The sequence below is a fragment of the Glandiceps talaboti genome, chromosome 21 (assembly GCF_964340395.1).
Source record: "Glandiceps talaboti chromosome 21, keGlaTala1.1, whole genome shotgun sequence".
Lineage (NCBI taxonomy): Eukaryota > Metazoa > Hemichordata > Enteropneusta > Spengelidae > Glandiceps > Glandiceps talaboti.
This window is the reverse complement of record NC_135569.1, coordinates 6437552-6509640: the sequence shown is the minus strand read 5'-3', so window position 1 is coordinate 6509640 and position 72089 is coordinate 6437552. Positions and strand designations below refer to the sequence as shown.

The following is a 72089-nucleotide window of genomic DNA, read 5'->3' as shown; positions in this document are numbered from 1 at the left end:
CAAGTCATTGTACTGGATGTGCCAACCCTTGTAATAAGCACTTGCACAAGGCATGATATTTGGTAAAAATAAGGAAGTCAGATTTTTCTTATTTAACACCAGCGTAAAAAATGTTTTGAACACGAAAAGGGTAACAACCACTCTATCTATGAATCAATTTTCATGAGATACCAATATTATTTGTCCAATACTATTTGTCCAAGTAAATGCTAATGAACATTTAACATGGTTGTGTCAATGTAATGGTTAGTACCGTCTCTAGATGATATCAAACATACATATTCCCCTTGAAAGCATCTGTCAATATATTTCATTTTTAATGAAAACACGATTTTTCAATATTGTATTATCTATTAGACTTTTAGGCAGTAATATGTTTGCTCGGTAAACTTTAACCACTTTTCACCACCATTTTTGCTGTTTACTGACAGCAAATGTTCGCCAGACGTGAATTGAATAAAACCTCACATGATATCTCAATCTCATCGAAAGCACTATTAAAGTGATTTGATATGGATTAACGAGACATGCAGGAGAGGATAGTATTATTAATCACTATACCACACGCAAGCCATGTTGAACACGTTCCAATAAAATATATGGGATTTATACATTCATCTTTTTACAGTTTTTACCTGCACTAGATGTAACTGGTGCAGTATTGTTTGTGGATCAGACAACCAACACAATATATTGACAATTGTCAAAATGCCAATAAATCGACATATATTGCCCCATATATTGTACTGCTATATATTGTACATGCCGAAATATATTGTACTGCTATACAAATATATTTATCCACAGTTTATTCAATACTGTTGAGGGTGTATGATATTAGGAGCAAGTCATTAAATCTAACAAAACAGTTTGAACAAAAGATCCAGTTGCAGCTGTATACATATTGGGTTAAGGTGTTATTACATATGGGGTTAGTATTACATATTGGGTTGATTATTACATATTGGGGTGATACAGCAGCCAGTGCAGCTTTAAAACAATAAATTGTGGATATCAAAGACTAATGTTATCAAACACTTAAATATAGTCATTTTCTAAAACCCTAACGACTTTTGTTTTGAAGATTTATATTTCTCACATATCTTAAATGTACAGTTCTGGTGATAAAGAACGTTATTATATTTCCCTTAAAAGTTGATTTCAATGTTTCCTGCGATGAAAAAACACATCTTTCCTTGGGCTACATATAGGTTCGACTTTCTCCCTATGTTATTTGAGTATTTATAATGAATAAATTATACATAAAGAAGAGTTGTATCCTGTATTACATATCTTTAATCCACTCATTAAAAATAGACAAATATTAATATTTTAGGCAAAGGAGGTCAAATGACATAAATATATATATATATATATATATATATATATATATATATATATATATATATATATATATATATATATATATATATATACATATATGCATGTATGTATGTATGTATGTATGTATGTATGTATGTATATGATTTTCGTATGATTTAGTGTCTATTATATGAGAGAAAACGATAAGTTTAAGATAGGTTTTATCTTTTATTGGATGTGTGTTGAGGGTGGGTGGGTGGGGAAGTACCTGTAACTGCGTATTTAAATGAACCTGTATTATTTAGTCTACAGATAGAAGTATTCTTTAATAGCCATCACTTAATATTGGCGGAAGTCGGAATTGATATAATACATCAACGATTCGACGGTAACATAATACTAAGAAGTCGAGGAAACGCCTGATATACCATCACCTAATACTGTCTGATCATGTAGTAATATTAACAGTATGCCCGCTCATTTACGCCGTTGTTGTATATGTATAGATTGTGAACCATCGTGAACATGGTCACTATAACATAACCACCAAGAAACATATCTATTTACAATCATACAGATCTATATATGGTATGTTTTCACCAATCTTTGAAGGTCGTCAAATATCAAGTAATAACTCTGCAAGAATATGGTTGGGTCGATATGTCTGAATTATTTTGGCTTCTAAAGGCTGTTATATGTCATGCCTGCAAACACATGTACATTACTACTTTTGTTCACATTGGTGTGCATGGGTGTGTTGTTCGCATTTTATACCCCAATCTACCCGCCATCAATGAAATTCACTACACTTTCGGTCAGTTTATAGATACTGCGACAGTCTCCTTTGATAAACCCTCCTCAGATAACCGTTTTTAATTGAAATCACCTTGATAAGCACGTTATGAAAGTGAAATCATATATCACGCTTTCGCTCGGAGTACTTAAATTTGCAAGACATATTGGTCGTATAAACACCGAACCCTTCTTTAGAAACGGAATAGATGTCCATTTTTGTTTCAAGTTGTAAACAAGTTAACAACATCATATTCATTTTAATTTTCCAATCTACCTTGATTGACTATTGTTGATCATAATTGTCTGGGTGAATATAAACGTAAATTATATTTTGGGTCCTCAGTAAACAAATGACATGAAGGATATTTTTCAGCAACGATTCCATCGTACATTTTTGATAAAACATAATCGTATTCGGTTTCTAAGCCTATCAACGTATAGTTGAGCTTAAAAGATTTAGCCTTTAACGAGAAAGAGATTTGTATATAGAGATGATATTCGTTAAATAATCACATTAGATCTTTAACAGGAAAATAGCAAAACGATACTACACGAGAGGACGAGGTATTACATAAACAAGTATATCTGGATATCTATGACTTTCAAATCATGTTATTAGTTGAATAATAGAAAAAAAATATGTTAAACTAATCTACAAATGTAAGACAGATTAGTTGCTATGACGACAGAGTTGCTGTGATATGTATGAACTAACCAGTTTTTCAAATCTTATTTGGATTTGTCACTCTCTGCCGATTATTGCACACAACTGAAGAATTGTAACCTTTTAAGGAAATGATTTCATAAAGGTAGATTATACCTCAATTTGTACCATTACGGAAAACTGGCGTAACTATGTAATGCCGCCAATGTATATGTAATCAGGATCAGTGACAGTAATTACTGTAATGTGATTGTGATTGAATCAATTTTAGTAAAGTAAACGCGATACACTTGACGAAAGTTTACTTTAACTAGACTCTGAAAGTGACCTTGTTCAAGAATAAAATTTGAATTGATGTGCGTTAAGAAAACAGCAATTGGTTTTAAATTGCACGATTGTTCTTCTTCGATAACTTGCTGTGGTCGGTTACTCTTTGATGAAATGGTCATGAAACAGAAAACCCCACTGATGTAAAAGTTAAAACGTTGAAAGTGATAGATTGTTCCATGTCAGTATACATATTCACTAGGAAATATAGTATCGAACCTACATGCGTCATATAAATACTTCTTTAGTGTTATAGCATTGCCCTGGTAGAAATAATAGTATACCATACCAATCAGTATTACAGTTAATATCAAAACACCGTACATCTTTTCTGTTTGATACAACCACGCAGAAATAAATAAAAAAGCTGACATTGTACACTTTAAGATAGCAAGATTGAATGAGTACATACAGTTTCTTGCTAAATTTTGTGTCAGTGAAATGAACTACACATGCCACCATATAGACAAAAAGGAAAAGTCACAAAACAGATGTAACACCAGAAATGAAAAAAATGGAAATGGCAGACATTTATTTCTATGAATGCGCATGTTGAACAGCAATAACAGTTTACAGTCTAAGCTACTTACGACGAAGTATACTGCGAGTCCAAAAAGTGGGTTTGTATATTGATTCTAAAACAGTACCAACTGCTTCGTTTTAAAGCCATAACACATAGTCATCATATACTAGGTAAAAGTACATACAAAGTAAGGTACTCCATGGTCTGTTTTTTGTTTGCGACAAGCTACATACTAATTTGATATTTACTAAAGGCATCCATGCGATCCTTAGGCGATTACGTGATTTAATTCATGTTCGCCAGAAACGATAGATGGATGTGACTTTCCGTATCATGTTACGTTTAGGGATGCAAGTAAATGAAATATCCAGTCTGAGTTAGATAACGCTTTGAAAAATCAGCATGCAGTTTTACAACGTAAAAACTTATAAACATGTCCATTATTACAATCATCTAGAAATTTCCATGAAAAAGAGAATCACCATATTGTCAAAAAACTGTAAGAAGACACCTTGGCATAAAATGTGTACCGTGCACTTATAAAAAATATCAGATTGGTCATTTGTAGAAGAAAGTAAATATCTACTTCTTCTCCTAACCATTGAGTTTAAAATCATATTTTACAATACATGTGAATAATTATACAAAATTCAGTTAACTTTAAGTTACTTCAATGACTGTATAAGTCACATTTTGTCCTTATCTAGAACAATCTTCAGAAGTGTTCAAGTCTCTAACGCTACACCTTAAAAAAACTATAAATGTCGGTTTAAAGCAATTTATCCACACTGTTTAAAATACCAAATTTCAGTATCGAGTTCAGTGTGGATTTTAGAGTCTACTCACCAGGTAAGTGCTCATATTGATATCCTAACGGCCATTATAACCTCCTTTCGGGCGTCAAGCTTTATTAGCAAGTCTCTTTATCAAGTGTTATAATGGACTAAAGCATTCGAGTTCTCATCTACCTTCTCTTTTCCAACGACCATAAATACAAAAATCACTTAAACTTTCTGACGTGTTGTTCCGAGTGCATATTCGTAGATAAAGTGAGATACATGCAGTTTTCAGTGAACAGATGGAATTTAACGGTCTGGTACGTTTTATTATTTAACTTATTTACTCACCCCTGACATTTAAACCATTGATATTTCTTTCCAAAGTGATTCCTTCGTTTGTAATATCATGCTGCTTTTTTTGCCGTGGTGTTTGCCTTTCAATTGGTCAGAACAAATGGTTACCATATGTCCAATTATACTCTACACACGAGTTTGACATTTTCCTATCAATCGATTGCTAAGAAACGTTCGCCATTTTGGGTCTTTACATATACTACACTAACTACACCGACAGATAAGGTTACGCAATTTCTTTCCGAAGTTGAAATATATCTCTGCTGTCAATTTAGGGAAACTTTGAACAAAGAAAGTTAGAATCCATCATGATACACACGTTACGTTCGCTACTTCTAATCATCGATTGTAGGTTCTGATTAGGTGAAGTAAGCTTGCTTCGTTATTCCAATTAGAGTTAATTCAAATATTACAGACTGTGCAATGAATGAACGTGTTTTCCTCTTCAGAACACTGCAATCTTCGAACAGAAATAGGTTAATGCAACCAAGGCCAGTTAGTGATATGACCCTTAAAATTTCCCTGCTTATACACACCATGCAGTTCAAACAATAATACCTGTTCATTTGGTTCTTTTCGGTCAACTCAAAGCTCACACGACTTACAATTACAGACTTACTGTTCTGTTGTTATAGTATGAAATAACCATGGTTATGTAAATCGATCCTATGTCACAATAATTAAGTTCAATACAGGCTGATTAAGTCATATGTATGTGATCTATATGTATCAACTGCAGTATGTATGTGTGTATGTATGTATGTATGTATGTATGTATGTATGTATGTATGTATGTATGTATGTATGTATGTATGTATGTATATGTGTGTGTATGTATGTATGTATGTATGTATGTATGTATGTATGTATGTATATGTATGTATGTATGTATGTATGTATGTATGTATGTATGTATGTATGTATGTATGTATGTGCGTGCGGGCGTGCGTGCGTGTACATACGTACGTATGTACGTACGCACGCACGCACGCACGCACGCACGTATGTATGTATGTATGTGTGTGTGTACGTACGTACGTATGTATGTATGTATGTATGTATGTATGTATGTATGTATGTATGTATGTATGTACGTACGTACGTATTTCCGTCCTTTCGTGCACGCACGCACGCACGCAAACAAACACACACATATAGACACAGACACACACATGCACATACTCACATATAACAGTTATCTAATTATATGTGGCAGAAGTCGACAAGATGAACTCCAGATTTTAAAGCATTTTCGCCAATTGCCGTATATATTTTTCACAGTTGGCAAAATCACCACAAGCACAAATTGAATGCACCTTTCTTGTAGAGATCGAAAGGTCACACTACTCGGTCACATAAAGCAAATAGTCATAACATTTTACCATAAATTGGCGTGAAATTGTGAGAGCAACTTTGCTACGTGAATAGGTCGTGTCTCACGACAATCATCCTTTTATCAAATATGGCTACTATAATTTTCTCTTTTCAGTAATAATGTTATGCAAGCGTCCTGCTGGTCGTTAGAATCCACAACATCAAACGGCCAATCAATTTATTGATATGCACTAGAAAAGGCAAAATGTTAGATCGTCAATCTATTAGTGCATTGTGTAATTATCAGTTAGACCTTTGCCGTTTACTCGCATTTCATGTTCGGCCATTAGATGTCACAGTTTTATCAGTTATTGAATGTGCCAACGTCACCATTGATGGTCATATTGAAGTTGGAACACGCTAATCTAGGGATTGTCAGTGGTCGAGTGGGTAGCTTGTCTGCCCACTGCAGTCTGGGTTTCAATACGTTCACAGACGGGTGGGTTTAATTAAAAATGTCCCTGTTCTGTATGTGAACAGGTTGATACCCTATCAAACAATGCAGGTTTCCACCGGTTCTCTGATTTTCTCGTAACACTAAGGCAATAGGGAACTTGCAAACCCGCCATGTTCAATGTTGCATCATGGGGAATGTGATAATAAATACTAATCAATTAGTACTGTAAACAATGATGATACATTGTGTGTAACCACAAATAATTAGTTCATAGTTACCCTGACCATTGTGGGAGGTTAATTTTAGCGGTAGCTCCAGATTAGGTATTACTATAACCGCAGATAATCCCATAGTCCTTTGCGTCTGAGCATGCTCAGTGTGGATCACAAGTTCCCTATTGAAGCTGTACAAGTAGCGACCATATTTGAATTTCCTAATTTAATTTGGATATATTTTATTGTTGTAATTTTACAAGCAAGAACATCTACCTTTTCAGTACAAACACACACATACACATACACATATACACACAGATAAGACAGGCAAACAAACAGACAGACAGACAGACAGATAGTTAGACAGCGACAGACAGAGAGACATAGACAGACACAAACACAAGAAAGCCAGAGAGAGACATACCGACAGGCACAGACGCAGACACACACACACACACACACACACACACACACACACACACATAGATATATATATATATATATATATATATATATATATATATATATATATATATATATATATATATATATATATAACTCGGTGAGTATCAATCTGCTAAGACAGTGCTCTATACCGCAGTGGCAGAGCGTAATAGTTTTGTGAATACATTTTCAAAACTATATATATATATATATATATATATATATATATATATATATATATATATATATATATATATATATATATATATATGAGAAACACATTCACAGACAAAAACATAAGGAATGCATTTGTTTCAAGCTTTCATAATGTGGTAATCGAACAGTCTTCAAGTTGACGAACCTTAACGCCCCAAGGACTAGTTCGTAAAATATCGAAAAATGGAATATTCTTAGGTGAAGAAGAGCAAGCTATGTATAAGAGTCTGCGTCATTGTATGGATATACATACAGCATATCCAAGAAGGCGTGTGTGAATTTTTGAAAGTGACTGAACGAATTTCCTGCAATTTATGTTCAGAAGAACTGATAAAATACATGAAGTGAAGTGCTAGGTGGCAACATACAGAACTTAAAATGAGAGCTCCCATCACTACATGAATTGGTGAGAGTAAAGTTCATATTTCAAATATGATGTATTTCTATCCCTGCTGACAAAATCAAGAAACGTGAAACTAGAAAATACATTGATTAAAATGGTGGTCTGGAACAAGAAAGTAACAGATACAAGATCTTATCCGGCCATACTAATCTATATTGATGAGGCAAAGTATTTAATTATCTTAATCTCGTCGTTTGATTTTCTTTGGGTCCTTTGATTGAAATAAACTTATAAGAACTTAACACCTGAATTTTTAAGGTAAGATATACATAAAAGAGGATTTCTTTTGTAAGCAAATAATGTACAAAGCCAAATGTCGCTTCCTTTTTGACTTTCCGTATCCTGTACACTATTATATGTTGTTAGATATATAATTGGCGAGGTCTTACAATGCATCCAAAAATAGTCCACCTCGATCGTGATATGTGTCATGTTACATCTGTTTTGATGCAAAAAGTGTTATTTGACCATGTAAAGACTACCCAATTATCGTATATTACAAGGTAATACTATTTCCTGCTTTTACAAGGATACAATGTATGTCTACTAACAGTACATAGCAACTAGAAATGTCTACTATAAGGCTTAGCAAAAAATATTATGTGGTTCAAATTACGCTGGATTTTAGAATAGGTGGGGTAGGTAGATTGTTTTTTCATACATATTTTTTTTCATGTGCGAGTGTCTAGTTCAGGTAGTTATGTTTTCCGTTGTTTTCCATATGGTCTCTGTGTTATTGGTTTCTTCTCACCAGATGCACAGCCATTACCGATTGGAAGGACAGCTTTATACTGTCTTTTTAAGATGATGTCAAATCCTCCATTTCTCGCGAGACTTCACATTTTTCGCGATTTTATCTTTTTTTTCTTGAATACATAAAAAAGTTTAGAGTCGGCAGTGAAAAACTAGGTGGGGTCGGGTAACCGAAACCAAACAATTTTCTTTTAGGCCTAAACCTTATCCCGCCATAGTTGTAAGGTTGTCATCAGTGTGTGCTGTTGCGTTGTTTATCCTGTTGACGAAAATGATAATACTTAGCACACGGCGACTTTGAAAAGGAAAGGGCTAAATTTGCGATGCCCACCCTGCTGTTAATAACAAACTTTTGACTGCTGAATATGATAAGAATATTTGTCCAAATATGCATGATATTAATGTTTTTCTTTATAAATGTATCAAATAACGAATGTATGTACGTACCGTATGTATGTATGTACGTACCGTATGTATGTATGTATGTATGTATGTATGTATGTGTGTATGTATGTATGTATGTATGTATGTATGTATGTATGTATGTATGTACATACGTACGTACGCACGTTCGTACGTACGTACATGTATGTATGTATGTATGTATGTATGTATGTATGTATGTATGTATGTATGTAAGTATGATTGGATGGACGGATGGATGGATGGATGGATGGATGGATGAATGAATGAATGTGTGTGCGCGACATGTGTGTGCGTGTGTGTGTCTGCCTGCCTGCCTGCCTCCTTGTTTGTCTGTCTGTTTATTTTCCTGTCTGTCTGATTGTATGCGAAGATATATACAGTATAAAAAAGTTAATCTGATTCAGCCGAAATGCTATTTAGTGATGACTTCCATTGTGCCATTTAAGCCGCGGGTAACATTTATGTTCATAGGTAATAATTAATGGCACTGCTGTTTTCACCCTTGAAGCGAACATAAAGTCTTCATCATCGCCAGCAGTGTCTTTCTAATTATAAATAACGTCACGTCAATGGACTCATATACCTGTACAGCCAATAACAATAGTTTTGACATATTATCTATGATAACATTACGTATCATTTCGCAACGCATTACACAAAACGAACACGTCTGCGCATGTACGTTTCAGTGATGCCATATATACACATGTAAGTAGAAAGGCAGCACACATTATACTCAAAACATGAGAAGTTGACGACGAGTGTACTACATTTGATTCAAGCCGTGTAGCTAAAAACGCACTTGATGACAATTGTTAATGGGCATGCCAATGTGATAGAATTAACCAACCCTATGTAGGCAAAAGGTGAGATACGCAAACGACCTTATTTCTCTGCACTTTATTCGTGTCACATTTAAATTTCATTCTGATATTGATCTTAGTACAATGTGTTGTGATGCTGATTCTTTACCTTTCCATGACTTATGCGAATGTTAAGTGTCTTTTGGTCTATATCAAATAAGAGTGAAGTACCATGTGCCGGACGCTTTGCTTCATTAACGTTCTACAGCATATTAAGAACTGTCGCAAAAAGCACTCTAGAAATCCTCTATGTACAATTATCAACCTCTGTACAAGTGTGTAAAATTATCAATTATCAACCTCGCTCGTAAGTGAAAAATAGGTAACTGTCAAGATATATAGATCACATGAATATTTCACACAAAAAAATAAAAATACAAATCACATAACTTCCGCATTAAAGAGATACAAAACACTTATGTAAAAATAGCAGGTGACGGATCAACTCGTTGAAAATGGGGCGAGTTGAAATTGGGACGAAGTGAATCGCAATCAAAATAGCATATGTCTAACATCGACAGTGAATATTGGAATTCATTAAATCTAAAACCAAATAGTAGATGGCATAAAATAATGCATATCACAGGGCATGCCTTTTGAGGCGAGCGATCGCTCCGCTCGCCTACCGCTCGCGCAAACTAAAATCCACGAGAGCGATTTTCCACTCGCCTGGGCCCCAACGAACCTGTACAACAGCCTGATGTTATTTTAAATCATTTTTCAGTATGTGGTTACTATAAAAATCAACGTTTGTTCGGTAAAATTACGTGGTGGGAGCGTGGAACACTTCCATGTTCATAATCGTCGATCTCCAGCTGAAGTCAGCGCTGTCATTCATGACCTATATATGTATCTGAAATTTGCATTGCACTACCCTTATATGGGAAAAATAGTGACGTATTCGAAGCGGGACATGCATGATGTCATGGCATATCATGAATATTGATCAGCTCAGTATGCGTGGAGATTTCAACTTTAAACGCATCATTGCAAATTGCGCAATTACGATTGATACGATGACTGTTTGGAGTTCTCGTTTTCAGCAATCCATCGATGAGTTTTTAGTTTTAAATTCCGATCGGCCTAGTTTTGTTAGAACGGGGTTTTTGGAGACTATCCGGCATCCTACGTGAATGTCTCCTCCGGAACATGAACAACAACTGCGATTTATAGTCGCTACACAAAGTACATGCCCAGAGTTCCGACAATAGCTTGGCGATGTTTTGGAGGGCATTGAAAGAATGACAATAAAATAAGATCGATTATTTTACAAAATAAAAATAAAAAGTCGACATTTTTCCCATCTTATCTTATTATTCTCGTGCAGTTTTCAGAGAAATTCCCGGGTTTTTATTTCATAATCTCCAACACGCAGTTTCATTGTTTTTGTCCGATGATCTATTCAACTGCCGACCACGTCTGTTTTACCTCCATGACTTTATCGACTGCTGTAACATATACAATATTTGCTCGAATTTTCGCCTTGTCGTGATTTCTAAAACAAAGTAGGTCTGCTGCTCAGACGTGAATGGATCTAGCTACTTTAGTCGGCGACACCGGTCGTCGGATCCGTGTGCAGGTACAAGGTGGGGTTACGTGTTTTATTGTCTCGATCGAGTGAATGGTTACAAATTAGCAAGCAATTTAACGTCAACGTCAAAGCTCAACATCAGGAGGCATTTGTCATCTGGGGTACGTTAGTTTTTGTCAATTCATTATAGTTTTGAACAATCTCAAGTTTGAATTAGCTGCATTTTAAGCGAAATAGAAGTGGTGGTTTCTTCAATGCCCTCCAAAACATGTACTTTGTAGCGACTATAAATTGTTCCGGAGGAGATATTCAGGTAGGATGTTTTTATAAAAACGTTCTAAGAAAACAAGACCAGTTAGAATTTGAAATTAAAAACATATTTTTGTATTGCACTACTTGTAGTCACAACAAAAAACTTAATATTTTTTCAAGATTTTGATGTGCACAGACTTAACAAAATTGTTGCAATAATAATTGTTGTACAAATAACCAAACGAACTGTTACTTATAAATATATTTTTGCATACATTTTTTAAATGTGTGGGTTTTTTTATTCCATTTTATTTATTCGGAGCCAACTGGCCATTTGAAAATACAAATAGAAATGAAAATGAAATGTTTTTCTTCACTCGCCTGACTATTTTGAGGAGAGGTATGAAATCACTCGCCTACCACTCGCCTGGATGGTTTCAGGAGAGTGATTTTTAGCTCTCCTGCCATTTTCAAAAGACATGCCCTGATATCATATGACATGTTATCCTCTTAGAATAGCCTGGAGCTTATCGGGGTTTGAAATCATAGTTAACACGGCTAGCTAGATATCTGCCATACTGGTAATTATAATGCCAATATTGCATTAGAAATATTATCGGCGGAAGTTATTATTGACTCTAGACTTATGGGAATAATTACATTTTTCTTCATTAATATTTCCTTCTCCGTGGAGACTTTACCATATATTCGGTCACGTATTTTTTACATTCTCTTGAGCTAAATTTTATTTTCGAATATTCCTTGACTAAATAACATGAGCTGCGTCGTGTAGAAAGGAATACTATGCAGTATACAATAGATATAGCAACACATTAACACACGGGTTTTGTGGAACTATTCTGAACATGTAAGAGATATATGGCGTACTGTAAAATGTACACTAAATTGGGTTGCTTGATAATACTAAATGCTTCTAAGTTAATATGTATGTATGTATGTATGTATGTATGTATGTATGTATGTATGTATGTATGTATGTATGAGACAATAATAGCTACCACGGGTTGCCATAATCAATATTACATGCGTATACATTTTAGCTGTGATAAATGTTTTAATTAGTACATCTTAATACAGATACGCCATAATTAAGTGACACCAACCACATCAAGCATATACAGTCACCAGTGGAATACTGGTTTCGAGTCACTACATAATTAAGGAGAATTACAAGATGTAAACTGAATGCCTTCCGTAAGAGAAACCTTTAGATTACTGTTCCTTTCTGCGCTGCCAGACATGATATTGTATATCCATTAGTTACTAGACTGTACTACATCAATAAATAAAACGTAGCTTTCAAACTCCAGCTGACAGATTGTACATATCCGCTTATGCAAAAGTTGAGTTTGGCGTATTTTTAACTCGCTGTAACTTAACTAGAGTCCACCATTTTAGATATTGTAAAAACGTAAACCTCAACTGACATCTCTTCTTTCGTGCCAGTAAAATCAATCTATGAATTATTTGTAGGAATACTGATTACAGGGCGATTTGATGAAGCATACTGGATCCCCGGAAATTTCGGCCCAGGTTTTAGCTTTCTGTAATTTATTGAGTTACAAACAATGTTTTTACAAGTAGGAAAACACAGTACATATATCTTAAGAATTAAAAATCCAGAATAAATACCCATTTGCCATCCATATGGTAACTTTAAACGTTACATTTAGTATTAATATGTGCCTAACGAAATTTTGCTGAGGTCTATGTATTTGAGCATCAACATTCACATTGATATTAAAATGGTACGTGTAGGTCCGCTGAGTTGTTAAGTATGAAAATAACACACAGTTGATTTATGTATGCATATTTTCTTTACTACGATCATTAATTTCGTTCAGATAAAATCTTATTACATCATTGCCAATCAAGATAAATTGATGCATGGAAAAAATATGGCATATTATAATTCAAAATTTCCTTTTAGATTTGAAGGTAATCTTTCGTGTACCGGATTAAGTCAAGGAAAGTTAGGTCTAAAATGTGAATATGCCAATTAAACTAACTTGCTTGGTGTGTGGCATAAATGTACTTGAAATATGTTTATAAATGAGCAAGAATCAGGATTCATGGATATTGCAATCTTTGTAAAATTGAATATAAATTCATTACCTTGGCATCTAGATTTGGATCAGTGCATCACTACATTTATATAGTGAATAATAAATGTGTTATCTTCAATTTCGAATACAGTTGAGAATGCTAAGATAAGCTATCACTTTATGTTCTCAATTCGAGTAAGAATTAACCATTCTACGAAGTCTTTATAATAAGGTGTTGTCATTTTTTTAACATTTACTTTTTTTATTATGAATATTATGCAGGGTAAGTCTTACATTTCAAAAACAGATCCAGAATATTGTAATTATGATTATTCTTTGGACCACATAAAATATCAACACCTTTCATAAGTACTCTTTGTTTTCACATTGAGAAATGAATGACGTTTAAAACGGGCTGGTCTTAGTCCGCTGATAAAAAAAATCCTTTATGTTTACCAGTTGTCCTTTGTCCAGCTGAGAATATCTTGTGTTATTTTATTTTTTATAAAGATTTTTAGTTATCTGTATGCGATTCCTATGTGTATACCTTATAAGGTTTGACTGAAATCCGCTTCCGGACCCCCTTCCGGTTCTGAACGACACTTTTCTTTACACTATTACATTACAACCACCGTCTATCGCGCTCCAACCCTTGAGGGCGGTATCCTTTGATATTTGTTTTGTATGTACTAGCTATCCAATAAGGGGAACTGCTCAGCGTTGGTGAAGGTATTCGCGTTACCATATGGTGTCTATCTAAAAGAGCTTTTATTTGGTAAAGGACAAGAAAGGTTGTGTCAGATCAAGGAATATTCATGACATGTACCTCAGACAATAACTATAAAGCAACTCTGTATCCACTGTAAATTATTAGTCTGTCTTGTTAAAAGAGAAGGATACTTTGTGAATTCTCTGCATGTAATAAAAACTTGGATCTTATATGAGATAACAGCTGTTTCTATGGTCATTGTAACTGTAGGACAATTCAGGCAACTGATGACACGTTTAACGGAAGTTCCCGAACAAGGCCAATACGTCACTTCCGCCTAAGTTTCTGCTCAATGCCAACTCAATACTAATAAGAGAAACTGAGTGAACCTAACGCATTTTATCTCGTTTAATAACATCCAAGTATTTCATTAAACATAGAGAATTCACAGCGTATCATTTCCCCCTTTATCGTCAGCGTTTGTCATCACCTAATATAACTAAATCCTTTGTGTAGAGTCAATATAATATGATAATATGATTGATCGTCTTATTACTGAGTACAGAATTACACAATACATTATCACATATACTCTAGCAAAAGCCATGTAATAAACATATTATTTATCCATGTTTTCAACCTTAAATGGGTATAAATAGTTCAGCTTTCTGTGGAATATCTTGGTGATCAAGTTGTGGTTTTTAAAATGTGGAAAATATGCTCGTAACCATGGATGTATAAAATATTCCCTGTGCTCCTTTTGAGGACAGTTTTGTCTTTCTTTTGAAATATAAATGTAACAGTACGAGTGGTAATATTATACGCACTCTTATATTTAATAGCTTTCATGTTTTAAAAAAACTTAATGACCTCTCAAAATACACAATATAATATAGTCATCTTCGTTCATGAGTTTCCTGTATTGTATTGACATATACGAAATGAAATATGTACAGCTTCCTGATTGACTGTAGTATAAGAATGGTGTTCTTTTCATCATTCGCCTAGAATTGTTTGCCATGGTGGATCTTTAAATATCGCTGTCGAAACCTATAGTTTCATGTTCTTGTAATAATTTCAACCGTGTACTATTAGCTGCAGGTTTTAGTTCATCTGTTTTATTTGTGATAAAAGAAACAATGTTCACGTGATTGGCCCAATGATATGTTTTCTATGACGTCATTGATAAACAATGACTTCAAATACCAAAGAATGAAATCTTTTGAAAATTATTATGCATATATAAGATGCATCAGGATACCTCGGGGACCAATTTCCATACAAAGTTTTATAACCTCTCCACATTTGGCCATGTGAAAACCTATTCTTTGTCTTTTTGGAATAGATTTGGTGTCCATCTTGTTTTGAATTAATCGACATACTTCTATACACCAACAGAGTTAATACAGTATTCAGTGGCCATATTGGATTCTAAAATGTTGTTCTATATTCAAAAATGTGTACGGTGACCACAGATTGTGTTCTTGATGTTAACTATGAATAGTTTTGAATTTTCTTGGACAAAGTAACACTAAGCTGCATACTACTCTTTACCATAGACCAAGTGAATGATTTAACATAGTTTTTTTTCTTATGTACAGCTTGTAGAGAGATGTTGATCATTGTTCATCATGCCTGGCTTGATAAATCGTCACACAAGGAACGTTCTCCCGCTGCAGAACTGCCAAATAACTGGATGTGTTAATGGCTACTCATCTGGCGTTACAGCCACCCTTACATATCAAAACGATGAAGACCATTTGGTGGATGGGTTGTATATATTTCCCGTCGACGATCTCAACACAGTAGTCGGTTTTGAGGCCGAGGTTTACGGCAGAACATATTCTGTGCAGATTAGAGACAAAACGCAATGTGACGATTCGACCTGTCAGAATGACCAGGGAAGTGGTACTGGGAGCCACATTTGTCTGAATCAGGGAAAATTCATAGTAAACGAATTTGATGAGACTACAATTTTTTCTGCCACTGTTGGAACTATTCCACCGTTCGGCAGTGTACGTTTACTTATTAGCATAGTATCAGAGCTTGAGATCACGATAGATGGTGCTTTGGTGTTTCAATTACCGTCTGTTTTCACTCCAAGGTACTGTCCAACTACTCTACCAGATCAAAGTAGTCTACTCAGTGTGTCCTACTTCGGAGCAGACGACCCTGTACAAAAGAACACTCTCTGCAGCCTACTTGAAATTGCAAGGGAAATTCCAACAAATTCTTTTAAGTATGATTTCGGGTTTCACTTAGGGGTCAAAGCCCCTGCTTTACTTGCAGGTGTCTCGAGCAGCTCTCATTCCATAAGAGTGGATGCTGATCCTTGTGCCAATGACGCGTCTGAGGTAATAGTCAGTCTTGCCGAACCTCATGACTACACAAGGGATCTACAGATCGCTATATTTCTAGCAAAACCCCACGAACCGTCCGTTGTAATTGAGCATGGAGACATGACTCCTAAAGAGTACGAAGAACATCTGAAATCAACTGACTCGTTTTCAACTCTTGTTAATTCAGAGAAACGTATGGATGACAGTGTAAAGGTAGGGTTGTTAAGATCTAGAATACATAAGGATGTAATGCATAACCCTATAGTGATGCTCAATTACTCCCCTGATTTCGACGGCTTGGCTGACTCCTTACACAAGAGATTTGAAGTGCCTGGTGAGTTCATTTTTGTCGTGGACCGTAGCGGTAGCATGAGTGGTGCTAACATTGCTAACGCGAGGGAGACTCTAATGTTGTTCTTGAAAAGTTTACCAAACACATGTCAATTTAATATCATCGGGTTTGGGTCCAGTTTCAAGCCACTGTTTGAATCGAGCAGACCTTATACACAGGTTACAGTCAATGAGGGCAGTCAATATGTCACCAAGATGAAAGCTGACATGGGTGGAACGAACCTTTTTTCTCCTCTGGAATGGCTGTTCAAGAAACCAACTTGTCGTGGATTTCCTCGTCATGTGTTCGTTCTAACAGATGGAACAGTCAGCAATATCCATCAAGTTATTGAGCTTGTGAAGTACAACTCGCATAACACAAGGTAAGATGTGTTTTGTAACTCTTCAATCAAACACCTGCCATTTCGTTATCATCTAACAAATAAATCAAGATTACAGTCACTGGTTTACACCTTCAAACTGGCCTGCCAATCTAAAAATAAGAAACTCTGCATCATGCAAGTAAACCTCATAGCCAAAGAAATCAAACTACTTCGAATATCGACATTAAAATACTATTGACCATTCTAGATCTGCAAACAGTAGAAGACATTAACATTCCACATCTTAGTTTTATTTGTTTATCTTTGAATGACCTTATCTATTTTTCTGCTTCTGGAGACTTATCAACATTATACTTTTTGCTCTAAAAAATCTATTTTGAAATAACGCGCTCTATGGTCTGACTGTAAACATCGACGTCACTGATAGTAAGATGGTGGCACTACCTCGTTGACTTCAGAACCATTAATAAGCCAAATAGACTAGTTTCTCTATAACACCAATTTGTATTTCTACAATATCCACAATGAATCGAAATCATAACCTACATGTACATACTATTCTTCATTTCATTAACCGACGGACCCTTCATTTTATGGCTATTATGAAGCGAAACAATAGCGAGGTCACCCTTTACGCAAATGACAGACATTGTGAATCTACAGGAAGCAATTGCGCTGACTATGTAATAAGGAGTTGCTCCATCAGCAACATTTGTGTAAGTCTGTAGGCACTTGAAGTCTTACAAATTAGCCCACTACAGTATAATTGCTTTTTATCACAAATGGGAAGGTAAATTAGGTACCCATCAGATACGTAAATAACCTTCCAATTCTTATGACTCCAATTAAAAGCAACATTCAAACCCCTTGTTAAAATCACTGCTGAAGCAGAGAGCTTTCCACTTTGTGTCCCCAAGCTAAATCGTCTAGTAACATCAACGGTGAAATGTCACGTCTTATAGAAAGTACTTAGGAGAAACCATTAGGATTAGATCACTACCATGCACAAGGTGATCACGGGTGTGTAGTAAAGTAGTATGATGGAGTGACATAGACAATTAGAACTTTCTAAGTCGTGGATGATACTATAGCACCCTAAACCATACAGCAAAAGTATAAAACAACATTATCTATTTTGATTGATATAAGTGATTTGCAACTCAATATGGACTTTCCTGGCACAGACTTTTTGCACTAAAGAAAATTGATTTATGATTAATGCAAAAAGAAACCTAGGGGTAAAACACAACTTATTGAAAAAACTCTATGTTTGCATTTTCAAAGCCTTTATAGTCTTGTTGGGTACTTTTCCGTTTTGTATTAGCTCTGTCTGTCTGTCTGTCTGTCTGTCTGTCTGTCTACCTGACCACAGGTCTGCCTGTGGGCCTACCTGACACATTTATTGGATATGTCTGCCTGATTTGAGATTGAAAATTTAATCATCAACTGAAACATAAAATTGAACAAAAAACTTAAAGTCTATTAACTATTATCCTAAGGATAAAAACTTACACATGATTGTAAATTACATTCCCGGTAATAAATAATTTAAAAAGTACAAGGATTTTTTGCAAATCGTTCCCCTATAAGAGACTGTCTGTTCTATTGATTGCTATCGGATGAGTTATGTTTTAGAATAAATTGCTTCGCAAAACCTTCAAACTCTACACACTTTTGACAAGAATGTTGCGTTTGAGACATACACAGTTATGGCCAAAAAGTGCTCAATATTTCAGGAATTTGATAGAATAATTTGTTTTAAAACAAAACATAGCCATGGACGCATCAGTCGAAGTAAATTGAACAGACTGCTTATAAGTCCAATACTTTCAGAAACTACTTGAACTCGTCCCGTCTTACACACAGTTACTCTTGTATATGTTATTTGAGACGCTAAAACATCTAGTCTGCTGGCTAATCCCTTTGAGTATATAGAGTATAGAGTAAATTTCTGTTCAAAACCTCAAATGTGAAGTACTCTTGACTAGGGATTTGCGTGTTGCAAACGCACACATGCAATGTATTTATGACCAAATTCCAAAGTTTTGAATTAATTACGAACTTTTAGCCATGTTGGATGTACAAGTAACACGCCATCTTGCAGGACAATTTAACATTTACAATAAGAAAATAAGAAAATAAACTTGTCTCAATGTGGAATATAGTGTTTTCTTTGTAGCTACTGACATTTTCAACTTCTGTTCTGCAGTGTTATGGCTGTATTGTACGAGTATACTTGAAAAATCTAGAACTAAATTCTCTGGAGTTCGAAATTCATTAAAAGAATAATAACCTCAATAACAAACTAACCATTAAGGTATACGGGCATTAAGGAGTACGTAATGACAGGGTGATATCAACTCTACTGAGTTTTATTACATGTGTCAATGTCCTATGTGAATGCCTCGCATTAAAACTGTATGACCTAAAAAGATCACATGGGATTATTTGCTGCTTGCATACTAATTTTGCTACCTAATTTACGAGGAAGAAAATGTCCATGTTGAGGTTTTTCATAAAATGTGTAGGAGGATCAAGTATTTGGATTTATTTGTTTCCAGTACAATACTCCCAACGACGCTGCAATTTTATTGTCACTGTGGTGTCTAATTTGAGTTTACAGATTCATAAAAAAAGCTCCAAGCTGCCGATTTACAGTAGAAGTAGAACAAAGACTAGTGGAAATTGGAAGTCATAAAATGCATACGAGTTCGATGCTTGAGACCATTATCCTGCTTAATAGCTAAACAGGATCAGTATCGACACACATACCACATTACATAAACGCATGTATATGTGCATGAATGTATATGAACTCACGCGCGCACAGACACATATACATACATACATACATACATACATACATACATACATACATACATACATACATACATACATACATACATGCATTCACACATACATACATACATACATACATACATACATACATACATACATACATACATGCAATCACAACTCTATACATGATATATGTAGGTGATGTACAACGATAACCTAATAGCGTAATAGAGCATGAAGCTTTGTATAATAATATGTTTCCTTGTGTGTATTCATATATGACATGACAGCTGCTAGTTTAAGCCGAGTCCAATGATTCATATTGTCATTATATCACAGAGTAAAATAGGTATTGCACGTCACATTGAATATATAAGTGAATGGTTTTAAGCCCACACAAAATCTTAACGTCGCCAAGAATTCCTGACTATAGAGATAAATTGTTATTTCATTAAAATGATACACATAGACTATTCTCTGCCGGAGCAATGTTCTATGAACATATAATATATCTTTATAACCTGCAACGGATAAACGTCTTACAGTACTTAATCGTTTCAAAATTTGAGGCATAAATTAGAGATATTAGTCAGTAGTTTTCTCTTTCGAGGTAATAAATCTCTCATCATTCAAATATTGCTTTTGTCTGCCAGTTGCACTCTTAGAAAAGGTGTCAGCTCATGTAATAAATGTGTTGTTGACTACGTGACAGAGTGCATCACATGAATTTAATTACTATGCTTATTCATCGACAGATATGTGTCGTAAACGTATGTTAACACAAAATGTGTGTATATGCTAAAGTATATTGCAATGAAGGTCTTCAAAACGCACTTAATAATGATTGATAGGTCGTCAGCACAAAAAAAACTCGGTAAATATAACTTGGAATGTTTTCTTGATAGATATGATATCAGATTAATTCAACAGTTGAAATATACATTTGTTATTTTCATAACATTCGGGTTTTGGCTTTGTATGCTTTCACATCACATAAATTTCGCATGATAGCAAAGTAACACCAAATTGGAATGCTTTAACTGATTTGTTGTGTTATCCTCGGCAATACTTTTAAATGTATGTTTTAACTTTATTTTATTGCCAAATAAATTCAAATTCAAATTCAAATTTCACCTCTATTGTTCTATCTATGGTTAAGTGCGGTCACAATGGTCGTAGCTGATATGAATATGGATTAGATGAACAATACATTATAATGACCCATACTATTTCAGATAAAGTCATGAAATATGCATCTGTTCATCTCATACATATTCACGTCTGCGAATACTCAAGATACATCATAGCGTAACACTGAAATAGCAACAGAGGTGAGCATGCGAGAAAATGTGAAATCATGAAACTACTCCGCAGAAAGAAAGTTTATGAAAATAGCTTTATTTTCTGAAGTAAGTACGTCGACAGGATCTAGGGCATCGTACTAGCTTCATCATTTACTCATATACTCTGTATGTGAGTGTTGTTCACATTTTAAATTACAATATATGTTGAAATTATATTTAAGGAAGTAGGCAGATTTCTTTATAGAAGCTATTGTGAGGGGTACAAGTAGCCTTGGATATAATATGCTTCATTAACCATTTCGAAGTTCATGTAATCTCAATTAGAATTAGGTATATTAACAGAACACTGATAACGTCAACGTGATGTCTGTTTTTATCAAGTAGACACATAGTCGGATTAAAGATGTTCATGAAATCACAGTGGGGATGTAAAAAGTAATGTCTTCATACCACTCGAATGCAATATACCTAATTACAAATATATCAAGTTCAGCTGATGTTATTAGTATGGTTTCTATTGGGATTGAAAATCTCATTTCGATGCTATTGTTGAGTTATTTGCAAAGTATAATGAACAAAATATATGTTCAAGAGCATACTGCTGGGATTTAAGTCGTGAATCAAAGTGCCAGTTAGTCGACTGAACCTTTGAGATATCAGAGAACATTCGATATTCCTAGTTTACCTTTATCAATTTAAGAAAAAAAAACCATGGACGGGGAGATTACGGAAAGTGCCTCAGATGGGGATATGTATAATTATAGAAAATGTCTTTGAGTGTCCAAATGAAGAAAAAAAGAAACATTGGCATGAATTATTTACAAACTAGCGAAATTGTTGTAGAAGACATTAATCGGCTTTAGATCGTAGTATCCTAAAGTAGTCTGTCTCGTACATGATCAACCGCATTTAACTAATGGGAGGCAATGATTTGTGTCAAATCCGAAACTGCGGGTATGTTGGACAATGAAAGCAACTCTAATCATTTCCTTGGGCAATTTTCAGAGGGTAATCATGTCTCAGACTTGCTATGTCGACGTTTTGTTTATCCGCTGGCTTTTAGACGTTAGCTTAATATGTCGATGTTATCATTAAGGTATCCCAAGTTTCATTTTCCCCCAAATTTTAAACTCGTAACCTAAATATCAGTATTAACATACCTAGGAACCAATATCCTTAAAGCTAGGTTTTGTTTCAAGTGCTGGTTTATTTCCCGAAATTTTGCAATTAAGGCGAAATGTTGTAACTTATAAACACAGAGGTCACGTTAATATCCACTCAACAGCGTGCTCTAAATTTGTCTCAAGTTTGTGAAATGGGACGGTTAATATCAGTCAAGAAAAACAACCTTTTTCAAGCATGGAAACCTGCGTCATATAAAGAAGATGTTGTCCCTTGGGTAAACTAAACGTAATGCAATCTATACATGGCATTTTGGGTCGACCTATCCAGTGAGCCATTGACGAGTAAACTATGATTGTTCATGTAACGAACTTCGAAAATCACCTACCCCTGAAGACCTGTGGATAAATCATACTGTATGACAATGTCTAAGCTGATGGGGTTTAATCAGAAATAGTGTACATAGATGTCCGATATTATCTGATTTTGTCCAGGCTGTAATGAGTAAAGGGACTTTTGTTATAGATTAGTCTATGATATCAAATTGTCTAATTTACTGGGAAAACTGGTATTGTATCGTTAGCTCAGGTCATTATCGAGATACATCGAGCACAGCAGGTTGTCTAATTGGCCGTATCCGCCGTGTTTTCAGCTGATGTATACTGTACTTCTCTTTTCTAACTTTTGACATTTGGTCTATGTTCGTAAAAGTTTGAATAACTTTGAATACGACTCGTCAGTCTGAAAGATTAGAAATATTGCGACAGGGTAGGGAGGCTAACATTTAGCAACGATGCTCGTTTAGCACATGCTGTGTATCAGCTTAATTCTTTTAATTATAAGAGACTGGAATTGCTCTATTGGTGTTACAATTGACACTTGAACAATGACCTGTAAAGTATTACTCGAGAAGTAAAGTTTTATATGTACTGATAACTGAAATTTTAAGTGTTTAAGCTAAAATCCAGAAGTTCCAGTCAAACTTTTTTCTAATATCAATGCAGTCTAGTCTGTTGAATATGCTGAAAACCTAGCAATGACATTGATATTATTATAAAGAATGTTGAGTTTTAAAACTTGATTTATAAAAGACTGAGTACTGTCAATGTAAAAAAGCATCTTTAGTTTCGTTTACCTGTTGATGTTGTTGTTGTTTTTCTGTCGTGTATGATTTTGCTTGTTTTTATCTATTTATATTTTTATTTATTTATTTATTTATTTATTTATTCATTGATTTGTTTTATTATTTATTTATTTTCGTTCAGCGTGAGAATTTTATTTTTTGTAACCTGCATTAATTTATTATCCTTTTAGTAAAACCATACTGCAGTTACACTCGCGAATTTACTACAATCTAATAAATAGGTTCCCAGACTCTCTCTCTCTCTCTCTCTCTCTCTCTCTCTCTCTCTCTCTCTCTCTCTCTCTCTCTCTCTCTCTCTCTCTCTCTCTCTCTCTCTCTCTCTCTCTCTCTCTCTCTCTCTCTCTCTCTCTCTCTCTGTGATGTTTTTAAAGGGAAAAGTCGATGTTGATTCAGTTCCTAACAGGTGTTGAGACTGTACTTTAGATACAACAGGGTTCTAGTAATGCCCATGGTAACCATGGTGATATGATCGTACCTTTGACACTTTAAGTTTTTTTTAATTTTATTATATTTTATTTTTTTCATCATTAAAACAAATACACACACAACCACGAAACAAATACAATCACAAGATAATATAAGATAAAATAGACTGCGTGTTCTGTTTCTGGAACTGTGTGACTAGGAACAGACAAATAGCAAATGCAGAGCTAATCAATGACCAGTCCCCATCTTGAGAGATTAGTGGTTTACTCTCCTTTAAAGTCTACTCAGTTCTGTAAAATGGTTTGGTGAGATTGTTTCCTGACAATGACTTGTAGGACAACGGTATCTGATCATAAACAAACTAGTTTTAATAAGAATTAAGTCCCTAGTCTCATGAATATTTTATTTTTTGAAGGCACTGAGGACATGTGTGAATGAGTTCGTAAAATGTAAGAACGTCAGAAACTAACAGTCCAATTAATTCCACGTCCTGCTGATATATTATAACATGTTTGCTCACTGTCTTTCATTATACGATGTAGTACACCACCAAATTACTTTTTTAGATACTTTTTTTTAAATCCTAAGGGTACACCTTGTAGTGGAGATGTTAATTAAGTAGGCATATGTAGAAAATAAGTGGATGGGTTGGTCGGTAGGAAGGCAGGTACTAGGTAGGTAGGTAGGTAGGGCGATAGATGGATCTACATATATATTTGATAGATAGATAGATAGATAGATAGATAGATAGATAGATAGATAGATAGATAGATAGATAGATAGATAGATAGATAGATAGATAGATAGATAGATAGATAGAGAGAGAGAGAGATGGATGGATGGATGGATGGATGGATGGATGGATGGATGGATGAATGAATGAATGAATGAATGAATGAATGAATGAATGAATGAATGAATGAATGAATGAATGAATGAATAAATAAATAAATAAATAAATAAATAAATAAATAAATAAATAAATAGACGGACGGATGGATGGACGGATGGATGGATGGATGGATGGATACAAAGAAAGAAAAAAGAAAGATGGGTTGGAGGATGAATGGATAGATTGATATGGATGGTAGGTTTGGTGGATGGATGGATAGATGGATTGTTGGATGGATGGATGGAAGAACGGGCACATGCACAGACGGACAAAAACAGAGACACCAAGAGACAGAGATAGACAGACAAGGCAGACGGACAGCTAACAGTGGATTTATGGGTGGCTAGTTCGGTGGCCTGGTCGATACAGAGTGAAATTAGTGGTGGTACTGAACTTAGATACAAGTAATACACCGTGAATATAGTGAAAATGATAAACCCTTCGAAGTTTATTGTAGTATATGCAATACGTACTAGTACGTGTTGTAGATGAATCAAAAGAAAAATGTCGCGGGAAAATTAAAAAAACTCTTTATTTATTCACTATATTATGTAGAACTTTCCAGATTATTTAACGCAGGACAGCTCATCTCGATAAGTTTGTAGTGTCTCCATTCCCATGCCTATTACAAAAAGTCGTACGATGAGAGGAAATTAATGGAACGGGTTATTCTGATTGCCATGTAGGTACGTGATAAATCCACGAAAAGTGACTACCTTGCTGGGTTATACATGATGAAAAAGAAGTAATTGTGGTGTTGATACCCTTGGGCGATCCACGGTATTCTTAACAATGGTCCAAAATTTTCATCCTTTTAAGTGTTTTCGAGAGATCGCACTTAGGCATAAATTTATGTTTGTAATAGCCATCTTTTATCATTAGTAGAAGTTATTGAGGTGGTTATATGTCAAAACCATTCGCACGTAACGTTTCCTGAAATTATGTTCTATTACGTCGATTCTGACTGATTACTTGCAGAGCACTAAGCCTGCCTGGTAACTTGTTATATTGTCAAGCGCAGACTTCGCTACCCTATATAGTCGGCCTTTGTAAAGCACAAAGGGGTGTGATGACTTGAGGCAGACTTATAAGGCAATATTTCTAAGTGTTGTCAATTTAATGAGTTTTGCACAGAGTAGTAGCGATGTTTTTTATGAAAGACCTGACGGTATGATTATACTGAATTTGCCTTTGATTAATATTGTCATTTGTAAGGCACCCCAGACTGTTGAATCTAGGACAGTCACTTTGACATGAAAGCACCACATACATGTACGAACATTCACTTTTTGCTTTCTTTAGCGGACTAATCCTTAACTTTTAGAGGCATACAATTGAAAAGGGGTCGCTCTTACCATAAGATAAGACAGATGGCGACATCATTATTTACGGTCCCGGGTGGGGGAGGAATCGACGAAGAAACATCGACACTGCTACTCTTTCAAAGTTTTAGTAACCACGTAACCCCCCCCCCACACACACACAGGTTTCTATCTATCTATCTAATAAATTTATATAGCGCCAAATATCCAAAGAAAACAATGTTCAGTGGCGCTTAGAGTTAGAAAGGAGATGAAAAAGCTCTCTGAAATATGTGGGTTTTCAAGCGTCTTTTGAAAATGTTAACATTGGGAGAGGTTTTAATGTCCAGGGGTTTGTAAAGCTTTTTGAGTGAAAAGTGCCATCAAATAGTCAAGGCTCCCTAGTATAGTATCTGTTCAGCTAACCATATCCCTTTACACAATCGTGCACATTGGTAATTCAATTATAACAACATCAAACAAAATTGAGAAAACTGCAAAGAAAAGAGATTTAACATGCACAACCTAATAGGAGATGATGAAAATCATCGCAAACGCATTCAAAATGGCCGACAAACTGTGAATGTTTTGGTAATAATATATGCTATATTCAATATCATTGCGGTATATTCTATTCAATGTGGCCCAAATACTGTATATCTGTTATGTTTCTTCAATTGAATTGAATTATATTCAATTGTTGTGTTTTTACTTCTAAAGGTGTCATTACAACATGATATCTCTCGGACAACAGGAAAGCTCGGGGCTTTTGGAATTTGAAAGCAATAAAAACACCTGCGTGGAAATTATAGAGCAGCCGCATTTTAATTGATTTATCGGATATAATTTCGTACTTGCACTGAAAGATAACCAAATAGAGAACGTAGATAAAAGTTGGTTGAAAAGCATACTCAATGTTATCTATTTGAAAGGTGCAATATTGTGTAGGACTTCCTCTTGAATGATCGTGCGAATGCTTGATACCCAGCGCTTAGCATGGCTATTGAACAACACCTCTGTAATTGGAAATCCCTGTACAGCTTACGGGTTTGTAAAGGATACATTATTTTTTGTCCGTATCATGTAGTGCCTTTCAGGAAGCGGCAAGAGTAAAAAGAAGCGTAACCTTTGGTTTTCTCCGAGTAGTAACTATTAATACCTCAAAGTGTTTGACAGATTTCTATAATGTAAGCCAGTATTACCTTCATTATCTCGTGGTCACTACATGTATATATTCTACATGGTTATAGATACCTAATATTCGAAACTATTCCTCTTAAGCAACACGGCCTTGTAATTCTATGGAAAAGGATGCGTTCCCATAGGGTCAATACTTTTTCGTATCAAGCCCTCAATTATCAAATACTAGATATCCAAATATAGTACATGGCGTACCCAAAATGCCCAAATATGGCGTATCGCGCACAGACTATAATGTCCCATATGTCGTATATATACTACCACAAACTATTGTGCAAAATGATACATGACATACCATATACATCCAGATATAGCACATGACGTCACGTGCACACACATCCAAATATGATATATGGCGTACCGCACACACATCCAAATGTCATATATGGCGTGCCACATCCATCGAAATATGATATATGATGTACCACCCATATCCAAGTATGATGTATGGTGTACCACACATATCCAAGTATGATATATGGCGTACCGCACACATATCCAAATATGGGGTATGCCTACCACACACATATTCAAATATGGTGTATGCGTATGTACGCATATCCAAATATGGTGGTGTATGCGTACCACTATATCCAAATATAAAAAGAACCGTGACCACACTACTCAGACAGCAGCTGACTGTCAGAACATTATGAACGTACAACGGCCTTTGACTACTACCCTAGATTCACAATCAAAGCTACACACTAGTTTCTTTGCTTGTGTTTTGTAAGGGTTTTCAACCATAGCCATTGTAGTTCAATTTATGTCTTACGTGGTCACCTTGTTAAGGTTATCATTAGCTCTTATCTTTCTGCCTCGGCATCATCACGTTTGCTCATCTCTCGACAGTTATAATCACCCTGTCAGAAACAAAACTGCAAACTCCGACAAATTGTTGACATAATAACGATCACTCGTGATTGTATCAGTCCGATTCTGTCATAAATTGATGACAGTGGTACACTCACATCATCGCAGACAAATTATCTTCATTCTCTGTAGGCGTTTGAAGATTTCCCCGGGGTACCACTTAGTTTATCTTGCTTGCAAATAATCGATTAGCTTTCGTGATATTAAGTTGGGATCATTTTGATGAGTCCATGGGTAAATTGAGATTAGGGTTTGACCCCGGATGCTACTTTGACTTTCCTTGTTATCACTGGATTGCTAATACTTAATTTTGTTGACACCCAGACCGCATATTAAACTGTTGGCAATTTGTCTACGTAGTAATCCTTGCGTAAGAACCGCCTGCCTATAGCGATGCGTTTTACAAATTATATGTCTGTCTGTCTGTCTGTCTGTATGTATGTATGTATGTAAGTATGTAATTTCGCTATGTATGTATATATGTATGTATGTATGTATGTATGTATGTATGTATGTATGTATGTATGTATGAATGTATGTATGTATGTATGTATGTATGTATGTATGTATGTATGTATGTATGTATGTATGTATGTATGTATGTATGTATGTATGTATGTATGTATGTGTGTGTGTATGTATGTATGTGTGTGTGTGTGTGTGTGTGTGTGTGCGTGCGTGCGTGCGTGCATGCATGCATGCATGCATGCATGCATGTATGTATGTATGTATGTATGTATGTATGTATGTATGTATGTATGTATGTATGTATGTATGTATGTATGTATGTATGTATGTATGTATGTACTTGAAACAATTATCATTCCGGAATTTATACACAAGGTTGGGTAAATTACGTGTTGTCTTTCTTGTTCCTGACACTTATCTCCAACGGATGAAAGAAGGAAATTATCTGAAAAGACTGACAACATTTCTAACCTCGCTACTGCCTACTTGATGTTGCGACTAACTACTTTAACTTGTGAATCTACGTCCAGAAAGTGCGGATGAAATTTCACAAAAGGCGCCTCTCCTCATAGGGCGTCACATTAGTCATCACAGAGAGGAACCGACAATCTACCAAGTTATAAGAGGGACTAGATAACAAACGGATGACTATAGATATAGCAAAATACTAGACACGAGAGCTCTTTCAATTACGTGAATCGAACACCTGTACGGGAAAACGACACCAATCAATTAGTGTTCACGGTTCTCAATAGAATACAAATGTCGGACGCGTGTTCTAGTTGCATCTAAACACACAAAGGGACAGTATCTGTATAATTAAAAGTACATGTTGGCGCCAGGCTGGCTGGTCTGTAATCAACTTAAATTCAACTAGATGTGTTCTATTCATTAATCAACGCTTCATTTTATTATAAAGTGGTTTGAGAGTATATCAACCTGTCAACTAATATTTTACCTAATATTACAGTCATAAATATCACACAGCATAAAATCTATAAATACCATCAAAATTGCAAACAAATACTCTATGCATTTGTCATTGATACCCATGACTGGCCATCAACTTTCATTTAAGCATTGGATAACCCTTCTTTTAGTTAGGCCAAAGGACCCCCCCCCCCCCACACACACACACACACACACATCTCTTTCTAACTTAATTGGCCAAAATTAATATTTTTTCAGACAACACAATCAATTTTAAATCAGTATGTAGTACTATGTAATGCTAGAAATAGAAAACCAATATGCAGTGATACAAATGTTCCTTTAATTAGTGTACTGGAGTGTAGTGCCGTGCATTTACTACAGCGAAAATTCGTCCATTTGTCGAGTTGATGGTATTTTTAGAAGAATTAATATTTTAGGGGGTTTAATAAAAAGTATATCGTTCTTGTAAGATGAGAACTAAAATAGTTCAACTCTGCGCAAAAAACAACAAACAAACAAACAAACAAACAAACAGACAAACAAGCAAGCAAACAGACAAACAAACAAACAAACAAACAAACAAACAAACAAACAAACAAACAAACAAACAAACAACACTAAAAGAATAAGTGTTTTATCCTACATTTCACTATTAATCTTGCCCTTTGGTTTAAAAACTCTTCTGGCTAGACAAAGACTAACATTGCTACAATATTGTCTGGATTGACAAATAAATATATTGCTATAGATCTCGAGTTGGTGGTGAAATAAAGTTCAATTCATTTCAATTCAATCTTACTGTCTAGGTCAATAGAAACCGTATTAAAAGTGACTCCCCATCTTTAACGATGAGCCTTTTTGGACATTTTACAGGGTGTTCTCGTTCGGTGTTGGTCCAAGGGCATCCGTCCGCCTGGTCCAAGGTATCGCGGCAGCTGGTCGTGGAACGGCAGAATTCATTGGATTAGAGGAACGTATGCAGAGCAAGGTAATCTTCAAAACATACTATGTTGGAAGAAATGTTATATTACCCAGTCAATGATAACGAAGGTGACACTTCCAATTTGACAGCACTTATTAGACTGTCAACAATCACCTTGACTTTTTTTTGTAATTTATCTTTAATACTGTTTTTTGTTGATTAAATCATTGCGTGCGTTGTACCTTTGATGAAGTCGGATTATACATTTATGTGTTCGAAGCGTTCCACTTCGATACTCGATGAGTATATCGCATGTTATAGGCTATGTATGTGCACAAACTTAGTAACAAATAAAACATATTTCAGAAGGGTTTTCAGAAATATGTGACAAAATATAATCCCCATCCGAATACAGACTAAGTATGTATCTATTTATTTTATGTTGTAAGCATATTTATATTTGCATGGCATAAGAATCTTGTCATGGCAATGTTGAACAGTCAATTTAAAGATTAGTATAATTCTACAAACAAGGACAAGCCAGTTTAACTTATCTTTTTACAACTACTTGCCTCCTTAATTTATAAATTAGCTTACTCTCCTTCTCCCTCTCGAACCTTCACCTGGTAACAATCTTCACTACATCCGTGGATACACTGACCCCCCCCCCTCAATAAAACAAGAACAAACACACTAATAAACGCACAGAGATATACACATGTACACACACACATGCACACAACAACAACAACAACAACAACAACAACAACAACAACAACAACAAAGACACGCTCGCATAGGGACATTCAAACATCAAGCACAGTCCATTCGGTTAGTTTATCAGGCTATTGCGATGTTAAGTAAATCACACAGTGTTGGACAGAAAACATTAAATAATAAATATAAAACCGACGAAATATACTATTTATATTTCTGACGAGGTATATGTATGAGCTCCCTAGTTGAACGTAAATATCCAAGCTATACTAGCTGGATATGAATTTATTCTTGGAGACTAGGTTAAAAGTTGAAGACAATCTTTCAGAAAGTGATAGTTGAATGATTTTCATTAACTCGTGTAATATGTTTTGCAAGTCCTTACCCAAGGGTTTTGAAGCAAGAAAAACAGTCATTACATAAAATGTAAAATAGTTCAATATTACATTGGAAGCAAAATATTACATTGGAAGAGCCAGTGGGTTTAATTTATATTATTTATATCTGTGGGCCTTCATGCTCAAAACATAGATGGATTTTATGACTTTAGGGACACCATGCATTAATAAAACTTTTAATGCATTCAGTAAATGTTTTTCGAAAGTGCACAGAGTGACAATAAAGAAAGTTTGTGAAGATATTTGAGGAAATTGCCTTATGTGAATATAGGTTATGTTCCTTTGAGACCACCATATACATTTTATCATATAAATCTAATCAATTTGATGAACTGTGCACGCCAGTACTACAGCTTAATTATGTACAAGAAAAATCAGTATCGCCTTTAGTCACTTGACATGTTCATGATAGACAATGCAGAGACTCATGTTAAATAACACGACACGTCTGACTGCCCTTATTACCATGTATTTCTAACGACAGAAAATACACACATGCGCACGTACGTACGTACATACATACATACATACATACATACATACATACATACATACATACATACATACATACATACATACATGCATACATGCATACATACATGCATACATACATGCATACATACATACATACATACATACATACATACATACATACACAATATAAGTGTCAAATACAAAATGTTTTATGTGTATTGAATTATTAATATGTGTTGTTACACCGGAAATGATGAATGTTTGTTGGGGAAATAAATCTAGTTCTAATCATCACCCTGGGTTACAAGAGTTGATTGGTCTTGCTCTATCGAGTGTATAATTATATACCCCTAGGGCGCTTTAAAATATCTGTAAATTATTGCTTAATGCTTATGACATCACCAGTACCATTATATCTTGTTGTGTAGGTTGAATATAATGGGTAAACATGTCAGAATTATAGCAATTTTTAAATTTAAGTTTTAGTAGACAAACATCTATATTATGAAAAAAAATATGTGCAATCTTTGCCGTGGCAATCAATCACATAATATCAAAGGTAGTGCAATCAATCAATCAATCAATCAATCAATCAATCAATCAATCAATCAATCAATCAATCAATCAATCAATCAATCAATCAATCAATCAATCAGCCAGCCAGCCAGCCAGCCAAACAATCAATCAATCAATCAATCAATCAATCAATCAATCAATTAATCAATCAATCAATCAATCAATTTCCATTTTGACATTGTGGTTTTTTAGTTTTAAAAGACAAACACTACACACACAAACCAGTGATGGAAACGTTTTTCTGATATATTTAAATTTGCCCTCAAAATCTAACCGTCTCTTTATCCTCAGTTTAAAATGATGTTACTGTCGCAGACTGAATCCAGAATACATTAAAATACCTCATGTGTACTGATTAACATTTATTTCAAAATAATTCAATAGATAATATAATTATTTGTAAATTACTAAATTGCCCCAAAATATAACAGATTGAGTTTGTGTGAATATGTCTTCTCAGTGATAGAAAACACGAGGTAACAGTGAATTCGTTTTCCCGGTCGGCATACTACACATATAAACACAGGCTTGCGGTATTCGAAAATTTCAAGACATCAACTTGAACACAGCGGCTTTCCGCTATCACCATAATGGCTTAAGGCAAAGATACGTGGCTAGATAAGTACTGGAAACATTGGTATGGTGCTTGCAATTATCGAAGATAGTGAAACGGCGATTGGAATTTTTTTAGCCCAAGGGAGAGTTTTCTTTTTTCCTCATTTATACGCCTGAATTCCATTTGACAACCTCGATTGCAACGGTAATCAAGTCATCGAAGGTTTTTTTGTTTTTTACCTTTTTGACGTTTTATGTCTATTTGCCAAATGAAGTCTGTAAAGTGGTGTATCCTATAATAACTTCGAAAGTTTTCTACTAATTAAATAATCATGTACAAATCTATGATAGTACATAAGCTTTGTTCTACGTGTTGCCATGTGGTTACGGTGGAAGATTTTGACTTGGCGTTTAATGGGCCATTAACCTAGTTATTTAGAAGTAGAACGTTCTGCTGCACACAAGGGAAATGCTTTGATACAACGTAAGCACATTACATGTACAGCGAAAAATGAAAATGTGCATTTTTTTCTCTAACATTTATTTGGATTTGCCTAATACCAGCTCACAGCATGTTTACTATATGCGTGTTCAGGAAATGGAGTGTTCTTTTCATTGAAACATTTCTTCGCATTATACTTTTAAAACTGACACTTGAATTATTTATTTTCGAACTAAAAGCCTTCACTTTTGTTTTCGTGTGCCTTGTCTCAAACAGTGTGCATCACTGCCTTGTAACACGACATTCTACGATAAATCTGCCATGACTGGACTGTGGTTTGAGTCGAGTAAAATTTACAAATTTCTTGGTCACCCGTTGCTTCTCGCGTACCATACACAGAATTGAATTCTTAAACGTCTCGATATTTCAATATCATATTTTGCGGTCGATTTAAACGGAATATACAATATCAGACGGTCGTGCCAGACAAGATACGTTTCATGTGCATGACAGTGTATATTACATTGACGATTTCTGTCGTGTGTGTTTCCATTCAGGTGAAAGATTTTGATGAGCAAAACGATAGAATTGATCTCATATTAATACGACTACCTATTTGTGTAATCGTAATACGAAATCCGAGGAAATTGGATGTTTTAATATCATATATATTTGATGCACAATAGCACGGCATGTCATTCAAACAACCAGGTATACTCACAATAGTTCAAAAGTTCACATTTAAAATGTCATCCTGGACATCATTTATATTTCATAGCTCGGTTGTCAGAATGAATCAATTTGTTTTCTTGTGTAGACGCATTCAAAACTTATGATTTGCCAAACGGCCATGTTTGAATTGGAGGTAGAAGAAAATGACTGCAAAGTCGAACGGAGTGTCATCTATATCTTTCGAATGTCAACAAAATGTCAAACAATAAAGAAATATTGAGGTTCTTTGTCTTATTTTCATTAAAATCATCAATATATTTTCTTTTTGGCGGGCATAGTAGGCGTAAAAAGAAACTGTGTGGTTCCGATTACATTCAATTTTAAAATAGGTGGAGTAGGTAGATTTTTTATTTTATGTGCGAGAGTCTAGTTCAGGGTTTCCATTGTTTTGCAAATGGTCTCTGTGTTGTTTAATTCTTCCTATGATGTACAGCCATTATAGATTGGAAGAATAGTTTTATATTGTCTTTTTAAGTTGATGTCAGTTTCCGCACCCACTATTTCTTGCGAGACTTCACGATTTTCGCGATTGTATTATTTTTTTTTCGAATACGTAAAAAAAGTTTAGGGTTGGCGTGAAAAACTAGGTGGGGATCGGGTCACCGGAACCACATAACTTTTTTTAGATGTTCTTTGTTTGATATGGTTTTGATGTCTATTTAAGAACTTTATACGGTGACCCCAGATTTTTTTATTGATATGAACCGAGAATGGGTTGTAGTATTCATGAACAAAGAAACAGCAAAAGTTAGTTCTTAGGCGCACACTATGTTAAGAATGATGTGCTGTGAGCAACAGCTGAGGGAAAAAACATTTGTGAAAAGGGAAGCAGTCAACCGCACAAATAAGATGCTGTGATGTCCATCAGCCTCTCAGATTTAAGAACTTCCATTTAATGATGTCGCTTTTTTACTGCGTATCCTATAACATGCTATAGAGATATCAATCACAAAATGAGACATCCGACAGCTAGTCAGTAGGGATGTTTTCCGTGTGTAGGAAACATCCATCAATTTTAAAACATGTATCAAACACATCTTTCTCATCTTGAGAGACACCAACAAGGCTTTGTTGTGGTGGTTATCCCATGTCCATGCGGATTTCTCGAATTTCTTATCGCCTTCTTAACGCTGTAGAAATCCCTGCGGGGTTATTATCTCTGCAGTTCTTTCCTTCTCTTGAGTCTATTCATAATATTGCCTTTTACTACAAGTTGGAAGTTGATTGTATCATTAACTCAATTTGGAAAAGTGTCTATTTGAGGTAGATTTCGAGACGATTTATGTGAAGCTTGCACCTCGACATTCCCTATATGATTTAGAATTGAATAGGGATAAGTGTTTGAATATCACCTGCGGTGCTAGGTGACTATCGGTCACGCGTATTTATCGGGGAGTATTGACTGACAGACAGTAAAAGTGTCTATTGACCGCTGGCATCATACTAATCAATGCGCGTCTGTGCCCCTAGCCTTCATACCAAAGTGTGTTCCCCGTCACATTCCATCAATCATGACCCTAGCATGGAATGTGAATGACGTGTTGGTGTACCAAACACTATAAACACAGTGCTTGGATAAATATTCATATGCCCCGCATTCTTTACCAAAAGTATGAAGATGTCCGTGTTTCCCACTTGGACATCATGATTATCACAAGTTTGGTAAAGAGCGCCATCTATTTCTGATCAGAGGCAATACATTGGGACATTCACAAGCATCTACATGTATGCTTGTTGTATGTTTGCTTGTTGTATGTAATATTTTAAAAAGAGAAAATTCACAAAATCTACCGCATGCGTCTATAGATCTTATTTCCTATTCTCTCAGTTACGGAGTACTTTCAGATGATGCTATTCCCATCATTTTTCTTTGTTCAGCCAAGGATAAAAACTAGTGCCCTAAGGTGCCTTGTCACTTCGAGTCGAAGACAGGAAGTGACAACGCCCTCACGTCGCGGCAGAATGAAGAAATAAATAATAATGCTATAATTAAAAGCAAATATAATTTGTAAAAAGAAATGGCGACTTTGTGACCTTTAGACTGATATTTCGAACACATCACAACGAAAGACAAAGGCGTACATTATCTTACATAGAACGACTTGCGTGTAAATCCACTATTTTGTGTTCGAATCTATTCAACTTGGCTTGCACGTCATAATGAATTGTGTATGACTATTGACTGAACGACCTCCAATGAACTATATAAAAGTGCACAATGAATTTAAATTGAGCTAGGGGTGCTAATCTTTACCCAAGTCCACGTATGCCTTGCATGTAATACACTGAGTAGCATTAAATACAGATAATATCATTAGTACAAGAAATAGTGCATTAGGACTCAAGTGTGATAATACTATCAAAACTAAACGCATGACTGTAAATTATTATTGCCCATTAAGACATGACCTTTGATGACCCTCAATTAAATGATTAAACCTACCAAAGTAGATCACAGCGACTTCTTTACAGTATTAAGAAATGGCCCCGAGTTACACAATTATTTATATCGGGTTTTTTATCTTTGTTTTTGATTTTTATATAATAGCCGACGGCTACACAATTCATATAATCGTAAATGTTTAGTAATGTGATCTAGAAAACTGCATTGTACTTAGAACTGGTCTGATTTGATCATTGAGGACTAATTAGACCAAAAGTAATCTAATAAAAGTTTGCTTCTGTCTATAACCGTGGCACCTTAGTTTTAAATTGAACATATATGAATAACCCTTCATACGAATGCATGATACCTTTATCTAATAAGAAACCATGGAGAGGAGGGATTGGGTTCGTTAAATGCTTATGAAGGGGAACTTTAAGACTTGGCCAAGACACTTTTTCGCCTTACAAATTAAGAGTGACAGCTTTTCTACAGCTACATTTCTTTATGCAATTTGATAATGTTTGACGCTGAAACTCAGAGAAGCAGTGAGAGAGAGAGAGAGAGATCTAGAGAGAGAGAGATCTAGAGAGAGAGAGAGAGAGAGAGAGAGAGAGAGAGAGAGAGAGAGAGAGAGAGAGAGACAGAGAGAGAGAGAGAGACAGAGAGAGAGACAGAGAGACAGAGAGAGACAGAGAGAGAGACAGAGAGAGACAGAGAAAGAAAGAAAGAAAGAAAGACAGGCAGGCAGGCAGGCAGGCAGGCAGGCAGACAGACAGACAGACAGACAGACAGACAGACAGACAGACAGACAGAGTTAAAATCATAGAGAGTGGGCTGGACAGATTTATAGAATTATAACATTTCTAATGAAGCAGAATTGATTTTTTACTTTCTTGTTGGTTTACGTCACATGTATACTTACAATTGGCATTTTTGGTCTGCAAATGTTCTTAACATGCAAAATGACAAAACAACTAAACCTTCAAGTTAATTATAAATAAGTGACAGCTTAAATTTAGCGAATACATGCTGAAAATCTGAAGTAAAACATGTCATGTTCTGTATATTCGTTTTGTTTGTAGGTAATTTCTTCACTAAAGAAGTCACTTCAGCCATTTGTTAGTGATGTAAATATAACATGGTCTCTACCACATGGACTAGAAGTACAAGAAACGCCTAAAGACTTACAAATCCTGACCCCTGGGGAGAGACTTGTGGTGTACGGTGTTCTGTATGACACCAATATTCTGAAGGAGGATGAGAAAACAACTGAGAAGGAAGAAAACAACGAACAAGAAGAAACGGAAACAGTGAAAAAAAATCCACTTGAGGAGAAAGTGCCTTCAAAGGAAAAATCAAGTTTTGAGGATAACCTTTTAACGAGTGAGTTGACGATTTGTCAAGTTGTTTCTGGTTGCAAAGTACGTAGAGAATACTACAAGCACTCGAGTAAATACCCCACGCTCCACATGCAGTCACGCTTCATGGTGTTCTGTCATATTCTTGAACGCCCTGACACCCTAAATACACATAACTATGATGCCGCCATTTGTCCAGTACATCTCAAAGTTCCCTTATCTTGCTTACTCTCTTTGTTCACAGCGTAGCTACCACTATACAGCAATGAAGCTATAGGCAAACTAAGATAGACGCAAACTAAAACTAGTTGTATATGGGAGATCACACCAGTGTTAGTCTAGTAACTATACTATCTCTCTCTCTCTCTCTCTCTCTCTCTCTCTCTCTCTCTCTCTCTCTCTCTCTCTCTCTCTCTCTCTCTCTCTCTCTCTCTCTCTCTCTCTCTCTCTCCACGTATAGTCAAAGGGACAATTTCTACCGAAAGTCGAGCTAATTCTCATACTGGGAAAAGGGTGAACAGCACAGTCAGTAGTAATCCTGACATGCGGTTGCTTTGAAATTGCTTCCTTTGTACAGTTTAGCCTCGGCCTCCAGGATGGGAGTAAGTCAGGGGAGAACGCGATATTGTCATCACATTTATATCAATGCTCCAATAGCATTAAACTACTGCTGTCAGTGGTAAGAATGGAATGTCAAGATACACTGTACCAGGGCGTCCTCGCCTGCCTTATCTCTTAGAGAAGACCACTGAGGGCGGTGGTACAACATGACTTATCTTAGCACTGTCTAAAATACCTTGCCGGTTGAATATCAATGATTTTTAATGATCTTTGATGTCCTGGCTCACGTATTGATTGTCGCAAACTTCTTTATTTTTATTTGTAGTTGAGAATGAACCCAGGTCAGATCAGCAGGTGAAGCATCTTGACAACAGAGCCTTGGTTGCACTTAGACAGAAACTCTCTCGAGATGAAGATGCAGACACTAAAAGTAGTGATGAGGGCATTGTAGATGACCAGGTTGGTTTTGCTTAGTCAGTCGGTATGTATGTATGTATGTATGTATGTATGTATGTATGTATGTAAGTATGTATGTATGTATGTATGTATGTATGTATGTATGTATGTATGTATGTATGTATGTATGTATGTGTCTGACTGTCTGGCTGTATGTGTAAGTATATATTTTTAGCTGTTTGGTTGCTGTTACGTCGTTTGCTTTTTTGACACGTTTACTGTCTACTCTTCTAGGTGCAACAGCGTTACTTTGACATCATATCTCGAAATGGGAGGGCGCTCTCTAACCCTGAAACAGCGTTCGACTCTGCTCTTCTTCGGAAACTTCTCGACAGCATTGCTGAAGAACAGAAAGCCAAAGCTGCCAGGAAAGAAGAGCGACGGGCTAGGTATCGAGAGAGATATACTAACACAGAGCCTCGGCGAAAGATTAGCGACGTTGTCCTTGCTCCATTCACCTCGGAATGGGATCACTACATGCAGCTTGGACTTGGAACGAGTACTTCAGATAGCTTTAGGTTTTCCTGGGACGAGGATGGTATGTTACCAATGAAGGAAGGGGGTAACGAAGGGCTAGCTGTATTGAGGGGCCTTTTCTGTGGAAGACCTTTCCATTGCCAGATATGTTTTGATTTAACTACAGTCATGGATGGGGTAAAACCCGTGAACGAGGACGAATTCTGGGAAGACACGGTTCATCGTTTGGCAGCAAAATCACTGATACAGCATTACGACAGCTTGTATTTCAGAACAGCCAAAGATGAAGGTAAAATCTGTTTAAACACTTTTCTATTGCTTATATATTTATATTAATTTGACGAACACTGTCGTAAATTCTACTTCAATACAATCTAATTATGTAAATTATGTAATTATGTATGTAAATTATGTAAATTATGATTCTAATGTTGATTTGTCGGATAATGAAAAACGTAAGTAGTTAATGTCAAGGAACGTAAGAAATACATTATGATGTAAAATTTATCACATTTGCGTCGAAAATAAAACCCCAAAATATATCAGTATGTGAGAATATCTGTGAATTATTTTTAAAATCTACTCCAAGTGTTGTTAACAATGACTCGAAAATGAAACTCAATTTCCATGGGAGTTGTACGTTATGCCAGAAAAAGTTGAATTTGAACTACATATGGACAGTCCGTCAATTCTTCTAGAACTCGCCAATTTGGTTCTAAAACAGAACAACCCTTTGGCGAAAAAAAAAGTGCGTTGCAAATGTTGTGACCCGAGACTTTTTCCGCCTGTCCATGATATTGGCTTTCATTCATGAATGATATTGCGACTTCAAAGTTTCAGGTATACGTTCATGAATTATTTTCACAGCAAAATCAAACATTTGGCAAGTTTGTGGACATGGGTTGTGGACATGAATTATAAGTAACACTGTATTTGTATTATCTTCAATTACAGGAAAGTCGAATACAAGCACTGAACTCAGTTCTGACGAGGCACTATCTTACAAAGCTAAGATGGTCGACGTCAGTGACGTCAGTGGTGTGGTGTCACGGCATACAATGTTTGTCACTGTCAATCAAGAATCTAACGAAGAATTGCCAACTTACGTACAGGTAAACTAACTTTTACTGATTCCTAACCAACTCTCATCGCTGGCTGCGCTGTCACCTGTACACTGTCTCGTAGGTTGACTCCCAGGACGCGAGATACAGGGTAGTATGACAGCAGGAGTACCAATGTCAAATAAGTTAGGGATTAAACGTGTAATCGTCGACAGTCAAAATTTGAGCCACCCTGTCTTGGTTTCTCGCACTTTACTAAAACTCACCAGATCAGTAACCTAGCTACTGGGCCCACTTCAGCGTTGCGGGGTTAATATTTGCGTGTGTAAAACCTGTTGTTTGGCATAGATAGCTATCTATAGGAAACGTTAGTTCAGAACAAAAGAATGGCCCTGTTCAATATTTATATTTCCACTGATAAGACAGCACTAATGTAAGAAGCTCGGATTGAATATTGGACCTTTAAACAATGCTCTTGGCGTTCACCATTTGTTCTTGAAATACAAAACCTACTTAGAAATAAAGGCTTACAGTAAGCCTATCATGAAGATAATATTGTCGTTCCATCAAAATGGTGTAATTCTCGATTTAAATAGTCATTCCTAAACATTACAACTGATAGAAATAATACTCCATATTGAATATCGACCAAGTTATTTTTTCTATGAATTTTAAATTCATGAAATGTGTTGTGATCATATGTTCTCCTTTATCGTTAGCTGAGAACATATAAAAAATCTATTGAACAGGTGTTGGGCTTGACAAGCCAGAACCCTATAAAACAACTTATGATTTCCGCTCTACACGGTGAGCGAGATATTTCTTTCGTTTTTACCATTCCACCCTAATCACGAAAAGGCCATTATTCAAAGGCTGTAAACATGAGATTCATCCGAAACGCCATTCCTTCCTTTCTTTCTATCTCAGATTCAACCAATGATTCGTCGAAACAAAAAGCAAACAGTTGTTCGTCGGAGTTCATATCGACGTAGTGGGTACACGACAGGTCTTGGTAGACGACCGGAATCATCATTCAATGACCATGATGATGACGACGCGTTCCTATCAAGGGGTAAGCTTTTCATCTTCATTATCACACGCACGCACGCGCGCACGCACGCACACACACACACACACACACACACACACGCACACACACATGTAAACACACAGCACTCGTAGATTTCACCGTGAAACCATGTCCACTCTTGAATACCGACAATATCAGATACAAAATGAAATCTTACCTTGTTAGTATTACTCTTTTGATCAGGCTCAAGTTTTCTGGATCCGACGATGAGTTCTAGTCATTCTCTACACGGGACTTACCCAGCTGAAGAATACATGGAACCGATCAGTCCTACTCCGCCGTACCGTGCCGGCCCTCCTGACTCATTAGGTGAAGTATATGTACATTGCAACCTTTTTGTAACTGTTCTAACGCCCACTTCAGGCTTAACAGATACAAATCTCGTGTTTTGCTTTGAATGCCACAGGGGTCATGATTAAGCAAAAGCTTCCATACTGCCTTCGGTGGTACATATCTGATTTCATATCATCTACAGAATTAGAACAAAAATCGATTATAAAATTTGAAAAACAAAAAACAAGTAAAGTAGTGAATCGATGGTTATTAAGAGAGTAGCTGGTCGAGTTATCTTTACTAAGTTAGGTATTTTTTCCGGTCCACTGGGGTATTTAGTCTTTTTCGTTTTTTCAACTTACATGTCCAGTACAATACCGAATGTGCAAGTTAGTCCTTTTAATATGGACTAGAATAAGTGGCCCTTATATGAGGGGGGGGGGGCAACTACAGGTTGAACAAAAAGGGTGAGTTCAAATTCATGATTGCCCAAGTTTCGGCGCCAATAAAGTTACTCACGCAGCCATTGGTATTTACTGACCATGTGAATTCCAGTTTTCTTAATAGGCTAGGGAGTCTGAAAGACAGAACAATGTTCAATTTCGTGTCCATTAATGATGTTAACATCATATCTTTTTCTCAACACAGGTCGTTCGCTTTCGGTGTCTGTTTCCCAGGCAACGTTGTCAGGGGGAAGTTGGTCTCGGTCGTCTTCTTTTAAAAAGAAGGCAAGCTATATAGGAGCTAAATTGATGCGAGCACGGTTTAGTAACACACCATCAAAACAGCCATTATTCAAGGCCTTCATGCCAGACCGGTCTTTAAGCACAGAGGTCGTGGAGCTACTTTCATTGATAGACCTCCAGTTAGCCTGTGGTGCGTGGGAGCTGAATATGAAGATGGCGGAGGCGATAGACATACCACTAGAAAGCCTGAGACGTTCCTCTCCTTTATGTCACATGCGCCCTCCTGCGTGCACATGTGGTCATGAAATACAAATCAGAGTAGAGGACATGTCGGAGGAGGTGGACAGTGGGGAAGAATTAGATTTTGACGACAGGGGGAGTTCTAGCGGAGGTGGGGTTTTGAGAAGGCAGCAACGGATATCGGAAGATGATAACCAAGGAACAAGTACTACAGAGTCACCATCACCCTCACCATCACAAGATAAGGATGAAAATCAGAATGATATGCAGAATGAAGATGGTGAAATTAGCGTAGTTGTACCAGTTCTTAACCGGAGTATGAGCAGCGAGGGACAGGTTAGTGCATCGAGCTCTCCAAAGGAGAGACACGCAAAGCAAGAAAGTTCTAATTTACTGCAAACAGATGGTCGCAGAAGGAGGAAGTCTATATATTATTCTAAAGATTCCAAAGAATCGAGCTCTTTATCAATGCAAAGTCAGGATTCTGGTGACAAACAAAAAGGCAGAAATAAATCACCTGGAAACATCAAAGAGATTTTCACTTTTCCTACAAGAAGAAGAGCGTTGCATCACTTTCCCTGTCGTTTCTCTACTACGGATGAAGACTTATCGGTGTTCTCAGACAGTGTCTTCTCCCCAACATCACCACCAGACTATGGAACGCCTGTATTCCGAATTGAAGACGAGGAAACCAACCAACTCTGGGCAACGGCGCTAGCCCTTTCATGGCTCGAACACAAGTGTTGCAATTTTTTCGAAGAATGGGAACTGATCGCTGCAAAAGCAGATAGATGGTTGGTTGACCAGCACTTACCTAACGGCTTCGACCTGCCAGGTCTTAAGGCAGCTGCTTCACAAGTACTTGTATTGTTGGGTCGACCTAAATTACAACGACAGGACAGCTTTATAAATTAATCATCAAACTAACATGTGATAAAAGAATTATGAAGATAAGACTTATATTTTATGAAATAATTGTCAATGTAATCACTTTCAAACCACTATTGGCTTCAATTTAGAAATAAGAGTAATCCGTGTGATTTTTGTTAAAAGAAAATCGATATTTTCTGAAATAATGCTGAAAGATCTCATGTGCGTTGGGTTGGAACGTCGATGTACCAGACATCGAACGGATATCAGGTTTCATGATCTTCAACGCATGAACACGATTGCATTTCCGGTGTTTTGATTGGAGTCGTGAAAAGTAACAGTACCATATTTTTAGCTTTTGTACCGAAACAATTTATGAAAGCGTCTGGGCATTTGTGATGGTTATCGCTATTATGTTCATTTTTCCGCAATAATTTTATATCATAAACTATTTACAATTCTATTGACACGTTGTAGATTCCGAGACTTTTTCGAAGTAACTAGGTGGCTGAAATTTGGTAAATGTTAATGAGCTGATTTTTCTGACGACACAACCAAATTATGTCCCGCCAAAACTTAAGATTTGTTGAAGTAGCTAGGTGGTTGGTAAAGACCTAATTTTTCTGTCGACACAACTATCATTTTTCGCCAGACCAGAAACTTTTTGAAGTAGCTAGGTGGTCGGTAAAGACCTGATTTTTCCGCCGACAATTACAATTAGTTCTGATTGCACTCATGGCTTCACTCACAAATCTTACACCTACAAGTTATTTACATTCTTGGTTGGTCACACTGCCACCAGGCTTTAATACCACACATACACAAAAGACAAAAGTGATTACACATCAATTGTTGTCACATCTGGGAGATAATGCCAGCCTCGCACTGAAAACCAGAGATAGCATACCTTTCTCTTTGGGAAAACAATTAAGCTCTGGAAAAGCGTAGGCACCTACCATTGGCTTACACATTGGCGAACTACATACGAATGAGTTATCTGGTACTTTGTACATGTAAACTTACTCGAAAAAACTAGTTGAAGGAAAAGTGGACTTAACTAAAATCAGCAGCACTGTGCCCTCTTTTACCTTTCCTACTCACAAACACAAAGCATCAAAGCAAAAAGTTGATGGTTGCTCGCATGGTGACAGCGTTTACACTGAAGCTGTCCAACTATTGACCAATACTGCTCCCTACAAGAGCGCCCTCAACGTGCCACAAGAACATTAATTTCTCTCAACAGGTTGTAAACTCTAGAAATTATATTTTCACGCCAAACAGCACTTTTCGAAGTAGCTTAAATAGGGCTTGGTACTGACCTGATCTTTCTGTCGACATATTCCGTAATTTCCAGCGGACAAACTTGCTAAAAATCATAACCTTTTCACAAATTTCTTGTTTCCGGATAAATTGTAGTCTGTCTTCACAAAAACGGTAATACTTTCATATCAAAATGACAGGCTGTAATTAAGAATCAATTTCTGAAGGCAGGGCTGGTAATTTCTACCGGATGCTCAAGCAATGATATGGCAAGGGTCAAAGTGAAGAACCTCGTTTTCAATTATGACGCCACTTCCGCTATGCGGAACTACCGCAAGAAATATCTCTACGACTTTTTTATTTAATATCTAGATGTTTTTTAAAATTCAACTCCTTGTTCATGTGATTTTCCAAATTTTACGACTGATATTTATTTATATTTTATTCGTTAGGCCTAATAAAAAAATAATATGATTCCGATTACACTCAATTTTAGAATGGGTGGGGTAGGTAGATTTTTTTCATGTCTAACTAAGAGTCTAGTCTAGTTCAGATAGTTATGTTTTCCGCTGTTTTCTGAAATCATTCTAAAATCTCGAGTAAACATGTATCCTGCCATCAACTCTGCTAACAATACTATGTTTGTGATGTCATTGCAGGCAGGCATCAACATTTACATTATAATACTAGGATGGTTTATTCAGGGTTTTATGTACATATATTCACTCGAATAAAAATGTATATATTATAAACCCAACGTTCTTGATGAGACGACAACAATATATTGACTGGGAATTGTTACAATACAAATACTTAGCCACTGAATATGTTAATTAGTGGTCGATTTTATATACAAATAGTACAGAAAAGGGTCGAAATCGTGATTGCATAGGGGCAGCTGATATATGTGGGTGTGGACCAAAAAAATCAAATTGACTGGGTCACTTATTGTATGTGAACAGCTAAACTGCAAGTATGTTTTGGGTCTATGGTTTTACCCACAAGGGATTCAATACTGTTCAATAATGCCCTGGGTGTAAGATATTACGAGTAAGCCATTATATCTAACATAAAAGTTTCAAAAACCATTCCAGTTGCAGCTAGTGCATCTTGAATGTATTATTACCCAGAAAAAAAGGTCAGTTTAGTTTTGCCAATGGCAATATGGTGTATGCCTTGGCTTTTAATGGCATTGTTCAATCTAACCTTTGACCTCTTATGGTCTAGCAGGTAGAGAAGGTAAAATAGAAGAGAATGTAGAATGTAACAATATATAATCAAGAAAGTTGATTTTTGTGACATGAAATATTATGCAGGGATTGGTGAATATGTACCTACTTTTAATGCCATTGTATACGGTGCTTTGTACAGAAAATACGGCGCTGTCTTATATAAAGTGTTTAAAAATTTGTCAACATGGTGCCAACAATGTACTCGAATCTCCAAAGTGAAATCTCTTTGTTAATAGTTAAAGCTGTGACATGTCACTATTTTGTGCACTTCGGACAAGGAAATTTGATATATCTGGAAGAGTTTAATTACTACCATTCTGACCAACAGAGAATTTAGACAGAGAAAAGAGAAAATGTAACAACGTCTAGTTTTTTCTATAAAGATTGAAATTTATTGAAATTACTACTACCATGTATAGTGCTCAAAATACTATCTGTTCACTTCCTAACCACAGCGTACTGTATTAGTTACCTCACCAGACACTTGTGTAGCACCACATGTTGTCGTACGCGGGCGTCCTCCTAGTGGGACTGTCACTTTCCTGATAGGTCACTGAAACATTATGCTGAGATGTGGTGTATAGTTATACCTCCCTTGTCAGACAAACCCCCTCTAGGGTCTCTCACCACCCACATGGCATGACGCAGTAAACGGTAAAAAGTGTGTTTTAGATGGATACTACCCCTGTTCAGAAACAGGTAATAATAACGGCAAACATATCAAAAAACAATTTGTTTCCGATATTAAACATGGCTTCACAAAATAGGGTACACTGGATGAAATTTTACTCTACATTTTTTTTGTTATATTTTTGTTGTTGAGAAATTGCGCCAACCTTAAAACAAAGTACTTGTTACTCACACCATACTTGTGATAGTTTTATGATGTGTAAATAAAACTAAAGAAGACGGTTATATGTGAAGTATACTGTACAAATTCAATATACAGCCTAAAAAACCTGTTTTCTCTGGAATGGGGTTATATATTTTTTTAAAATGATACTTAACAGCAAGAACATTTACAGGAGGTGAATTCCCACAATTTTACCTTTTTGAATGTACAACAGTGTTTAGGGTCGACGGCTTAAACTACGGTCGGCTGGGTTATCAGAAACACACACTTTTTGTTTTATTTGGCCGAAAGGGTTGGGCTCATGAACGGGTAGAAATTTATATATGGCTGACGCTAGGGTTACGTACTTTGCCTTTTAAATACTTTAACATCACGAAATTTATTCTCTATTTAGATATATGTTCTCTATTTTGTGTCAATAATGATTCATGTGTTTCATGTTCACGAAATATTTTCAGTTTTTCAACTAATATTGTACATTTTCTGGTTAATTAGTATTCGATATTCTCTAAGACAAAAACAAATTACATAACATCTGTAATGTCATTTTAAATTTCGAATGTTTCGTTGAAATAACGAACGATTCTAGGTGTTTATATGTGTTTGTCTAACCTCACCGCAAAAACAAATATTTCAAGACTGATTGAATCCGAGAGTCGAAAATTTGGTTTCATGGAACGTTGCCTCATGACTACATCGTTCTAAAGTTCAAAACTGATAGGACATCCTGTCCATTAGACTGAAAGATTAGCCGTTGTGGGCGCCCTTCTCATCCCTTGCACAGGCAAGTGGCCTCTGTAAGGGGAGATAAGGATGATCCTGGCGATGTACTTTCACTCTCCATATGCATTGACCTTGGTAGATCTTCACATGCTCTAATGTATTGGATTATGGGAAAGCCGTGTACACGGGACAGTATTTGATTGGACAACTCTAACCTAAAATTTACATAGTACTAACGTGGGGTGCAAAGATATGTGTTATTTGTTACAATTCTCATTTACATATGAAAGCATCGTACTTAAAATTCAACTTCCTTTCTTGAGAGTTAGTTTTTAGTTGACTCTGGAAGGCAACTTATAATTTTACATTCTCTGTGTTTTCGTATCATGAGCTACTAGTAAAACTCTCAATTGTGCATGAACAAGGTGACTGGGTCACATAATTTATCGGTAGGTAAGAGATTTTCAAATAGCTCATATTAAAAACTATGATAGTATACCAAGCAGGATATTAGGAGTCGTTTTCCCTGAATAATTAGAATGGAAAGTGGAAATCCAAGCTTACGGAGTGTCATTTTTAAATGTGTACAAATGTGAGGCTAATAGCTGCATATCGTATTCATAGGAAACCCAGGAAGGTCAGGTCTACCAACCCTGCATCTCTGAAATGTAGTCGAATCTAAGGAATCTAACTACAAAGACACCTGCATGCCGGACACTAGGGCAAAGAATTATGGGAAATCATAAATTAGGAGCTTCTTTCTACCCTCAGCTGCCCTCACCATTGTGCGGGCATTGCTTCGAGAGGTGTGATACAAAACAGTGTTTTCTTCCCATAATGCTTTTTCCAAGTGTCCAGAAGATCTTTTCTTGACCAACTGTGCTAGATGTTTGATATTTTGTCAATTTTCGTTAATTTTTTTTTTTTTTTTTTTTTTTGGGGGGGGGGGTTGGATTAGTATATATAACTCTCCCGTGCTTCCTTAGAATACAAAATGTAGCTAAAATGACACCAGCCTCATCTTTGTTCCCTTTTAAAGTCAGCACACTTCATCAAATTTATATACATTAAATGACATTAAGAAAATGACAATGTATGATCGCAATACAGAATCCAAAAGGCATTTTTCGTAACTTTAATTACACAATTATTAATATTGATGTGAAATAAAAATATCTCGTTCTATATCTGGTAGGTTTTCATATGTGGCGTGTGTTTTACTTTTCGTACTGGAAAGCTTTCAAGAGATATATTTGTAAATGTTTTACAAAAAATTCTGATCACAATATTTTGTATTTTTCCACAGCACTTTCGATATTTCCAACTATTTTCACGTTGCCTTTCCCTTACTACACAATAAAAAGTGTGTTTATCAACAAATATAATTGCTGCTATGTTTTGGTGATGTATTTTCTTGTGTAATGATTATGCTATTTGTATTGTTGTTGTTGATGGTGGTGATGGTGATTATGATGAGGATGATAATGGGAGGAGTGTTGGTGGTGGTGGTGGTGGTGGTGGTGATGATGAGGATAATGACGGTGATGGCTGTGTTGGTGGTGGTGATATCGATGGAGATGATGATGATAATGTCAATGATGGGTGTGTTGATGGTGGTTATGATGATGATGATGATGATGATGATGATGATGATGATGATGATGATGATGATGGTGGTGGTGGTGGTGGTGGTGGTGGTGGTGATAATGATTATCATGCTGATGATAATGATGATGGGTGTATTGATGATGGTGATGATGATTTTACTATTAATTTGATGCTGGAAAATGGGAATTGTCACCAAAGCTTACTGAAATAAGTTGGCAGAACTGGGAATTGTCACCAAAGCTTTCTGAAATAAGTTGGCAAAACTGGTTATAAAGAAACATACTGAATACTCAATTGTGTACAACCTCTATATACAATGGTCTCTACCAGACAGTAGAATTGCATTTGTAATTTGACTCATGTGGTGACTCCAGCAAAACTGTTTCCACATGACTGCATCCTGTTAATTACATGTACCAACTGAATTCTCTGTATGCCTAGCTATACAATGTATCTCTGGGTAAATTAGTAACTGAGTATTCTGGTTTCTAATTCAATCACTAAAAGTAGAATTCCTTCTAAAATAGATCTCAAACTAACATCCTCACACACATATTTCACCAAGCCTTGATACATGTAATGACAGGATAGGCATATAGACTTTGTCCAGTGATTAAGTTATATACCACATACCTCATGTTCTTCACTGAGAACATTGAAAGACCTTTTTGGATGTAACTTGTAAATTTAAATCACTTATTGGATCACCTTCATTTGAACAATATTTCATGTAAGGAAAGATCCAACCAAATACCAAATTTGGTTTTTGACTTCGAGTCGTTTACGCAGACTAGACATTTTGTGATGTCTATAGCCCTATTGAACTACTTTAGTGTTCAGTTGTGCTAAAAACCTTCAGGTTGCAGTTAGTACAGCTTTACTCAGTACTTTTACTATGGCACTTAGTTTTTTGGGAATAATGCACTCAATCCCAGAACCACAAAATCAACAACATACAACAATATGTGAATGAAATAAAGGTAAATAAAGCAATCAGGGTGTATTCCTACATCACATTGAGTTTGCATACTGACAAGTAATGCACTTAAAAAAAATTATGCGACAGCTGCCACATCATCGATAAAATAATACTTATAGTATATGAATCATGTGGAAAATCAAATCCAACAACGTAACTGGTGAGTAATGAAAAGTTTAATGTTTGTCTACGTCAAAACTACTCTATACAGCCTATTTTTAAAATGCAAATGCTGTCAGATAGTATTATTTCATAGCAGTGACACGTTTTCACTCAGGAAAGCTGCCAACATGGCGTTCTCGAGGTAGTGAGAGTGAAATGAAAATAAAATTGAGTATGGAAACATCAATGTTTAAGTCTCTTGGCTGTTGGATTACTACTATCTTATAAGGGACGATCACACAATGTCACACATGCTCAACAAATGAACGAAATTCATGGGGTGGGGGTATGACATCACTGCGATTGCTGAACTTCATTTTCACACTTCCAACCAAATTTTGAAAACTTTCACTCCTTCAACGATAACAGGTTCTGTATATACTACTGCTATGTTGATACAAATGTGATATACAGTGCTGGGTTTCCAGTAGTATTTGAATGTGTTTACCATTATGTTTTTACACTGCATGGTAGTAATTTGACCGCTATAATTTTCACCATGGTTTACATCATATATAAACTCAAGACATGTCGATATCGTACTTGTGAACATCCGTTTAGGGAGAGGGGCTTTATTGACCTTGTGTGACATTGTGCTAGTTATAGTTTTAAATCACCTACACTACAATGAATATTCATGACCTTTTCAGTGAAGGTAATAGACTCTTTGAGGTCATGAATATTCATGACTATTCACTGATCAACCATTGCATAAACATTTCTGCTAACTTCCATGAGGCAATGTGGCCCACAACAAAGATCACCAAATGGGACAACTTCAACTTGATATTTTCTCTAAAATTGCGCATAATGTAGGTGATGTAAAACCATGCCATGACTTGCCAGAACCCAAAGTTCATGAAAATTCCTTTATTTCCTGAAGTGGCATTCCCCTTGAATGCAAAGTTGATCAATTTTTAAATTAAATCATTGCACTATAGTCTTCCTTCAGTAAAAGAGAAAATAAATGATTTGAAAGGGAAATTTAAAGGGACATGATTTCATTGAATTTACTTGAGTTACATTTTACCTTTTTTTTAAAACTCAACAATAATGTATAATATCTCCCTATTCAAACTTCTTTCTCCTCTTCTTTTTGGTAATTTTCATCTGGACTTGTTCATAATCTTGATTTGTATCTTGCTGTTGTTTCTCCTTCTCCTCCAATCTACTAAGCCACAAACCAAGCAGGATGGCAAAATGGCATACATGTAACGCACCCGAGCTATAATCAGTAGATGGGTAGGTATTCCAACACAGTTCTATAACTCCTAAGATCAAAATTCTGAAGAAAAAAATACAAAGTGAGAATTTGTGTAAGGTTACACAAGTATCAAGTCCATGTGGAGTCCAGTGCACTTGGTTCATAAAAAATAGTGCAACAGGGTGTCCCAAATGAGGTGAAAATGAGAGCTAAAGTCACCTGGCAGTACATGAAGAAGTCACCAAAATGAGGCAAGAGCAAATTCTAAGTTCCTATATGTTAAATCACCAGAAAAAAGGTTGGTAAAATACTTCGACTGGATGAGATTGCAACCAACTTTTGCTGTAACACACTGATGACTTTTTCAAAGGCGGCTATAGTACCCAACTATCTTGGCACTCACTACTCATCTAAAACTGACTCAGAACAGCACTCCTAGTGGCAATAAGTGTAGAATCTTTTGTTTTTCTGATAACTAGGATATTACATATTACTGGCATGGTAATGTATGTGTAATTCTGGGGATCATTCATAATTCTTACCTTAATACATTAGGAAGACTTGTACTCCATAGAAGATAGTGGAGGGTGTGAAAATACCACACATAAAACTGATAATGTAGTGATCGACTAAAACACATTCCAATAAAGTTGGATGAAAAGAGGGTAAAGACAATATGTAAATGTACCGTTAAGGAAAACAACATCTCAAATAGATCTTCCAGAATTAAGAGGGTAGTACTAGTAGTCTATAAGGTACACTATGACGGGCGCCCTCACACACCCATCAACCACTATCAGAGAGGAGACAGGTGAGGGTGGAGCGGACACGACATATCTTACAGTCTAAGAGGGTAGATGCACAAAAGCAATATTATAATATAGGTATTGTAATATATATTTGAATATTTTAATAGTCGTCGTAATATTTATTTGAATATTTTCTTTGTATTGTAGTTTGTGTTCTGTATAAAATCGCAAAAATAAATTGCCCAATATTGAGATTGATAAAGATTGATAACATACTTCCAGGATAAGGGTTAACCTTCAAGTGATATTTTCTCAACAATGAATAATTCTTATGCCATCAACCAATGCATTTTAGGAAAGGTCTTGTGTGTTGCTATCCTGTTTGATTTTGTCAGCATCCAGGAATGAGTTTGGAGAGAATTGGCGAACTTAAATTTTCCGGGAAATTTGTCCCCTCATAGTGTTTTAAAAATGCATAATTAATGAAAGGATATCATTTTCTGTCAATGTTCTCTCTTCTTTCTTTTCCGGTTTTTGGAGCAGTTTCTTTAGGGTCCCTGTTTTCCTGAAACAAAGATGGGAAAAACATTGCTAGATTAAATTATATATAAAAAAAGATAACTTTAAATGCTATTAAAATATCTACTTTTACACTATACCTAGATTTAATCATACAAAATTGCTAAAATTAGATTTTTACAATCATGTGTTATCGAGTCATTGTTGTGAGTTATTGAACAGATTATTTCAAAAAGTTTAAGACATTTGAAAAAAATGTGTTTCTTTGAGTTAAAAGACCAAATTTATTACCAAACTTCACAAGTACAAGTACAAAATGTACAATAAAACTATGAATTCCAATTATCCGAATTATTTGGTCATCCAAACATGCATCATGACCCCCAAATTTTTCATTTTCTCATCTCAAAGTTTACTCTACCTTATGCATCTGACGATCACTAGTATGATGCACAGCAGTGATCTTGTCACAACATTACCTACTCATTGCCAAAGTTGAATAACAGTTTACTTTGATAAAACTACTGAATGGGTGCCCAATATTCATTGTTGCAAATAAACCCCAGTCTATTAGTTTAGTTTAGTCTTAGTTTAGTTTATTTCTTAATCGGTGCTGGGCCTCAGCCCCGTCTATTGGTAGATATCATCATGGCTAGATGTACAGTGATGTATTAGACAACAAACCTCTGTAACTGTTAGAGGCACCAAATTTGTTATGATTGAAGTTATCAGTAATGACACACAATTGCAGCACATCTTTGATCTGACCATACTAAATTCTGTACAAAGACACAGACCTACATGTACTTTGGTAATGTATCAATATGTTGCAGTAGTTTATCCTTCATACTTTGATTATTTCACACTAACATAAGTGGTATTCACAGCACTGTAACAGTGCTGTGAATACCACTTATGTTAGTGTGAAATGTAAAATTTAGCCGTATTACCTTGTCCATTTAAACAACGTGAAGAGAATGAGCAGTACTACATGAAGTCCTAACAAAGTGATATGGAAATAACGATTCAGGAATATTTCTTCCGGAAGGAATCTCCAATTGACTGTCCATTGAAAAAAGAACTGTCTTCCTAGATCAAAGGACCGTATGATATAACCTTGAGGATTTTCTGCTAAGAATGGTATTGCTACCAGAAGCTGAGAAAAGAAATGAAAATTGTGAAAAAGTGAAAAACAATTTTTATTGAAACACTTGATGCTTGCTTCATTTTGGGAATGTTCTGGAAAATATGGTATAAACACTTGTATAGTTTCCCCTATACATTGTACCTTAATTTTGGTAGGAAATGCTGGTAAAGTGACTGGGGAACCCTGGTAGATTTTACCTGCTTATAGCTCTTAACAAAAACACAGGTAAGGAACCCTGGTAAAATGACTGGGGAATGCAGGTAGATTTAACTGCTTACCACCCTTAACAAAAACACTGGTAGGGAACCCTGGTAAAGTGACTGGGCAACTCAGGTAGATTTTACCTGCTTACCGCCCTTAACAAAACAAAAATGACTATCACATTCTCACCTGTATTATTGCACATATAAACAATCTTGGAATGGTTGCCCAGAAACCAAACTCAGTGAGTAGGAGTATCAATAAACCAGGTGCAAATAACAGTACATTCATTTTGATTGACACAGCTACACTAAAATGATACAAGAACATTGATACAATCTCAATTAGTATGGGATCACTTTGAACACAATTTTGTAATTATAACTACTACTAATATAATATATGACGTGTGAATTTTCTATTTTTTCGATAAATCCCCCTATTACCATTTTGAACTACAGCTGTTGAAAAAACACCGTGAAAAAACACCAGTGCATTAGCTTGAATGAAGTGAGCTAAGACTTCACTTAAAGAAACAATATGATAATTGGCACAAAAACAACAGCCAGTGTCTTTGACGTAGGTCGACGTTAAGCTATTATCAACATATTCAGTGTGGTTTTTACCTGAACCAGAAACAACCCCATGACCATTTCTTGTCAATGAAAAGATTGATTGATAAGTAGAGGAACAGCATTGCAATGGGATCATTGAATAGTCGTAGAACGTATATAGAATGGATTCTGTAGGACGTACAGCACATGAATATCAGCACATATGGTGGGCACTGTGAATAGATAAATGGGTACCAAAACATCATTAGTTACAACATATTAACATCTGCACATATGGTGGGCACTGTGAAAATATAAATGGGTACAGGATATTATAACATGAATATCTGCACATACGGTGGGCACTGTGAAAATATAAATGGGTACAGGATATTATAACATGATTATCTGCACATATGGTGGGCACTGTGAATAGATAAATGGGTACAGGATATTATAACATGAATATCTGCACATATGGTGGGCACTGTGAATAGATAAATGGGTACAGGATATTATAACATGAATATCTGCACATATGGTGGGCACTGTGAATAGATAAATGGGTACAGGATATTATAACATATGAATATCTGCACATATGGTGGGCACTGTGAAAATATCAATATATACAATGTTTTAATAAGTGAAGCATGGTGTGTGTTCAGTTTTAAACACCAAATTTCACTTACTTTTTCTGTTCTTTGGTAGATTCTGAACACCAATAACAAGTTGATGAGATAAAAGATAGCAAAGATGTACTGAGCTAGTCTGATGTTAGCACCAAAACCAGTGATGTAATACAAAACAAGGTAAAAGTAGACAAATCCAGCAGGATAGCTGTAGAGAACACAATAAACAAATACATATCATCACTTTACTTATTTAAATGGGTATCTCATCAAAATATCTTTGACAACACAACAATCATCACCACAACCACCACCACCACCACCACCACCACTACTGCCATAACAAACATCATCATCATCATCATCATCATCAACATAATTGTCACCTTCATCAGCTGTTGGCGTCATTATCATCACCACCACCACCACCACCACCACCACCACCACCACCACCACCACCACCACCACTGCTGTTGTTGTCATCATCATCATCATCATCACCACCACCACCACCCCACACCACCCCTGCCATCGTAGTCGTCATCATCATCATCATCATCATCATCATCATCATCATCATCATCATCATCATCATCACCACCGACATCACCATCATCATCATCACCACCGACATCACCACTGCCACTTCTATGCTATTTGTTCAAACTGTAAATACCATATAATACTTACACTAAAGGTCCTGTTCCTCCTTTCAATTCCATATAATCATAAGTACCATTGACAACACCCTCCACTTCATCCATGTAAGCCTCCCAGTCAATATTGGTGTCTGGTAACAATCAAGCAAGAACAGAAAAAACATATACATCATATAACGATCTGTTCATTATTACATACATGTATGTACCACTGATTATATGCACCAGTGGATGCACTGTGCTAGTGGTATATGCACTGCAGTACAATACCAAAAAACATTATTGCATACCTGTAATGAGTGCATGGTCATTCCTTGTATGTGAACATATTTGTATGATCCCAAAGTATGATTTTCATGGAAATTTGCTATTTCAGATAAACATGAAATAATAACACCCCATGCTACATGAGTGTAGTATGGGGTACTCAGCGGTATTTGCACTCATGCTTGTAGTGTTGTCTGCTGTAATGTCACTGGATACACTCATGAAAATACAGCTGCAGAGAACATCGCAAGCACTCTAGTCTCTTGCAAATATCTTGAGTATGCCACATTTGCACTCATATGTGATGGGGTTCTGTCCTACCTTTGCATATTATTTTACTCTTGGCTATCAAATCACAGCATTCTTTATTTGAGGGGTTTGATCATACAAAAATATGTGCTGTGTTGTCATCGCAAAAATCATTTATGATGACTCCAATGAGGCAATGTGGCCGACAGCAAAGATCCCCAAATGGGGGACAACTTCAATTTGATGTTTCTCTGAAATTGCATGTAAATATTAATGTAGGTGATGTAAAAACTAGGAAATGACTCTCCAGAACCCAAAGTTCATGAAAATGTTGTTGTTTTTTCCTGGAGTGTATTTCCCCTTTAATTCTCAAACACTGTGTTTGCAAGTTCAATCCAAATATTAAAATAAATAGTGTGTAATTTCAATTTGTATACTGCAATCACAGTGGTGTTACTGTACACACATCATAAACAAAACAAAACTAAAATATATTATGTATGGTTGCTAATATGCATAGTGAAGGAGTTCAAGTTATTTTGCTGTAATTTCACAAACAAGAAGGTATATTGACTACAATGGCACTGTGTACATTGTAGTTTGTAAGCTTGCACTTAATTAGCATACAAAGGTAAATGGTCGTATGTGATGACCTCAACTTCAACCCAGGGTAGTTGACTAAACTATTCCGTATTCGTGAGAAAGAATGAGTGCGGCGTTACTTACATCTTATATTTTCAATTACCCACACGCTGACGATGATTTCTGCGATCCATAGTGCCGCTGCAGCTGCCCATAGATACTTTGGGTCAAATACAAACCGATCTTTGGCTGCCAATATGCGATCTTTCAGACCCATTTCGAAACACGCTCTGCAGCTATTGACCTACAAGGTCAAAGGTTATCAGCTGGGACTGGGCGACACCATTCAAAAGAAGATGATGCTACATCTGGATGATTACATAGCATACCTTCCAATATCATTATTATACCTTAAATAATTACAGAAAACATATCATGAAAAGAATGTCACATAAGGTAATGTCAGAAAGTTCGACAACGGATACTGTATTAGTCCCTTGAAATACCAACCAACACCCCCACAAGTCGAAGTGAATTGCTGAGGTCCAATATGGCGGAGTGGCGAAATACTATTTTCCTGTCAAGCTTGTTCATTTTATGCTGTATTTTATTTGTACAAGCAGAAGAAAAAATTGCAACAGATCATGCAGGAGCTAACTGTGTATATTACGGTATGTACAATTGAAATTTAAATGTTTCTTTTGTAATTTTGTCGCGTTACCCAATTAATTCCCCGCATAAATCACTGAGTGTGTGTTGTTAATGTTATTCAACAACATTCACCTCAATAACCCACGAATTAATTAATATTTAGTAAATATCAAATTATATAATTTTATGTGAGGACACACACTGTTGTTTTTGTCGACGTGTTGAGGATGGGGTTATTCTAACAATTAAGGGTAGTCTTGAATTTAGTAATTTCGAGTTCATGAAATGACCCGGTCATATAATATATGAACATGTAACATAACCGTATTGAAAGGCGATTTACGTACGTAGTATTTATTTTAAGTCTGTATTTATTCCAAAGTGTGCGGTGACACCAAGATAAATTTATACCAGTTATATAGAGTGAATCAGGTTGATTTATCCTGCATTTGCTGGTGGATCAAGGAGGGAAATTCCATTGCTATCACTAAAGTGTTCCAACTTCATAAACCTGTATACGACACAGTATAATTGAATTAAATTAATATAAAGAATTATCAACATGCATACGAATTACTGGCCTTGAATTTTACTTGTATGCTTTGCAATTATGAGTGAACAGTTTCAGCTACAATTTTCTGTTTATTTGACTTGGTTTAACAGACTTAATGTAACAAAAACATAGCAGTAATATATTCGTCGCTTAGATTTCTTACCTAACAGTAACACTGATATTGAGGTTATAGTATCGAATTGAACTTATGTTCCCAACAACCTTGAAAATTCTATGGTTTACCAACACAGATGAATATTCATTTGAAGATATTAAAGTTATCTTTGAGATATTTTGCCAAATATATGTCATTTAGGTAATGAGACACTCCGATGCAAACATGTATATTCACAGGATTAATTAGTCTAGAGGCTAACTGTGGCTTTTGAGTCTCAAGATCTCTTTCACCATGTCTAGTGAAAAGGATAGGTCTAGCAGCACATTTTGATCTAAAATTGGAGCACTAATATAAACTTATGACATTATCACGTCCACTTTCAGACTGGAGATGGAGACTGTAGTAAACATTATTTGCATGTCAGACATGATTGAATATTAATGAGCAACTGTGTGAATGAACTGGTCAATTACAAGCACCTGGCAAATATGGGATAGGTTGTTAACTATGTTAGCATGTGGTATTCTACCGTATAGCTAGATTGAACGATACTTTGTTCAATTTCCTTTTTGATTCCAATGAATAAAGTTACACCATTATATAAGGCATTACTGTAACAGTGTTTTTGTTAAGGGCAGTAAGCAGATGAAATCTACCTGAGTTCCCCATGTCATTTTACCAGTATTCCCAACCAGTGTTTTTGTTAAGGGTGGTAAGTAGGTGAAATCTACCTGAGTTTCCCAGTCATTTTACTAGGGTTCCCAACCAGTGTTTTTTGTTAAGGGTGGCAAGCAGGCAAAATCTACCAGGGTTCCCTAACAATGTTCTCGTAATCAGGTAAAATCTACCTGAGTTCCCCTGTCATTTTTAGCAGTGTTTCCTACCAAAATTATGGTATTGGAAACTAGGCCAGTTTGCCATATTCTGTCTTTCTGTTACCATGGTTCCCCAACCTTGGCAAACACACTGCAGTACATATATCCAACTGTTAATTCAATGAAATCTAAGTTCCATTTACCCTTTTCAATTGAAATTTATTGAAAAAGCCTGCTGAGGTGCGGAAGTAGACTCAAGCTGTGTTTTAGTTCGCATTTACTGCTGCAAATACTAAAAATTCAAATTGCACCTGAGAAAAGAACGTCCTTGGAAAATAAGCCCCCAAAAACATTTGTGTTTCATATATTAACATGGCCTCAGAAAATACGGTAGGTAGGTCAGGATTTTACTAGTATTTCATTTTATTATATCTTTTTAATTGTCTTAATTTTTGAAAAATGTTGCATCCACTTAAAAACAAACAAAATGTCGGTCAGAATACATCTTGATATAAGTTGATAATTTGATATCGCTGGGGTAAGAAAACAGCTGTGTATGATAGTCAAGAAGACAAAGAATTTCTTATCTTTTTGTTTTAAATGTTAAAAACATGTTTATCTAACATCATGTTACTACTTTTTTCAATTGACAGTTATGTCGATGTCGTTCCACTCTCCAACTGCTCCCGGTACTACTTTATTTAGGTGACTGTTATGCCTGTTCACAAAGCAGTCTATCTAACTATTCCTGGTACTACTTTATTTAGGTGACCGTTTTGCCTGTTCACAAAGCAGTCTATCTAACTATTCCTGGTACAACTTTATTTAGGTGACCGTTTTGCCCGTTCACAAAGCAGTCTATCTAACTGTTCCTGGTACAGTGACATGGCATGTTGCAGAAGAACGGAGGTGACTGCAGTGTTTGGTGGAATGTATGCACTGTATGCAGCCACTCTAGCATGTGAATATAGACTGAATTATATGATGTGTTATTTCTGTAGTCCAGCACAGATAGAATGGTATGACAGGTAAGTACAAATGTACTAATTAGGCCAAATATTTAAAAAAAAAAAAAAAAAAAAAAAAATGTGGTTCCGATAATGATTAGAAAATAAACAAAATTGCAGCCATTAAAATCATCAAGTTCATGTGCAATGTTTTCATTAGAACCATGTTTTTACTGCACTGTGAAAGAATAGCAATGTTTATCAATATTCAATGTGATTGGGCAAAGGATCCTGCTGTGTTTATTGTGTCTCTGTTAATGTTAGTCTAGAGATGAAATATGTCCATCTTTGTGTCAAAAACATAATGTCCCGTGAGTGACACACCAAGCCAACATCATTTTAGCTGTAAGAAACAGAAATAAAATGGACTCCCTAAGTTGAAAATTATCAGTGATAGTACTAAAATGTATTAACATTCACTGTTTGGTTTTCGACATCTTTCTCTTTTCCCCCCCAGACATCTGTTGATCTGTGCAGATTTTTGTGAGGAGACATTTCGACACTGTAAAGATGCAGAGTACAATGGTGAAGCAATTGGAAAGAAATACAAGAATGGTAAGGAGTTTTGTGAAGCGCAACAATTCCAAGTCATACACGGTCGTCAGGGCTGCTTCAACTTTGACGCGTCAGTATTCGGTTCTGCACGCACAAATCTGATTAGTTTTATAGGATTTGTTTTCTCAACTGCACTGGCAGTCTATTCTATCCTATTGTAATCTCTCAATGACCAGATTCATGGTCATTACTTGACAACATTTTTCCATTTTGATGTTGACAGGGCTGCTAACGTGAATTTTGACTAGCCTAGAATCCATTTTTTGGGAGGGAGTTTGGGCTCTCACCATACTGCTAGTACTATTATGCACAGTAATCCATGCTGTTAATTAAAGTGGCCAAATATGCATGAGAATTGGGTATTTATTTTGGAGTTTTAATTTATAAAAAAAAATTATCATGGCTTCCTACTTGAAAAATCAATATGAAACATACACCAAGTCTGTGTTTGTAACTCAATACATTGCAAAAAGTTAAACAAATTTGTAAAATTTTGTTATTGTACGTACAATAACAAACATTTTACACACATTAATCTCTTGCAATTTATTGAGTTACAAACAAGGACTTGACATATGTTGTTTCACATTGATTTTTCAAGTAGATAGCCATGATAAAATTGTTTTATAAATTAGAAAATCCAAAATCAATACCCAATCCATATGGCCACTTTAATATGTAAATATGTACTGTATGACAAGTTTCATCAATGACGTGAAGTGCAAAACAATAATTGCAAAAATGGTGTTTTGAGTAGAGATTACCTAAATACCCACATGAATGGATTCTAGAGCAGACTTTGACCAAACTCTAGTTACTAACCCAGGCTATAAATATTCGTAATTTACAAAGTGAAATAACAGTAATGAAAGAGATTCCTTTTTTGCAAGCATCAGTAATTCCTGGAAAGCTGTGAAAAGGAAAGCACAATAAATCATGAAAGCCATATAATGTGTATAACCATCAGATGAGCTACTGACAGGTAAATAATGATAAACTCTTTAAAAATGAGAGAACTATAAAAAAAAAAAAAAAAAAAAAAATCTTACAAGAGAATTATTTTGCTAGAGTTTGGTCATTCATAACTGTATGAGGAAAATTCAGAGTTTTATGGAGTAAATGAGTTATAAACAAATCTTCCATACTTTTGTAACTCATGTGTATGTTTTCAACAAATTTGATTCCAATTTTCATAGTTTTAGTTATAGTTTTACGAACACCAACACTGCTGCATGTCGGTATCTCAGTATCACCAACAATTTCTAGGAAAGTATAATAATTATTCTAGGATGTTACAAGCATTCTATTGTGTTTTTAATGTATCATAGATTCAGTACTTTTCACAAGACACAGTATTAGAAAAAATTTTTGTAAACTATTATGGGCATATTGCAATAGAAAGCTAATGTTTAACTTATTGTGAAGTCTTATCTTGCCACGCATAGATTGGAAATGTGATTCATGGTACATTGTGATGTCCATATATAGTATTTGTACTGTCAAATACACTATATTCCAATTATCAGCCTCAAAATCACTTTCATAAGAAGTGTCACGCGAGGGCATCCAAGATGAAGAACAGTGAGGGCTGTATCACATGGCAGTACCTGAAGTAGTAAACAAAGTGTGGCTAAAACAACTCTCCGAGTTCCTGAAAATGACATGGTCTGAAACAAAGGGGAATGCTTTAACTGGTTGAAAATGCAACATGTTTGCCCTGAAAAACACAGAGAAATGATATTTTTTTCAAGGAGCCTAAAGTACTCAAATATCATAGCCCTCATTTCTGGTCCAAAAACTGCTTCTGAACAGCACTCCTAGTGGTCAAATTGTGTAATCTTTTGTCTTTGTGAACAGCACTCCAAGTGGTCAAACTGTGCAATCTTTTGTCTTTCTGGTAAATGGAATATGGTGTATTATTTTTGAAGCACTGGAAAATCTAAAACCCAAAGATTACAACAATCCCATTCTACTTAAAAAAAGAAGTCATTCATTTATGAAGTATTACTGCAATGAAATAATAATTAATTCCAACTCAAAATCATGTTCATTAAAAAAAAAATTGTTTTAAAAACGTGAAAAGTGCAGGCACAAAATATAGAACTTATTTATTATTCTTAACTTAAGAAAATATAGAATTACTTTATTTCAGAGCACAAATTTGTTTATCCTAAAATGAACTGTAGTGTTCCTTTTTATTTTGTAAATATGTAAATATTTTAACCTTTATTATTTATTGTCATGTTTAACTTAATATAAGACCAAAGAAAAAAAGAATTGTTTCTGGTGAAGACAGTTTTTTTTTTTTTAAATTCTCAACAAACCTGTCACTCAGTCTACTATTTATGGCAGTTACTGTTCTTTTTATTTAGTACTTTAGAGCAAGTGTGTATGTGGGGTAGATGTCATTTGCTTGTTCATGATTGGTGCTGCAGTTGTCTTCACTGTAGTAGGGAGGTTATTTTTGTGTTTCCCCTCAGATCTGCAGACTGCATGGGCTGAACAAACACGCACAAAAAGACCAACACGGGGGTATTTAAGTGATGTGTGTACTGACCAGAAATAATTCTTCTTTTTTTTTGCCTAAAATCGGCTTTTTACAATGGTTAACAGCAAGTAGCAAGTACACATACCAGGTCTGTGTTTGTAATGCAATACCTTGCAAAAACCTTTAAAAAAAGATGTCTAAAATATTTGTTATTGTACGTACAATAACAAACATTTTACACATTAAGCATTTCCCATTTATTAAGTTACAAACACAGACTTTGTTGATGATGTTTCACATTGATTTTTCAAGTAAGAAACCATGATAAAATTGCTTTATAACTTAGAAAATACAAAATAAATACCCAATCTTTGTCCATATAGCCACTTTAAACATAGTCCTAGTTATGAGGCTGCTACTGTTTACATCAACTTTACACTTCTAAACCTGCATAACTTTTACAATTATTTATTTCTGCTATAGTCCTTCACAGAAGGGATGGCAATTGGCTGAAAAGTTGAGTGGATACAAGAACTTCAAAGAATCTCTCATGCCATGTTTTGTCTACCCTAATCAATGGACCAAACTGTTATTTATCAACAGAAGTGTTACCATGGCATAATAATTGATATGTTTTAACTAATTTAAACAAAGTTTCCATGATATTGAGGTGCTGGAAACTACAATGTCCAATTAAAAACCTGTCGTCACTCCTGGTTTGGTAATGAATGCTGTTATTGCAATCGGCAATATGACAAAAATGTAAAAACTGTTATTATATTTCAGTCAAAAGCATACTATTTTTAGAAAGAGTCAGTAAAAAAATGTAGAAGGTGGTTGTTATGGCAATAAATCTAGTAACCTTATTTTGTGGTTGGTAGTAAATTTCCTTCTCGTTGTGGTAATCATGTGTTTAAATAGAGAAGCAATTTTTTTTTGTTATTATGTGGTGGATTCTACCTTGATATTTATCTCTGACAATGTGAAAATTGTAATTTGAAAGATTTTTTTTTTAAATTTTTGTTACATTATGAAACTAGTCTACCATAAGTATGTATCTTTGGCAGTATGAGAATTGTGATTTGAAAGTTTCCTTGTTTTTTATTTGTTGTTGATTTTTTTTATAATTTTTGTTACATTATGCAACCATCTACCTTATTTATGTATTTTTGACAAAATGAGACTTGTGATTTGAACGTTGTTTTTTTTCTTAATTTTTATGTTATTTTATGAGACCAGACTACCTTATTTATGTATTTTATATTATAAAACCAGCTTCTTACCTTACGTACTTAATTTTGTATCGTTGACAGTATTAGAATTGTAATTTGAAAGTTGTTTTTTTCGTAATTTTTATTAATATTGTGAATCCAGTCTCCCTTGAGTACTTAATTACAACTGCCAACGTCAGACCATGGACAAATGAAACCTGTTACAAACAGGGAAAATAAACAACTGAATTGGATTAATAACACTTGGTACAGCATGTTGGAAGTACATAGACTCCTATTACATCCCATCATTTGATAAGAACAGTTTTATGGCCTCTTTTATAGTTCATGTTGACAAACAAATTAGAAGTTCCCCTGGCATTTCATGTACACATGAAAAGGCCATAAAACTGTTATCAAACCATGGTGTGTAACACAAATCTCAGCTGTTCCAACATGCTGTACCAAGTGTTATTACTGCAATTCAGTTGTTTACTTTCCCTGTTTGTATTAAGTTCCATTTGTCCACGGTCTGATGCCAGTACTTGTATGTACCATTGATAGTATGAGAATTGTGATTTACAAGTTCCTATTTAAATACATACTTAATTATAAAATTAATTATAATATATGTATTTGCTCAAATGTCTATTAATTGTCACAAATTTGTTTGTTTTTTCATATAAGGGATTTTCAGATTATCTCATAAGCTTGAGAAGTAGAAGTAGCATTTATCATTGTGGTTAATTACTGAATATGATTTATCTCGTCCCTCTTCGATGAAAGTTCACTGATTTGCTGTGAAACACGACGCATACATTAAAGTGGCACAAGCTGAGTTTATCAGATTTTTACTCAAGTGAAACTACTTGTATAATAACCTTGATTCAACTATTTGAAAATGATTTTAATGTTGATACATGTCTTCTATATGTATAAAATTTCAGTTCCTCAACCCCAGCATATCCCACAAATTAACACATTTTATTGTCTGATGCTTAAATGACAATCTGAGTCTCTTACTTCCTGTATACGATGTTTCAAAGCTCTTGTGTGTTGTTTACGTATTTGCTTAGATGAGCCGTGAAGTAAAAGTTTTCTTTATATTAATGAACTTAATAAACTCACTATGCAATTGACAATGATGTGTTTGTGTAGATGTATGTTGCGTTGTGTGTGTGTGTGCGTGTGCGCGCACGCATGTGTGTGTATTGTGAGTTTATTGTCTTACATTATCATGAAACTACCATATAGTTGTAGCCCTTGTAGGAGCCTGGATGTTCGACCTATCATCTGCACAAAGTCTGCAAACCATTTAATAGCAAGTAAACTGCTACAACCCTTGCAACAGTTGTCTAGAGGTACCCCTGATGAGAACATCGTTTTATCAGTAGTAGACAATTCAAACTGGTTTTGAAGGTGCTGAAAATTCTTCTCCTTATCTCTCTATCAAACTGACAAACAAACAAACAAAAACAATAGCAGGTGTCCCTGATGTAGATTCGCAACATTCATCAACACCAGTAAATGAATAAACGGAAGAGTTTCGTTGCCTTAATTCAATGCAAATAATATTGACAAATAATAATAATAATTTATTGTTACACAAACATGTCTCAGCGGTCTGAACATTACAAAATGAGAGAGACTAGCAAAAGAGCAACAACAACAATATGAAATATGAAAAGTAGTGATTACGCCATTGTTCTTCCAACTGCCTGTAATAAGTCGTTATTTGATATCGGTGATATTTTAATAACTCTTAATTTTGTCAGCAGAAGAATACTATTCGCGAAATGCAAACATTTGTTCCAAGTATCATTTCATGACATCTGAGAGTTCGCTGTGACCAAAATTTTGTGAATATCAGAACATTGTGTTCAGTCATCCGTAACACTTGTTTATAATCTCCTGTAAGTTTAAACTATGCACTTTTCAGAGAGACATATATATTGTCTTAGCCAAAACTGTCAGTTGGTTATATTTTCCTAGTGATATACCTTCACATTTAACATTCCTTCAATCAAGTCTGACTGAACTTTACCTTTAAGTTGATAGCAGTAGTGAATACAAGTGTACTAAAGGTAGAAATAAGTCTAACTGGACTTTTTCTTTAAGTTGATAGCAGTAACGGGGGAGGTTTCGTGTTCAAATGTGTCATACATAGTCTTTTAACCCAAGAGCTTTACCCAGTTTTACGGACAATTAGGCAGACCAAGTGTCTAAGTTTTTACTTTAAATGTCGTGTTCTTTTGGACAAAGTTTGTATATTTTTCAGTACGATCGGTCCCAGTTTCTAATACTTCTCCCAGGCGACGTTTTGTCAATATTTTTGGGCCCATTTTTTGACTTTTTAGCTACCCTTATACATCAGAAAGGTGGTAACAGCCTACTTAAAGGTCACGTTACTACAACCAGCGACAGGCAAGCATTTACAAGCAGAACATGTCAAAAACAGGTAACGTCAATATATGAAATAGGTTAATTGTATAACACTTGGCACAGCATGTTGGAACTACAGAGACTTGTATTACACATATGGTTTGATAAGAACAGTTTTATGGCCTCTTTATATGTGTACATCGGGGAACTTGAAACTCGTTTGTAAAAATGGCCTATTGTGCAAAGAGGCCATACAAAACTTCACACATCACACACAATGATATCAAACCATGAAATGCAATATAAGTCTTTGTAGTTTACATCTCTAGATCTGTGCCAAGTGTTATTAATCCAGTTCATTTATTTACTTTCCCTTTTTTGTAACAAGTTACTAAAGTAAATACTTACCTGTCGCTGGTTGCACCTGGTGACGATAAAACGATAACGCCTGACTGCGCATTGAGTTCATCACCTTATACTATATCCTTATTAATAGTGTTTCAATCCCTTCTGACACCAATATCAACACAATCCGTTATGGTATTGAATACTTCATTCCCCTGGGAGCTGATCGCTCTGCGCCAATGACTTATTTTCTTTGGTCCATAGCGGTTTCCAATGACGAAATTACACATGCGTACATTACGTATCCTTCACCTTGCACTATATTGATAAGTGTTTAACTGATATGACAATACGTTGACTAATTCAACATGTCCCTATCAATTTAGAAAAAAATAACCAACAAGTGGAATACATATATTAATTATATATTCATATTCATATATATTTTTGTTAAATAATTAGATGAAAGTTTTGTACCATATATTTGATAAATGTGGGTACAAAATGATATGGCCGAGTATTAACATTTTTGAGTCTGGTATATATATCTTTGAAATTACATTAATATCTCATTTCTGAGATAATATTTCGTCAAGAACCAAACGTTATTTGATATCATTAATAGTACAACTGCAGCTGGGTAGTAGTTTTTAGCTTTGTTTACACACCCACGTGTTAAACAATTTCGTGCCGGTATTCCTGAGTTACCATGCGCAAACAATGCATATACGTATCAGGCAAAAATAAAGAAAAAAATAGTTTCCAATAACATGACTTCGGAAAATAGGGTAGGTAGGTCGGAATTTTATTATTTGTCTATTTTAAAAAACAAAGAAATTGCTTCAACCGTAGGAAAAGCTAATCGTTGGGAGTTAACCGTAGCCACGGGTTATACAACTGTAAGGGTGCTGTAACAGACGAATTACCGTTCATAAAGGTTACCGTACATTTGACAGTATTGATATATCAGTTGACAGTATTGATATACCATTTGACGGTATTGATATATCATTTGACAATATTGATATATCATTTGACGGCATTGATATATCACTTGGCTGTATTGATATACAATTTGACAGTATTGATATATCATTTGACAATATTGATATATCATTTGACAACATTGATATATCACTTGGCTGTATTGATATACAATTTGACAGTATTGATATGTCATTTGACAATATTGATATATCATTTGACGGCATCGATGATCATTTGACAACATTGATATATCATTTCGCTGTATTGATATACAATTTGACAGTATTGATATATCATTTGGCTGTATTGATATACAATTTGACAGTATTGATATATCATTTGGCTGTATTGATATACAATTTGACAGTATTGATATATCATTTGACGGCATTGATATATCATTTGGCTGTATTGATATACAATTTGACAGTATTGATATATCATTTGACAATATTGATATACCATATGACAATATAGATATATAATTTGACAAACCGTACTGAAGGAATTCAATTTACTCGGGGTTTTTTTCAGAAAAAAAATCCACAAAAGATACTTTGACACTAAGAAAATTTACACATGTACAGATAAATAGAAGTAAAATCTCACTTTTTTTTATTAAAAAATGATTTAGGGTCGGTTGGGTTACCGGAAACATATAAAAAAAATTATTTGGCGCAATTGTAAAAACAGCGTATCGTAGAAATAATATAATTACTATAAAAAGCCACCGATATCATCAAGTTGTGGGTATACAATAGTTGAGTTTTGATCGTATCTTAACGGATTGTCAAGTTGCAATGGATCCGCCGTATAGCCTAGTTCCAATTTTGCTTTCCTATGACTCTGACGACGACAATGGTCTGTTTAGTTGGCAGTCTGCTCAACACAGTAGTAAGAAAAGGCGTTCACCATGTCACGAGAAAGCTAGCCGAGCAGCATACTCCGCGATCGGAGTTCTGCTTGGTTTAATCAGTGGCTCATCGTACGCTATCAGTTCCGTGTTCATAGTACTTCTGCAGAACATGGGAGTAACGCAATTTCAAGTCAAGTTCATCACTGGTTTCGTTGGTGCATTGACTGTTCTGCCGCTTATCTTCTATAAACGTGTAGATGTGCGACTTACTAGTTGGAAAGACCGAATTATATTATTAGGTAATGGGGCAATCGGAACGGTGTCATGCATAGCTTTGCTCTACGCTCTCCCCAACGCCCCTCTCGGAAACATAAACTCTTTGATACAAGGGTCTCTGTCGATCATAACTGCATTGTTGGCATGTATCTGTCTCAAAGAGGTGTGCAGCCTACCTGAAGTAGCAGCCTCGCTATTAAGCGTAACTGGTATTCTACTTATCACACGTCCAGAGTTTCTAGCACCGACACACTCCTCTCCAAGTAGAAGGGAAAGCATCGCATACATCCTTACACTTGTCTCCGTTGTTGGTATATCTGCGGGATACATCATCGGACGAGCTGTACGGGAACGAGTCCATGTTTTCGCCATCATGCTTTATAATAGTTCTGTTAATACTCTTCTGAATTTCGCGTTAATGTTCATCATAACTCCATCATCAAATTGGAATATTCCTTATCTTGGCTTCTTGTATTTGTTCGCTGTGTGTGCCGCTGGAGTTATAAGCACATGGGCGAGATACGAAAGTCTTCGAATGGAGTCAGCGGCTTCTGTAGCTCTACTGTCAAATATTCAACTTGTCATATCTTACCTGGCGGACATATTTATCTTTCACTATAACATTCATCCACTTGACTTTGTTGGAGCCGGGGTAGTTGTTCTCAGCTCCGTCATAGTGTCAATCTTTAGTTGCAAGAAGAAGCTCGACACGAGCAAGGAGAAAAGTAAGATCGATGAAGAACCCGGGGAAATGACCACTTTTACTCGTGAGGGTACAGGATATAGTTAACTTTCACTCCATATATTGGAGAGGTCTTAACGTTATAATGTTAAAATGTTATGATATTGGAATAATAATTACTACTGTCCACATTGTTAGTGTCATTCATGTTTTTGTCAACATTATTAGCTACATAATGTATTTCTGGAAACAAAACTCTAGTCTTATCTGATTGAGATTGCCTTGATTTTGAAATATTCGTACTGTAATCGTTTCTCATTAGACATTTCACTTAAAGCTGCAAAATATATTACTAATAATTTACTTATACTGGATAGTTCTTTAAGTATATAAACACTTATCTCCCAAGAGGTCCAGTGAGGGCCATCCCTCATGGGATTAGTGTCAATGCAGGAGGAAACTGGAGTACCGGGGAAACCTGCATTGTTTGGTAGAGTCAAACTGAAGGACGCTCTTCTTACTTACAGCATGGTAAATTTTAATCAAACCCTGCAGGGTTAGAACTCCGACCACAGTGGCAAGAGGCAAGCGGTTTTACCACTCGGCCTCTGACAACCAAGGCTTACTCGGCCAACGACAATCCAGTTACAGTTTTTTGTTTGTTTAATAGAAGTATTTCTCAATATTGTACACACCATGGGGTGTATTGAATTATCTATTGGTAAACATGTGTCTATAGCTATACACATAGCATGGTACTTATTCTAAAAATAAATTAACGCCTTTATCGAACAGAACACACTGAATTTGCACGCAAGGCGGCACTATTTTTACGAGGTGTGAAATTACACACGGCGATGATTTTGACTGACAGGGTAGGCTCAAGCTGGTGCATCGACATTGGACGTTTTAATTAACAGGTAATGAACTAAATCAAAGTAAATAAAATTGGATTTATCTATTCACCAGATATAAAAAGTATAACAAATATGTACATTTCAAAGATGTTATCAGGATAACCTGTTGAGGATCACAGAACTATTTTGATCTGAACTATAGTTAAGGTCTTGACCAGTACAAAGTAAATGTACAACTGTGTAACTTTACAATGAATAGCAAGAAAATAAAGAAAACTAAATGATAACAGCTGTAGTAAATAGACTAATTGATATGATATAATAATGATTGAAATAGTATTTACATGACGAAGAATGTTGATAGTAAGTTAAAACAGCTGACCTGTCGGTCAAATATTGACAGTAAAGGGGAAATTATTTTCTGGTTAATTGCAATGACCAATTACATACCATACACATTACATGGCACGTCTAACCGACACCCAGCTCCTGCCCTCAAACTAATATGTAATCAGAAATATTGCACGTTTGGCACAATTGGTTTCAATCTTTCTAACATATAG

General features: G+C 35.6%; 3 protein-coding genes across 3 annotated transcripts; 2 read left to right on the top strand and 1 right to left on the bottom strand.

Moving 5' to 3' along the window:
* Positions 1-16045: 16045 nt before the first annotated feature.
* LOC144451774 (von Willebrand factor A domain-containing protein 5B1-like) lies at positions 16046-44208 on the top strand. The gene is made up of 10 exons (XM_078142678.1): positions 16046-17466; positions 30763-30877; positions 38174-38478; positions 38534-38540; positions 39341-39469; positions 39701-40232; positions 40898-41055; positions 41932-42076; positions 42278-42403; positions 43016-44208. The coding sequence occupies exons 1-10, from the start codon at positions 16046-16048 to the stop codon at positions 44206-44208; spliced, it is 4131 nt and encodes a 1376-aa protein (XP_077998804.1).
* Positions 44209-52048: 7840 nt separating this feature from the next.
* LOC144451626 (dol-P-Man:Man(5)GlcNAc(2)-PP-Dol alpha-1,3-mannosyltransferase-like) lies at positions 52049-58020 on the bottom strand. The gene is made up of 9 exons (XM_078142520.1): positions 57888-58020; positions 56677-56776; positions 56047-56194; positions 55427-55587; positions 54990-55110; positions 54403-54608; positions 53428-53498; positions 52727-52862; positions 52049-52265 (listed from the first exon to the last, which is right to left on the bottom strand). Exons 1-9 carry the CDS (start codon positions 58018-58020, stop codon positions 52049-52051), a joined length of 1293 nt encoding a protein of 430 aa, XP_077998646.1.
* An 11635-nt stretch (positions 58021-69655) lies between these two features.
* Positions 69656-70777, top strand: LOC144451773 (solute carrier family 35 member G1-like). Its single transcript, XM_078142677.1, has one exon. The coding sequence runs from the start codon at positions 69656-69658 to the stop codon at positions 70775-70777; it is 1122 nt and encodes a 373-aa protein (XP_077998803.1).
* The last annotated feature ends 1312 nt before the right edge of the window (positions 70778-72089 follow it).

Excerpts from the sequence above, each read along its gene's own strand:
- LOC144451773 (XM_078142677.1), top strand. The coding sequence starts at position 69,656 with ATGGATCCGCCGTATAGCCTAGTTCCAATTTTGCTTTCCTATGACTCT.
- LOC144451626 (XM_078142520.1), bottom strand. The coding sequence starts at position 58,020 with ATGGGTCTGAAAGATCGCATATTGGCAGCCAAAGATCGGTTTGTATTT. Across the intron at positions 55,111-55,426 it reads TGGGGTTGTTTCTGGTTCAG|TGTAGCTGTGTCAATCAAAA; the intron begins GTAAAAACCACA and ends GTATCATTTTAG. Across the intron at positions 53,499-54,402 it reads ACGTTGTTTAAATGGACAAG|GAAAACAGGGACCCTAAAGA; the intron begins GTAATACGGCTA and ends TCTTTGTTTCAG.
- LOC144451774 (XM_078142678.1), top strand. The coding sequence starts at position 16,046 with ATGCCTGGCTTGATAAATCGTCACACAAGGAACGTTCTCCCGCTGCAG. Across the intron at positions 17,467-30,762 it reads TACAACTCGCATAACACAAG|GGTGTTCTCGTTCGGTGTTG; the intron begins GTAAGATGTGTT and ends GACATTTTACAG. Across the intron at positions 30,878-38,173 it reads AGGAACGTATGCAGAGCAAG|GTAATTTCTTCACTAAAGAA; the intron begins GTAATCTTCAAA and ends TTTTGTTTGTAG.